Raw genomic sequence first — 72,089 nt, forward strand, 5'->3', positions numbered from 1 at the left:
ACCTGGACCCTAAACCGTCCCCGTCCCCTACCCCTAACCCTAGCCCGAACCCTAACCCTAACCCTTCCCCGAAGCCTGACCCTCACCCGTCCCCTAATCCTAACCCGTACGCTGACACTAACCCGCGCCCTCACACGTAGGCTCCCCCTAAAGCGTTGTCGTACCCTCACCTGGACCCTAAACCGTCCCCGTCCCCTAACCCTAACCCTAGCCCGAACCCTAACCCTAACCCTTCCCCGAAGCCTGACCCTCACCCGTCCCCTAATCCTAACCCGTACGCTGACACTAACCCGCGCCCTCACACGTACGCTCCCCCTAAAGCGTTGTCGTACCCTCACCTGGACCCTAAACCGTCCTCGTCCCCTAACCCTAACGCTAGCCCGAACCCTAACCCTAACCCTTCCCCGAAGCCTGACCCTCACCCGTCCCCTAATCCTAGCCCGTACGCTGAGACTAATCCGCGCCCTCACACGTACGCTCCCCCAAAGCGCTGTCGTACCCTCACCTGGACCCTAAACCGTCCCCGTCCCCTAACCCTAACCCTAGCCCGAACCCTAACCCTAACCCTTCCCCGAAGCCTGAACTTCACCCGTCCCCTAATCCTAATCCGTACGCTGACGCTAACCCGCGCCCTCACACGTATGCTCCCCCTAAAGCGTTGTCGTACCCTCACCTGGACCCTAAACCTTCCCCGTCCCCTAACCCTAACCCTAGCCCGAACCCTTACCCTAACCCTTCCCCGAAGCCTGACCCTCACCCGTCCCCTAATCCTAACCCGTACGCTGACACTAACCCGCGCCCTCACACGTACGCTCCCCCTAAAGCGTTGTCGTACCCTCACCTGGACCCTAAACCGTCCCCGTCCCCTAACCCTAACCCTAGCCCGAACCCTAACCCTAACCCTTCCCCGAAGCCTGACCCTCACCCGTCCCCTAATCCTAACCCGTACGCTGACGCTAATCCACGCCCTCACACGTACGCTCCCCCTAAAGCGTTGTCGTACCCTCACCTGGACCCTAAACCGTCCCCGTCCCCTAACCCTAACCCTAGCTCGAACCCTAACCCTAACCCTTCCCCGAAGCCTGACCCTCACCCGTCCCCTAATCCTAACCCGTACGCTGACACTAACCCGCGCCCTCACACGTACGCTCCCCCTAAAGCGTTGTCGTACCCTCACCTGGACCCTAAACCGTCCCCGTCCCCTAACCCTAACCCTAGCCCGAACCCTAACCCTAACCCTTCCCCGAAGCCTGACCCTCACCCGTCCCCTAATCCTAACCCGTACGCTGACACTAACCCGCGCCCTCACACGTACGCTCTCCCTAAAGCGTTGTCGTACCCTCACCTGGACCCTAAACCGTCCCCGTCCCCTAACCCTAACCCTACCCCGAACCCTAACCCTAACCCTTCCCCGAAGCCTGACCCTCACCCGTCCCCTAATCCTAACCCGTACACTGACACTAACCCACGCCCTCACACGTACGCTCCCCCTAAAGCGTTGTCGTACCCTCACCTGGACCCTAAACCGTCCCCGTCCCCTAACCCTAAACCTAGCCCGAACCCTAACCCTAACCCTTCCCCGAAGCCTGACCCTCACCCGTCCCCTAATCCTAACCCGTACGCTGACACTAACCCGCGCCCTCACACGTACGCTCCCCCTAAAGCGTTGTCGTACCCTCACCTGGACCCTAAACCGTCCCCGTCCCCTAACCCTAACCCTAGCCCGAACCCTAACCCTAAACCTTCCCCGAAGCCTGACCCTCACCCGTCCCCTAATCCTAACCCGTACGCTGACACTAACCCGCGCCCTCACACGTACGCTCCCCCTAAAGCGTTGTCGTACCCTCACCTGGACCCGAAACCGTCCCCGTCCCCTAACCCTAACCCTACCCCGAACCCTAACCCTAACCCTTCCCCGAAGCCTGACCCTCACCCGTCCCCTAATCCTAACCCGTACACTGACACTAACCCACGCCCTCACACGTACGCTCCCCCTAAAGCGTTGTCGTACCCTCACCTGGACCCTAAACCGTCCCCGTCCCCTAACCCTAAACCTAGCCCGAACCCTAACCCTAACCCTTCCCCGAAGCCTGACCCTCACCAGTCCCCTAATCCTAACCCGTATGCAGACACTAACCCGCGCCCTCACACGTACGCTCCCCCTAAAGCGTTGTCGTACCCTCACCTGGACCCTAAACCGTCCCCGTCCCCTAACCCTAACCCTAGCCCGCACCCTAACCCTAACTCTTCCCCGAAGCCTGACCCTCACCCGTCCCCTAATCCTAACCCGTACGCTGACGCTAACCCGCGGCCTCACACGTACGCTCCCCCTAAAGCGTTGTCGTAACCTCACCTGGACCCTAAATCGTCCCCGTCCCCTAACCTTAACCCTAGCCCGAACCCTAACCCTAACCCTTCCCCGAAGCCTGACCCTCACCCGTCCCCTAATCCTAGCCCGTACGCTGAGACGAATCCGCGCCCTCACACGTACGCTCCCCCTAAAGCGTTGTCGTACCCTCACCTGGACCCTAAACCGTCCCCGTCCCCTACCCCTAACCCTAGCCCGAACCCTAACCCTAACCCTTCCCCGAAGCCTGACCCTCACCCGTCCCCTAATCCTAACCCGTACGCTGACACTAACCCGCGCCCTCACACGTAGGCTCCCCCTAAAGCGTTGTCGTACCCTCACCTGGACCCTAAACCGTCCCCGTCCCCTAACCCTAACCCTAGCCCGAACCCTAACCCTAACCCTTCCCCGAAGCCTGACCCTCACCCGTCCCCTAATCCTAACCCGTACGCTGACACTAACCCGCGCCCTCACACGTACGCTCCCCCTAAAGCGTTGTCGTACCCTCACCTGGACCCTAAACCGTCCTCGTCCCCTAACCCTAACGCTAGCCCGAACCCTAACCCTAACCCTTCCCCGAAGCCTGACCCTCACCCGTCCCCTAATCCTAGCCCGTACGCTGAGACTAATCCGCGCCCTCACACGTACGCTCCCCCAAAGCGCTGTCGTACCCTCACCTGGACCCTAAACCGTCCCCGTCCCCTAACCCTAACCCTAGCCCGAACCCTAACCCTAACCCTTCCCCGAAGCCTGAACTTCACCCGTCCCCTAATCCTAATCCGTACGCTGACGCTAACCCGCGCCCTCACACGTATGCTCCCCCTAAAGCGTTGTCGTACCCTCACCTGGACCCTAAACCTTCCCCGTCCCCTAACCCTAACCCTAGCCCGAACCCTTACCCTAACCCTTCCCCGAAGCCTGACCCTCACCCGTCCCCTAATCCTAACCCGTACGCTGACACTAACCCGCGCCCTCACACGTACGCTCCCCCTAAAGCGTTGTCGTACCCTCACCTGGACCCTAAACCGTCCCCGTCCCCTAACCCTAACCCTAGCCCGAACCCTAACCCTAACCCTTCCCCGAAGCCTGACCCTCACCCGTCCCCTAATCCTAACCCGTACGCTGACGCTAATCCACGCCCTCACACGTACGCTCCCCCTAAAGCGTTGTCGTACCCTCACCTGGACCCTAAACCGTCCCCGTCCCCTAACCCTAACCCTAGCTCGAACCCTAACCCTAACCCTTCCCCGAAGCCTGACCCTCACCCGTCCCCTAATCCTAACCCGTACGCTGACACTAACCCGCGCCCTCACACGTACGCTCCCCCTAAAGCGTTGTCGTACCCTCACCTGGACCCTAAACCGTCCCCGTCCCCTAACCCTAACCCTAGCCCGAACCCTAACCCTAACCCTTCCCCGAAGCCTGACCCTCACCCGTCCCCTAATCCTAACCCGTACGCTGACACTAACCCGCGCCCTCACACGTACGCTCTCCCTAAAGCGTTGTCGTACCCTCACCTGGACCCTAAACCGTCCCCGTCCCCTAACCCTAACCCTAGCCCGCACCCTAACCCTAACTCTTCCCCGAAGCCTGACCCTCACCCGTCCCCTAATCCTAACCCGTACGCTGACGCTAACCCGCGGCCTCACACGTACGCTCCCCCTAAAGCGTTGTCGTAACCTCACCTGGACCCTAAATCGTCCCCGTCCCCTAACCTTAACCCTAGCCCGAACCCTAACCCTAACCCTTCCCCGAAGCCTGACCCTCACCCGTCCCCTAATCCTAGCCCGTACGCTGAAACGAATCCGCGCCCTCACACGTACGCTCCCCCTAAAGCGTTGTCGTACCCTCACCTGGACCCTAAACCGTCCCCGTCCCCTACCCCTAACCCTAGCCCGAACCCTAACCCTAACCCTTCCCCGAAGCCTGACCCTCACCCGTCCCCTAATCCTAGCCCGTACGCTGAGACTAATCCGCGCCCTCACACGTACGCTCCCCCAAAGCGCTGTCGTACCCTCACCTGGACCCTAAACCGTCCCCGTCCCCTAACCCTAACCCTAGCCCGAACCCTAACCCTAACCCTTCCCCGAAGCCTGAACTTCACCCGTCCCCTAATCCTAATCCGTACGCCGACGCTAACCCGCGCCCTCACACGTATGCTCCCCCTAAAGCGTTGTCGTACCCTCACCTGGACCCTAAACCTTCCCCGTCCCCTAACCCTAACCCTAGCCCGAACCATTACCCTAACCCTTCCCCGAAGCCTGACCCTCACCCGTCCCCTAATCCTAACCCGTACGCTGACGCTAACCCGCGCCCTCACACGTACGCTCCCCCTAAAGCGTTGTCGTACCCTCACCTGGACCCTAAACCGTCCCCGTCCCCTAACGCTAACCCTAGCCCGAACCCTAACCCTAAACCTTCCCCGAAGCCTGACCCTCACCCGTCCCCTAATCCTAACCCGTACGCTGACGCTAATCCACGCCCTCACACGTACACTCCCCCTAAAGCGTTGTCGTACCCTCACCTGGACCCTAAACCGTCCCCGTCCCCTAACCCTAACCCTAGCTCGAACCCTAACCCTAACCCTTCCCCGAAGCCTGACCCTCACCCGTCCCCTAATCCTAACCCGTACGCTGACACTAACCCGCGCCCTCACACGTACGCTCCCCCTAAAGCGTTGTCGTACCCTCAACTGGACCCTAAACCGTCCCCGTCCCCTAACCCTAACCCTAGCCCGAACCCTAACCCTAACCCTTCCCCGAAGCCTGACCCTCACCCGTCCCCTAATCCTAACCCGTACGCTGACACTAACCCGCGCCCTCACACGTACGCTCCCCCTAAAGCGTTGTCGTACCCTCACCTGGACCCTAAACCGTCCCCGTCCCCTAACCCTAACCCTAGCCCGAACCCTAACCCTAACCCTTCCCCGAAGCCTGACCCTCACCCGTCCCCTAATCCTAATCCGTACGCTGACGCTAACCCGCGCCCTGACACGTACGCTCCCCCTAAAGCGTTGTCGTACCCTGACCTGGACCCTAAACCGTCCCCGTCCCCTAACCCTAACCCTAGCCCGAACCCTAACCCTAACCCTTCCCCGAAGCCTGACCCTCACCCGTCCCCTAATCCTAACCCGTACGCTGACACTAACCCGCGCCCTCACACGTACGCTCCCCCTAAAGCGTTGTCGTACACTCACCTGGACCCTAAACCGTCCCCGTCCCCTAACCCTAACCCTAGCCCGCACCCTAACCCTAACCCTTCCCCGAAGCCTGACCCTCAGCCGTCCCCTAATCCTAACCCGTACGCTGACACTAACCCGCGCCCTCACACGTACGCTCCCCCTAAAGCGTTGTCGTACCCTCACCTGGACCCTAAACCGTCCCCGTCCCCTAACACTAACCCTAGCCCGAACCCTAACCCTAACCCTTCCCCGAAGCCTGACCCTCACCCGTCCCCTATTCCTAACCCGTACGCTGACACTAACCCGCGCCCTCACACGTACGCTCCCCCTAAAGCGTTGTCGTACCCTCACCTGGACCCGAAACCGTCCCCGTCCCCTAACCCTAACCCTAGCCCGAACCCTAACCCTAACCCTTCCCCGAAGCCTGACCCTCACCCGTCCCCTAATCCTAACCCGTACGCTGACACTAACCCGCGCCCTCACACGTACGCTCCCCCTAAAGCGTTGTCGTACACTCACCTGGACCCTAAACCGTCCCCGTCCCCTAACCCTAACCCTAGCCCGCACCCTAACCCTAACCCTTCCCCGAAGCCTGACCCTCACCCGTCCCCTAATCCTAACCCGTACGCTGACACTAACCCGTGCCCTCACACGTACGCTCCCCCTAAAGCGTTGTCGTACCCTCACCTGGACCCTAAACCGTCCCCGTCTCCTAACCCTAACCCTAGCCCGAACACTAACCCTAACCCTTCCCCGAAGCCTGACCCTCACCCGTCCCCTAATCCTAACCCGTACGCTGACACTAACCCGCGCCCTCACACGTCCGCTCCCCCTAAAGCGTTGTCGTAACCTCACCTGGACCCTAAATTGTCCCCGTCCCCTAACCCTAACCCTAGCCCGAACCCTAACCCTAACCCTTCCCCGAAGCCTGACCCTCACCCGTCCCCTAATCCTAGCCCGTACGCTGAAACTAATCCGCGCCCTCAAACGTACGCGCCCCCTAAAGCGTTGTCGTACCCTCACCTGTACCCTAAACCGTCCCCGTCCCCTAACCCTAACCCTAGCCCGAACCCTAACCCTAACCCTTCCCCGAAGCCTGACCCTCACCCGTCCCCTAATCCTAACCCGTACGCTGACGCTAACCCGCGCCCTCACACGTACGCTCCCCCTAAAGCGTTGTCGTACCCTCACCTGGACCCTAAACCGTCCCCGTCCCCTACCCCTAACCCTAGCCCGAACCCTAACCCTAACCCTTCCCCGAAGCCTGACCCTCACCCGTCCCCTAATCCTAACCCGTACGCTGACACTAACCCGCGCCCTCACACGTAGGCTCCCCCTAAAGCGTTGTCGTACCCTCACCTGGACCCTAAACCGTCCCCGTCCCCTAACCCTAACCCTAGCCCGAACCCTAACCCTAACCCTTCCCCGAAACCTGATCCTCACCCGTCCCCTAATCCTAAACCGTACGCTGACACTAACCCGCGCCCTCACACGTACGCTCCCCCTAAAGCGTTGTCGTACCCTCACCTGGACCCTAAACCGTCCTCGTCCCCTAACCCTAACCCTAGCCCGAACCCTAACCCTAACCCTTCCCCGAAGCCTGACCCTCACCCGTCCCCTAATCCTAACCCGTACGCTAACACTAACCCGCGCCCTCACACGTACGCTCCCCCAAAGCGCTGTTGTACCCTCACCTGGACCCTAAACCGTCCCCGTCCCCTAAACCTAACCCTAGCCCGAACCCTAACCCTAACCCTTCCCCGAAGCCTGACCCTCACCCGTCCCCTAATCCTAACCCGTACGCTGACGCTAACCCGCGCCCTCACACGTACGCTCCCCCTAAAGCGTTGTCGTACCCTCACCTGGACCCTAAACCGTCCCCGTCCCCTAACCCTAACCCTAGCCCGAACCCTAACCCTAACCCTTCCCCGAAGCCTGCCCCTCACCCGTCCCCTAATCCTAACCCGTACGCTGACGCTAAACCGCGCCCTCACACGTACGCTCCCCCTAAAGCGTTGTCGTACCCTCACCTGGACCCTAAACCGTCCCCGTCCCCTAACACTAACCCTAGCCCGAACCCTAACCCTAACCCTTCCCCGAAGCCTGACCCTCACCCGTCCCCTAATCCTAACCCGTACGCTGACGCTAACCCGCGCCCTCACACGTACGCTACCCCTAAAGCGTTGTCGTACCCTCACCTGGACCCTAAACCGTCCCCGTCCCCTAACCCTAACCCTAGCCCGAACCCTAACCCTAACCCTTCCCCGAAGCCTGACCCTCACCCGTCCCCTAATCCTAACCCGTACGCTGACACTAACCCGCGACCTCACACGTACGCTCCCCCTAAAGCGTTGTCGTACCCTCACCTGGACCCTAAACCGTCCCAGTCCCCTAACCGTAACCCTAGCCCGCACCCTAACCCTAACCCTTCCCCGAAGCCTGACCCTCACCCGTCCCCTAATCCTAATCCGTACGCTGACGCTAACCCGCGCCCTGACACGTACGCTCCCCCTAAAGCGTTGTCGTACCCTCACCTGGACCCTAAACCGTCCCCGTCCCCTAACCCTAACCCTAGCCCGAACCCTAACCCTAACCCTTCCCCGAAGCCTGACCCTCACCCGTCCCCTAATCCTAACCCGTACGCTGACGCTAACCCACGCCCTCACACGTACGCTCCCCCTAAAGCGTTGTCGTACCCTCACCTGGACCCTAAACCGTCCCCGTCCCCTACCCCTAACCCTAGCCCGAACCCTAACCCTAACCCTTCCCCGAAGCCTGACCCTCACCCGTCCCGTAATCCTAACCCGTACGCTGACACTAACCCGCGCCCTCACACGTAGGCTCCCCCTAAAGCGTTGTCGTACCCTCACCTGGACCCTAAACCGTCCCCGTCCCCTAACCCTAACCCTAGCCCGAACCCTAACCCTAACCCTTCCCCGAAGCCTGACCCTCACCCGTCCCCTAATCCTAATCCGTACGCTGACGCTAACCCGCGCCCTGACACGTACGCTCCCCCTAAAGCGTTGTCGTACCCTCACCTGGACCCTAAACCGTCCCCGTCCCCTAACACTAACCCTAGCCCGAACCCTAACCCTAACCCTTCCCCGAAGCCTGAACCTCACCCGTCCCCTATTCCTAACCCGTACGCTGACACTAAGCCGCGCCCTCACACGTACGCTCCCCCTAAAGCGTTGTCGTACCCTCACCTGGACCCAAAACCGTCCCCGTCCCCTAACCCTAACCCTAGCCCGAACCCTAACCCTAACGCTTCCCCGAAGCCTGACCCTCACCCGTCCCCTAATCCTAACCCGTACACTGACACCAACCCACGCCCTCACACGTACGCTCCCCCTAAAGCGTTGTCGTACCCTCACCTGGACCCTAAACCGTCCCCGTCCCCTAACCCTAAACCTAGCCCGAACCCTAACCCTAACCCTTCCCCGAAGCCTGACCCTCACCCGTCCCCTAATCCTAACCCGTACGCAGACACTAACCCACGCCCTCACACGTACGCTCCCCCTAAAGCGTTGTCGTACCCTCACCTGGACCCTAAACCGTCCCCGTCCCCTAACCCTAACCCTAGCCCGCACCCTAACCCTAACCCTTCCCCGAAGCCTGACCCTCACCCGTCCCCTAATCCTAACCCATACGCTGACGCTAACCCGCGGCCTCACACGTACGCTCCCCCTAAAGCGTTGTCGTACCCTCACCTGGACCCTAAATCGTCCCCGTCCCCTAACCTTAACCCTAGCCCGAACCCTAACCCTAACCCTTCCCCGAAGCCTGACCCTCACCCGTCCCCTAATCCTAGCCCGTACGCTGAGACTAATCCGCGCCCTCAAACGTACGCGCCCCCTAAAGCGTTGTCGTACCCTCACCTGGACCCTAAACCGTCCCCGTCCCCTAACCCTAACCCTAGCCCGAACCCTAACCCTAACCATTCCCCGAAGCCTGACCCTCACCCGTCCCCTAATCCTAACACGTACGCTGACGCTAACCCGCGCCCTCACACGTACGCTCCCCCTAAAGCGTTGTCGTACCCTCACCTGGACCCTAAACCGTCCCCGTCCCCTAACCCTAACCCTAGCCCGAACCCTAACCCTAACCCTTCCCCGAAGCCTGACCCTCACCCGTCCCCTAATCCTAACCCGTACGCTGACACTAACCCGCGCCCTCACACGTAGGCTCCCCCTAAAGCGTTGTCGTACCCTCACCTGGACCCTAAACCGTCCCCTAACCCTAACCCTAACCCTAGCCCGAACCCTAACCCTAACCCTTCCCCGAAGCCTGACCCTCACCCGTCCCCTAATCCTAACCCGTACGCTGACACTAACCCGCGCCCTCACACGTACGCTCCCCCTAAAGCGTTGTCGTACCCTCACCTGGACCCTAAACCATCCTCGTCCCCTAACCCTAACCCTAGCCCGAACCCTAACCCTAACCCTTCCCCGAAGCCTGACCCTCACCCGTCCCCTAATCCTAGCCCGTACGCTGAGACTAATCCGCGCCCTCACACGTACGCTCCCCCAAAGCGCTGTCGTACCTTCACCTGGACCCTAAACCGTCCCCGTCCCCTAACCCTAACCCTAGCCCGAACCCTAACCCTAACCCTTCCCCGAAGCCTGAACCTCACCCGTCCCCTAATCCTAATCCGTACGCTGACGCTAACCCGCGCCCTCACACGTATGCTCCCCCTAAAGCGTTGTCGTATCCTCACCTGGACCCTAAACCTTCCCCGTCCCCTAACCCTAACCCTAGCCCGAACCCTAACCCTAACACTTCCCCGAAGCCTGACCCTCACCCGTCCCCTAATCCTAACCCGTACGCTAACGCTAACCCGCGCCCTCACACGTACGCTCCCCCTAAAGCGTTGTCGTACCCTCACCTGGACCCTAAACCGTCCCCTTCCCCTAACCCTAACCCTAGCCCGAACCCTAACCCTAACCCTTCCCCGAAGCCTGACCCTCACCCGTCCCCTAATCCTAACCCGTACGCTGACGCTAAACCGCGCCCTCACTCGTACGCTCCACCTAAAGCGTTGTCGTACCCTCACCTGGACCCTAAACCGTCCCCGTCCCCTAACCCTAACCCTAGCTCGAACCCTAACCCTAACCCTTCCCCGAAGCCTGACCCTCACCCGTCCCCTAATCCTAACCCGTACGCTGACACTAACCCGCGCACTCACACGTACGCTCCCCCTAAAGCGTTGTCGTACCCTCACCTGGACCCTAAACCGTCCCCGTCCCCTAACCCTAACCCTAGCCCGAACCCTAACCCTAACCCTTCCCCGAAGCCTGACCCTCACCCGTCCCCTAATCCTAACCCGTACGCTGACACTAACCCGCGCCCTCACACGTACGCTCCCCCTAAAGCGTTGTAGTACCCTCACCTGGACCCTAAACCGTCCCCGTCCCCTAACCCTAACCCTAGCCCGAACCCTAACCCTAACCCTTCCCCGAAGCCTGAACCTCACCCGTCCCCTAATCCTAATCCGTACGCTTACGCTAACCCGCGCCCTGACACGTATGCTCCCCCTAAAGCGTTGTCGTACCCTCACCTGGACCCTAAACCGTCCCCGTCCCCTAACCCTAACCCTAGCCCGAACCCTAACCCTAACCCTTCCCCGAAGCCTGACCCTCACCCGTCCCCTAATCCTAACCCGTACGCTGACACTAACCCGCGCCCTCACACGTACGCTCCCCCTAAAGCGTTGTCGTACACTCACCTGGACCCTAAACCGTCCCCGTCCCCTAACCCTAACCCTATCCCGCACCCTAACCCTAACCCTTCCCCGAAGCCTGACCCTCACCCGTCCCCTAATCCTAACCCGTACGCTGACACTAACCCACGCCCTCACACGTACGCTCCCCCTAAAGCGTTGTCGTACCCTCACCTGGACCCTAAACCGTCCCCGTCCCCTAACCCTAACCCTAGCCCGAACCCTAACCCTAACCCTTCCCCGAAGCCTGACCCTCACCCATCCCCTAATCCTAACCCGTACGCTGACACTAACCCGCGCCCTCACACGTACGCTCCCCCTAAAGCGTTGTCGTACCCTCACCTGTACCCGAAACCGTCCCCGTCCCCTAACCCTAACCCTAGCCCGAACCCTAACCCTAACCCTTCCCCGAAGCCTGACCCTCACCCGTCCCCTAATCCTAACCCGTACAATGACACTAACCCACGCCCTCACACGTACGCTCCCCCTAAAGCGTTGTCGTACCCTCACCTGGACCCTAAACCGTCCCCGTCCCCTAACCCTAAACCTAGCCCGAACCCTAACCCTAACCCTTCCCCGAAGCCTGACCCTCACCCGTCCCCTAATCCTAACCCGTACGCAGACACTAACCCGCGCCCTCACACGTACGCTCCCCCTAAAGCGTTGTCGTACCCTCACCTGGACCCTAAACCGTCCCCGTCCCCTAACCCTAACCCTAGCCCGCACCCTAACCCTAACCCTTCCCCGAAGCCTGACCCTCACCCGTCCCCTAATCCTAACCCGTACGCTGACGCTAACCCGCGGCCTCACACGTACGCTCCCCCTAAAGCGTTGTCGTACCCTCACCTGGACCCTAAATCGTCCCCGTCCCCTAACCTTAACCCTAGCCCGAACCCTAACCCTAACCCTTCCCCGAAGCCTGACCCTCACCCGTCCCCTAATCCTAGCCCGTACGCTGAGACTAATCCGCGCCCTCAAACGTACGCGCCCCCTAAAGCGTTGTCGTACCCTCACCTGGACCCTAAACCGTCCCCGTCCCCTAACCCTAACCCTAGCCCGAACCCTAACCCTAACCATTCCCCGAAGCCTGACCCTCACCCGTCCCCTAATCCTAACCCGTACGCTGACACTAACTGGGGCCCTCACACGTACGCTCCCCCTAAAGCGTTGTCGTACCCTCACCTGGACCCTAAACCGTCCTCGTCCCCTAACCCTAACCCTAGCCCGAACCCTAACCCTAACCCTTCCCCGAAGCCTGACCCTCACCCGTCCCCTAATCCTAACCCGTACGCTAACACTAACCCGCGCCCTCACACGTACGCTCCCCCTAAAGCGTTGTCGTACCCTCACCTGGACCCTAAACCGTCCCCGTCCCCTAACCCTAACCCTAGCCCGAACCCTAACCCTAACCCTTCCCCGAAGCCTGACCCTCACCCGTCCCCTAATCCTAACCCGTACGCTGACACTAACCCGCGCCCTCACACGTACGCTCCCCCTAAAGCGTTGTCGTACCCTCACCTGAACCCTAAACTGTCCCCGTCCCCTAACCCTAACCCTAGCCCGAACCCTAACCCTAACCCTTCCCCGAAGCCTGACCCTCACCCGTCCCCTAATCCTAATCCGTACGCTTACGCTAACCCGCGCCCTGACACGTACGCTCCCCCTAAAGCGTTGTCGTACCCTCACCTGGACCCTAAACCGTCCCCGTCCCCTAACCCTAACCCTAGCCCGAACCCTAACCCTAACCCTTCCCCGAAGCCTGACCCTCACCCGTCCCCTAATCCTAACCCGTACGCTGACACTAACCCGCGCCCTCACACGTACGCTCCCCCTAAAGCGTTGTCGTACACTCACCTGGACCCTAAACCGTCCCCGTCCCCTAACCCTAACCCTAGCCCGCACCCTAACCCTAACCCTTCCCCGAAGCCTGACCCTCACCCGTCCCCTAATCCTAACCCGTACGCTGACACTAACCCGCGCCCTCACACGTACGCTCCCCCTAAAGCGTTGTCGTACCCTCACCTGGACCCGAAACCGTCCCCGTCCCCTAACCCTAACCCTAGCCCGAACCCTAACCCTAACCCTTCCCCGAAGCCTGACCCTCACCCGTCCCCTAATCCTAACCCGTACGCTGACACTAACCCACGCCCTCACACTTACGCTCCCCCTAACGCGTTGTCGTACCCTCACCTGGACCCTAAACCGTCCCCGTCCCCTAACCCTAAACCTAGCCCGAACCCTAACCCTAACCCTTCCCCGAAGCCTGACCCTCACCCGTCCCCTAATCCTAACCCGTACGCAGACACTAACCCGCGCCCTCACACGTACGCTCCCCCTAAAGCGTTGTCGTACCCTCACCTGGACCCTAAACCGTCCCCGTCCCCTAACCCTAACCCTAGCCCGCACCCTAACCCTAACCCTTCCCCGAAGCCTGACCCTCACCCGTACCCTAATCCTAACCCGTACGCTGACGCTAACCTGCGGCCTCACACGCACGCTCCACCTAAAGCGTTGTCGTACCCTCACCTGGACCCTAAATCGTCCCCGTCCCCTAACCTTAACCCTAGCCCGAACCCTAACCCTAACCCTTCCCCGAAGCCTGACCCTCACCCGTCCCCTAATCCTAGCCCGTACTCTGAGACTAATCCGCGCCCTCAAACGTACGCGCCCCCTAAAGCGTTGTCGTACCCTCACCTGGACCCTAAACCGTCCCCGTCCCCTAACCCTAACCCTAGCCCGAACCCTAACCCTAACCATTCCCCGAAGCCTGACCCTCACCCGTCCCCTAATCCTAACCCGTACGCTGACGCTAACCCGCGCCCTCACACGTACGCTCCCCCTAAAGCGTTGTCGTACCCTCACCTGGACCCTAAACCGTCCCCGTCCCCTACCCCTAACCCTAGCCCGAACCCTAACCCTAACCCTTCCCCGAAGCCTGACCCTCACCCGTCCCCTAATCCTAACCCGTACGCTGACACTAACCCGCGCCCTCACACGTACGCTCCCCCTAAAGCGTTGTCGTACCCTCACCTGGACCCTAAACCGTCCCCGTCCCCTAACCCTAACCCTAGCCCGAACCCTAACCCTAACCCTTCCCCGAAGCCTGACCCTCACCCGTCCCCTAATCCTAACCCGTACGCTGACACTAACCCGAGCCCTCACACGTACGCTCCCCCTAAAGCGTTGTCGTACCCTCATCTGGACCCTAAACCGTCCCCGTTCCCTAACCCTAACCCTAGCCCGAACCCTAACCCTAAAACTTCCCCGAAGCCTGACCCTCACCCGTCCCCTAATCCTAACCCGTACGCTGACGCTAACCCGCGCCCTGACACGTACGCTCCCCCTAAAGCGTTGTCGTACCCTCACCTGGACCCTAAACCGTCCCCGTCCCCTAACCCTAACCCTAGCCCGAACCCTAACCCTAACCCTTCCCCGAAGCCTGACCCTCACCCGTCCCCTAATCCTAACCCGTACACTGACACTAACCCGCGCCCTCACACGTACGCTCCCCCTAAAGCGTTGTCGTACCCTCACCTGGACCCTAAACCGTCCCCGTCCCCTAACCCTAACCCTAGCCCGAACCCTAACCCTAACCCTTCCCCGAAGCCTGACCCTCACCCGTCCCCTAATCCTAACCCGTACGCTGACACTAACCCGCGCCCTCACACGTACGCTCCCCCTAAAGCGATGTCGTACCCTCACCTGGACCCTAAACCGTCCCCGTCCCCTAACCCTAACCCTAGCCCGAACCCTAACCCTAACCCTTCCCCGAAGACTGACCCTCACCCGTCCCCTAATCCTAACCCGTACGCTGACGCTAACCCGCGCCCTCACACGTACGCTCCCCCTAAAGCGATGTCGTACCCTCACCTGGACCCTAAACCGTCCCCGTCCCCTAACCCTAACCCTAGCCCGAACCCTAACCCTAACCCTTCCCCGAAGACTGATCCTCACCCGTCCCCTAATCCTAACCCGTACGCTGACGCTAATCCGCGCCCTCACACGTACGCTCCCGCTAAAGCGTTGTCGTACCCTCACCTGGACCCTAAACCGTCCCCGTCCCCTAACCCTAACCCTAGCCCGAACCCTAACCCTAACCCTTCCCCGAAGCCTGACCCTCACCCGTCCCCTAATCCTAACCCGTACGCTGACACTAACCCGCGCCCTCACACGTACGCTCCCCCTAAAGCGTTGTCGTACCCTCACCTGGACCCTAAACCATCCCCGTCCCCTAACCCTAACCCTAGCCGGAACCCTAACCCTAACCCTTCCCCGAAGCCTGACCCTCACCCGTCCCCTAATCCTAACCCGTACGCTGAGACTAACACGCGCCCTCACACGTACGATCCCCCTAAAGCGTTGTCGTACCCTCACCTGGACCCTAAACCGTCCCCGTCCCCTAACCCTAACCCTAGCCCGAACCCTAACCCTAACCCTTCCCCGAAGCCTGACCCTCACCCGTCCCCTAATCCTAACCCGTACGCTGACACTAACCCGCGCCCTCACACGTACGATCCCCATAAAGCGTTGTCGTACCCTCACCTGGACCCTAAACCGTCCCGTCCCCTAACCCTAACCCTAGCCCGAACCCTAACCCTAACCCTTCCCCGAAGCCTGACCCTCACCCGTCCCCTAATCCTAACCCGTACGCTGACACTAACCAGCGCCCTCACACTTACGCTCCCCCTAAAGCGTTGTCGTACCCTCACCTGGACCCTAAACCGTCCCCGTCCCCTAACCCTAACCCTAGCCCGAACCCTAACCCTAACCCTTCCCCGAAGCCTGACCCTCACCCGTCCCCTAATCCTAACCCGTACACTGACACTAACCCACGCCCTCACACGTACGCTCCCCCTAAAGCGTTGTCGTACCCTCACCTGGACCCTAAACAGTCCCCGTCCCCTAACCCTAACCCTAGCCCGAACCCTAACCCTAACCCTTCCCCGAAGCCTGACCCTCACCCGTCCCCTAATCCTAACCCGTACACTGACACTAACCCGCGCCCTCACACGTACGCTCCCCCAAAGCGATGTCGTACCCTCACCTGGACCCTAAACCGTCCCCGTCCCCTAACCCTAACCCTAGCCCGAACCCTAACCCTAAACCTTCCCCGAAGCCTGACCCTCACCCGTCCCCTAATCCTAACCCGTACGCTGACACTAACCCGCGCCCTCACACGTACGCTCCCCCTAAAGCGTTGTCGTACCCTCACCTGGACCCTAAACCATCCCCGTCCCCTAACCCTAACCCTAGCCCGAACCCTAACCCTAACCCTTCCCCGAAGCCTGACCCTCACCCGTCCCCTAATCCTAACCCGTACGCTGAGACTAACACGCGCCCTCACACGTACGATCCCCCTAAAGCGTTGTCGTACCCTCACCTGGACACTAAACCGTCCCCGTCCCCTAACCCTAACCCTAGCCCGAACCCTAACCCTAACCCTTCCCCGAAGCCTGACCCTCACCCATCCCCTAATCCTAACCCGTACGCTGACACTAACCCGCGCCCTCACACGTACGATCCCCCTAAAGCGTTGTCGTACCCTCACCTGGACCCTAAACCGTCCCGTCCCCTAACCCTAACCCTAGCCCGAACCCTAACCCTAACCTTTCCCCGAAGCCTGACCCTCACCCGTCCCCTAATCCTAACCCGTACGCTGACACTAACCAGCGCCCTCACACTTACGCTCCCCCTAAAGCGTTGTCGTACCCTCACCTGGACCCTAAACCGTCCCCGTCCCCTAACCCTAACCCTAGCCCGAACCCTAACCCTAACCCTTCCCCGAAGCCTGACCCTCACCCGTCCCCTAATCCTAACCCGTACACTGACACTAACCCACGCCCTCACACGTACGCTCCCCCTAAAGCGTTGTCGTACCCTCACCTGGACCCTAAACCGTCCCCGTCCCCTAACCCTAACCCTAGCCCGAACCCTAACCCTAAACCTTCCCCGAAGCCTGACCCTCACCCGTCCCCTAATCCTAACCCGTACGCTGACACTAACCCGCGCCCTCACACGTACGCTCCCCCTAAAGCGTTGTCGTACCCTCACCTGGACCCTAAACCATCCCCGTCCCCTAACCCTAACCCTAGCCCGAACCCTAACCCTAACCCTTCCCCGAAGCCTGACCCTCACCCGTCCCCTAATCCTAACCCGTACGCTGAGACTAACACGCGCCCTCACACGTACGATCCCCCTAAAGCGTTGTCGTACCCTCACCTGGACCCTAAACCGTCCCGTCCCCTAACCCTAACCCTAGCCCGAACCCTAACCCTAACCCTTCCCCGAAGCCTGACCCTCACCCGTCCCCTAATCCTAACCCGTACGCTGACACTAACCCGCGCCCTCACACGTACGCTCCCCCTAAAGCGTTGTCGTACCCTCACCTGGACCCTAAACCGTCCCCGTCCCCTAACCCTAACCCTAGCCCGAACCCTAACCCTAAACCTTCCCCGAAGCCTGACCCTCACCCGTCCCCTAATCCTAACCCGTACGCTGACGCTAACCAGCGCCCTCACACTTACGCTCCCCCTAAAGCGTTGTCGTACCCTCACCTGGACCCTAAAGCGTCCCCGTCCCCTAACCCTAACCCTAGCCCGAACCCTAACCCTAACCCTTCCCCGAAGCCTGACCCTCACCCGTCCCCTAATCCTAACCCGTACACTGACACTAACCCACGCCCTCACACGTACGCTCCCCCTAAAGCGTTGTCGTACCCTCACCTGGACCCTAAACCGTCCCCGTCCCCTAACCCTAACCCTAGCCCGAACCCTAACCCTAACCCTTCCCCGAAGCCTGACCCTCACCCGTCCCCTAATCCTAACCCGTACGCTGACACTAACCCGCGCCCTCACACGTACGCTCCCCCTAAAGCGATGTCGTACCCTCACCTGGACCCTAAACCGTCCCCGTCCCCTAACCCTAACCCTAGCCCGAACCCTAACGCTAAACCTTCCCCGAAGCCTGACCCTCACCCGTCCCCTAATCCTAACCCGTACACTGACACTAACCCACGCCCTCACACGTACGCTCCCCCTAAAGCGTTGTCGTACCCTCACCTGGACCCTAAACCGTCCCCGTCCCCTAACCCTAAACCTAGACCGAACCCTAACCCTAACCCTTCCCCGAAGCCTGACCCTCACCCGTCCCCTAATCCTAACCCGTACGCAGACACTAACCCGCGCCCTCACACGTACGCTCCCCCTAAAGCGTTGTCGTACCCTCACCTGGACCCTAAACCGTCCCCGTCCCCTAACCCTAACCCTAGCCCGCACCCTAAACCTAACCCTTCCCCGAAGCCTGACCCTCACCCGTCCCCTAATCCTAACCCGTACGCTGACGCTAACCTGCGGCCTCACACGTACGCTCCCCCTAAAGCGTTGTCGTACCCTCACCTGGACCCTAAATCGTCCCCGTCCCCTAACCTTAACCCTAGCCCGAACCCTAACCCTAACCCTTCCCCGAAGCCTGACCCTCACCCGTCCCCTAATCCTAGCCCGTACGCTGAGACTAATCCGCGCCCTCAAACGTACGCGCCCCCTAAAGCGTTGTCGTACCCTCACATGGACCCTAAACCGTCCCCGTCCCCTAACCCTAACCCTAGCCCGAACCCTAACCCTAACCATTCCCCGAAGCCTGACCCTCACCCGTCCCCTAATCCTAACCCGTACGCTGACGCTAACCCGCGCCCTCACACGTACGCTCCCCCTAAAGCGTTGTCGTACCCTCACTTGGACCCTAAACCGTCCCCGTCCCCTACCCCTAACCCTAGCCCGAACCCTAACCCTAACTCTTCCCCGAAGCCTGACCCTCACCCGTCCCCTAATCCTAACCCGTACGCTGACACTAACCCGCGCCCTCACACGTACGCTCCCCCTAAAGCGTTGTCGTACCCTCACCTGGACCCTAAACCGTCCCCGTCCCCTAACCCTAACCCTAGCCCGAACCCTAACCCTAACCCTTCCCCGAAGCCTGACCCTCACCCGTCCCCTAATCCTAACCCGTACGCTGACACTAACCCGAGCCCTCACACGTACGCTCCCCTTAAAGCGTTGTCGTACCCTCACCTGGACCCTAAACCGTCCCCGTCCCCTAACCCTAACCCTAGCCCGAACCCTAACCCTAACCCTTCCCCGAAGCCTGACACTCACCCGTCCCCTAATCCTAACCCGTACACTGACACTAACCCACGCCCTCACACGTACGCTCCCCCTAAAGCGTTGTCGTACCCTCACCTGGACCCTAAACCGTCCTCGTCCCCTAACCCTAACCCTAGCCCGAACCCTAACCCTAACCCTTCCCCGAAGCCTGACCCTCACCCGTCCCCTAATCCTAACCCGTACGCTAACACTAACCCGCGCCCTCACACGTACGCTCCCCCAAAGCGCTGTCGTTCCCTCACCTGGACCCTAAACCGTCCCCGTACCCTAAACCCAACCCTAGCCCGAACCCTAACCCTAACCCTTCCCCGAAGCCTGACCCTCACCCGTCCCCTAATCCTAACCCGTACGCTGACGCTAACCCGCGCCCTCACACGTACGCTCCCCCTAAAGCGTTGTCGTACCCTCACCTGGACCCTAAACCGTCCCCGTCCCCTAACCCTAACCCTAGCCCGAACCCTAACCCTAACCCTTCCCCGAAGCCTGACCCTCGCCCGTCCCCTAATCCTAACCCGTACGCTGACGCTAAACCGTGCCCTCACACGTACGCTCCCCCTAAAGCGTTGTCGTACCCTCACCTGGACCCTAAACCGTCCCCGTCCCCTAACCCTAACCCTAGCCCGAACCCTAACCCTAACCCTTCCCCGAAGCCTGACCCTCACCCGTCCCCTAATCCTAACCCGTACGCTGACGCTAACCCGCGCCCTCACACGTACGCTCCCCCTAAAGCGTTGTCGTACCCTCACCTGGACCCTAAACCGTCCCCGTCCCCTAACCCTAACCCTAGCCCGAACCCTAACCCTAACCCTTCCCCGAAACCTGACCCTCACCCGTCCCCTAATCCTAACCCGTACGCTGACACTAACCCGCGACCTCACACGTACGCTCCCCCTAAAGCGTTGTCGTACCCTCACCTGGACCCTAAACCGTCCCCGTCCCCTAACCGTAACCCTAGCCCGCACCCTAACCCTAACCCTTCCCCGAAGCCTGACCCTCACCCGTCCCCTAATCCTAATCCGTACGCTGACGCTAACCCGCGCCCTGACACGTACGCTCCCCCTAAAGCGTTGTCGTACCCTCACCTGGACCCTAAACCGTCCCCGTCCCCTAACCCTAACCCTAGCCCGAACCCTAACCCTAACCCTTCCCCGAAGCCTGACCCTCACCCGTCCCCTAATCCTAACCCGTACGCTGACACTAACCAGCGCCCTCACACGTACGCTCCCCCTAAAGCGTTGTCGTACCCTCACCTGGACCCTAAACCGTCCCCGTCCCCTAACCCTAACCCTAGCCCGAACCCTAACCCTAACCCTTCCCCGAAGCCTGACCCTCACCTGTCCCCTAATCCTAACCCGTACACTGACACTAACCCACGCCCTCACACGTACGCTCCCCCTAAAGCGTTGTCGTACCCTCACCTGGACCCTAAACCGTCCCCGTCCCCTAACCCTAACCCTAGCCCGAACCCTAACCCTAACCCTTCCCCGAAGCCTGACCCTCACCCGTCCCCTAATCCTAACCCGTACACTGACACTAACCCGCGCCCTCACACGTACGCTCCCCCAAAGCGATGTCGTACCCTCACCTGGACCCTAAACCGTCCCCGTCCCCTAACCCTAACCCTAGCCCGAACCCTAACCCTAAACCTTCCCCGAAGCCTGACCCTCACCCGTCCCCTAATCCTAACCCGTACGCTGACACTAACCCGCGCCCTCACACGTACGCTCCCCCTAAAGCGTTGTCGTACCCTCACCTGGACCCTAAACCATCCCCGTCCCCTAACCCTAACCCTAGCCCGAACCCTAACCCTAACCCTTCCCCGAAGCCTGACCCTCACCCGTCCCCTAATCCTAACCCGTACGCTGAGACTAACACGCGCCCTCACACGTACGATCCCCCTAAAGCGTTGTCGTACCCTCACCTGGACCCTAAACCGTCCCGTCCCCTAACCCTAACCCTAGACCGAACCCTAACCCTAACCCTTCCCCGAAGCCTGACCCTGACCCGTCCCATAATCCTAACCCGTACGCTGACACTAACCCGCGCCCTCACACGTACGCTCCCCCTAAAGCGTTGTCGTACCCTCACCTGGACCCTAAACCGTCCCCGTCCCCTAACCCTAACCCTAGCCCGAACCCTAACCCTAAACCTTCCCCGAAGCCTGACCCTCACCCGTCCCCTAATCCTAACCCGTACGCTGACGCTAACCAGCGCCCTCACACTTACGCTCCCCCTAAAGCGTTGTCGTACCCTCACCTGGACCCTAAAGCGTCCCCGTCCCCTAACCCTAACCCTAGCCCGAACCCTAACCCTAACCCTTCCCCGAAGCCTGACCCTCACCCGTCCCCTAATCCTAACCCGTACACTGACACTAACCCACGCCCTCACACGTACGCTCCCCCTAAAGCGTTGTCGTACCCTCACCTGGACCCTAAACCGTCCCCGTCCCCTAACCCTAACCCTAGCCCGAACCCTAACCCTAACCCTTCCCCGAAGCCTGACCCTCACCCGTCCCCTAATCCTAACCCGTACGCTGAGACTAACACGCGCCCTCACACGTACGCTCCCCCTAAAGCGTTGTCGTACCCTCACCTGGACCCTAAACCGTCCCCATCCCCTAACCCTAACCCTAGCCCGAACCCTAACCCTAACCCTTCCCCGAAGCCTGACCCTCACCCGTCCCCTAATCCTAACCCGTACACTGACACTAACCCACGCCCTCACACGTACGCTCCCCCTAAAGCGTTGTCGTACCCTCACCTGGACCCTAAACCGTCCCCGTCCCCTAACTCTAACCCTAGCCCGAACCCTAACCCTAACCCTTCCCCGAAGCCTGACCCTCACCCGTCCCCTAATCCTAACCCGTACGCTGAGACTAACACGCGCCCTCACACGTACGCTCCCCCTAAAGCGTTGTCGTACCCTCACCTGGACCCTAAACCGTCCCCGTCCCCTAACCCTAACCCTAGCCCGAACCCTAACCCTAACCCTTCCCCGAAGCCTGACCCTCACCCGTCCCCTAATCCTAACCCGTACGCTGACACTAACCCACGCCCTCACACGTACGCTCCCCCTAAAGCGTTGTCGTACCCTCACCTGGACCCTAAACCGTCCCCGTCCCCTAACCCTAACCCTAGCCCGAACCCTAACCCTAACCCTTCCCCGAAGCCTGACCCTCACCCGTCCCCTAATCCTAACCCGTACGCTGACGCTAACCCGCGCCCTCACACGTACGCTCCCCCTAAAGCGTTGTCGTACCCTCACCTGGACCCTAAACCTTCCCCGTCCCCTAACCCTAACCCTAGCCCGAACCCTAACCCTAACCCTTCCCTGAAGCCTGACACTCACCCGTCCCCTAATCCTAACCCGTACGCTGACGCTAACCCGCGCCCTCACACGTACGCTCCCCCTAAAGCGTTGTCGTACCCTCACCTGGACCCTAAACCTTCCCCGTCCCCTAACCCTAACCCTAGCCCGAACCCTAACCCTAACCCTTCCCCGAAGCCTGACCCTCACCCGTCCCCTAATCCTAACCCGTACGCTGAGACTAACACGCGCCCTCACACGTACGATCCCCCTAAAGCGTTGTCGTACCCTCACCTGGACCCTAAAGCGTCCCGTCCCCTAACCCTAACCCTAGCCCGAACCCTAACCCTAACCCTTCCCCGAAGCCTGACACTGACCCGTCCCCTAATCCTAACCCGTACGCTGACACTAACCCGCGCCCTCACACGTACGCTCCCCCTAAAGCGTTGTCGTACCCTCACCTGGACCCTAAACCGTCCCCGTCCCCTAACCCTAACCCTAGCCTGAACCCTAACCCTAACCCTTCCCCGAAGCCTGACCCTCACCCGTCCCCTAATCCTAACCCGTACACTGACACTAACCCACGCCCTCACACGTACGCTCCCCCTAAAGCGTTGTCGTACCCTCACCTGGACCCTAAACCGTCCCCGTCCCCTAACTCTAACCCTAGCCCGAACCCTAACCCTAACCCTTCCCCGAAGCCTGACCCTCACCCGTCCCCTAATCCTAACCCGTACGCTGAGACTAACACGCGCCCTCACACGTACGCTCCCCCTAAAGCGTTGTCGTACCCTCACCTGGACCCTAAACCGTCCCCGTCCCCTAACCCTAACCCTAGCCCGAACCCTAACCCTAACCCTTCCCCGAAGCCTGACCCTCACCCGTCCCCTAATCCTAACCCGTACGCTGACACTAACCCACGCCCTCACACGTACGCTCCCCCTAAAGCGTTGTCGTACCCTCACCTGGACCCTAAACCGTCCCCGTCCCCTAACCCTAACCCTAGCCCGAACCCTAACCCTAACCCTTCCCCGAAGCCTGACCCTCACCCGTCCCCTAATCCTAACCCGTACGCTGACGCTAACCCGCGCCCTCACACGTACGCTCCCCCTAAAGCGTTGTCGTACCCTCACCTGGACCCTAAACCTTCCCCGTCCCCTAACCCTAACCCTAGCCCGAACCCTAACCCTAACCCTTCCCTGAAGCCTGACACTCACCCGTCCCCTAATCCTAACCCGTACGCTGACGCTAACCCGCGCCCTCACACGTACGCTCCCCCTAAAGCGTTGTCGTACCCTCACCTGGACCCTAAACCTTCCCCGTCCCCTAACCCTAACCCTAGCCCGAACCCTAACCCTAACCCTTCCCCGAAGCCTGACACTCACCCGTCCCCTAATCCTAACCCGTACACTGACACTAACCCACGCCCTCACACGTACGCTCCCCCTAAAGCGTTGTCGTACCCTCAGCTGGACCCTAAACCGTCCCCGTCCCCTAACCCTAACCCTAGCCCGAACCCTAACCCTAACCCTTCCCCGAAGCCTGACCCTCACCCGTCCCCTAATCCTAACCCGTACGCTGACGCTAAACCGCGCCCTCACACGTACGCTCCCCCTAAAGCGTTGTCGTACCCTCACCTGGACCCTAAACCGTCCCCGTCCCCTAACCCTAACCCTAGCCCGAACCCTAACCCTAACCCTTCCCCGAAGCCTGACCCTCACCCGTCCCCTAATCCTAACCCGTACGCTGACGCTAACCCGCGCCCTCACACGAACGCTCCCCCTAAAGCGTTGTCGTACCCTCACCTGGACCCTAAACCTTCCCCGTCCCCTAACCCTAACCCTAGCCCGAACCCTATCCCTAACCCTTCCCAGAAGCCTGACCCTCACCCGTCCCCTAATCCTAACCCGTACGCTGATGCTAACCCGCGCCCTCACACGTACGCTCCCCCTAAAGCGTTGTCGTACCCTCACCTGGACCCTAAACCTTCCCCGTCCCCTAACCCTAACCCTAGCCCGAACCCTAACCCTAACCCTTCCCCGAAGCCTGACACTCACCCGTCCCCTAATCCTAACCCGTACACTGACACTAACCCACACCCTCACACGTATGCTCCCCCTAAAGCGTTGTCGTACCCTCAGCTGGACCCTAAACCGTCCCCGTCCCCTAACCCTAACCCTAGCCCGAACCCTAACCCTAACCCTTCCCCGAAGCCTGACCCTCACCCGTCCCCTAATCCTAACCCGTACGCTGACGCTAAACCGCGCCTTCACACGTACGCTCCCCCTAAAGCGTTGTCGTACCCTCACCTGGACCCTAAACCGTCCCCGTCCCCTAACCCTAACCCTAGCCCGAACCCTAACCCTAACCCTTCCCCGAAGCCTGACCCTCACCCGTCCCCTAATCCTAACCCGTACGCTGACACTAACCCGCGCCCTCACACGTACACTCCCCCTAAAGCGCTGTCGTACCCTCACCTGGACTCTAAACCGTCCCCGTCCCCTAACCCTAACCCTAGCCAGAACACTAACCCTAACCCTTCCCCGAAGCCTGACCCTCACCCGTCCCCTAATTCTAACCCGTACGCTGACACTAACCCGCGCCCTCACACGTACGCTCCCCCTAAAGCGTTGTCGTACCCTCACCTGGACCCTAAACCGTCCCCGTCCCCTAACCCTAACCCTAGCCCGAACCCTAACCCTAACCCTTCCCCGAACCCTGACCCTCACCCGTCCCCAATCCTAACCCGTACGCTGAGACTAACACACGCCCTCACACGTACGCTCCCCCTAAAGTGTTGTCGTACCCTCACCTGGACCCTAAACCGTCCCCGTCCCCTAACCCTAACCCTAGCCCGAACCCTAACCCTAAACCTTCCCCGAAGCCTGACCCTCACCCGTCCCCTAATCCTAACCCATACGCTGACACTAACCCGCGCCCTCAAACGTACGCTCCCCCTAAAGCTTTGTCGTACCCTCACCTGGACCCTAAACCGTCCCCTTCCCCTAACCCTAACCCTAGCCGGAACCCTAACCCTAACCCTTCCCCGAACCCTGACCCTCACCCGTTCCCAATCCTAACCCGTACGCTGAGACTAACACGCGCCCTCACACGTACGCTCCCCCTAAAGTGTTGTCGTACCCTCAGCTGGACCCTAAACCGTCCCCGTCCCCTAACCCTAACCCTAGCCCGAACCCTAACCCTAACCCTTCCCCGAAGCCTGACCCTCACCCGTCCCCTAATCCTAACCCGTACGCTGACACTAACCCGTGCCCTCACAGGTACGCTCCCCCTAAACCGTTGTCGTACCCTCACCTGGACCCTAAACCGTCCCCGTCCCCTAACCCTAACCCTAGCCCGAACCCTAAACCTAACCCTTCCCCGAAGCCTGAACCTCACCCGTCCCCTAATCCTAACCCGTACGCTGACACTAACCCGCGCCCTCACACGTACGCTCCCCCTGAAGTGTTGTCGTACCCTCACCTGGACCCTAAAGCGTCCCCGTCCCCTAACCCTAACCATAGCCCGAACCCTAACCCTAACCCTTCCCCGAAGCCTGACCCTCACCCGTCCCCTAATCCTAACCCGTACGCTGACAGTAACCCGCGCCCTCACAGATACGCTCCCCCTAAAAAGTTGTCGTACCCTCACCTGGACCCTAAACCGTCCCCGTCCCCTAACCCTAACCCTAGCCCGAACCCTAAACCTAACCCTTCCCCGAAGCCTGAACCTCACCCGTCCCCTAATCCTAACCCGTACGCTGACACTAACCCGAGCCCTCACACGTACGCTCCCCCTAAAGCGTTGTCGTACCCTCACCTGGACCCTAAACCGTCCCCGTCCCGTAACCCTAACCCTAGCCCGAACCCTAACCCTAACCCTTTCCCGAAGCCTGACCCTCACCCGTCCCCTAATCCTAACCCGTACGCTGACACTAACCCGCGCCCTCACACGTACGCTCCCCCTAAAGCGTTGTCGTACCCTCCCCTCGACCCTAAACCGTCCCCGTCCCCTAACCCTAACCCTAGCCCGAACCCTAACCCTAACCCTTCCCCGAAGCCTGACCCTCACCCGTCCCCTAATCCTAACCCTTACGCTGAGACTAACACGCGCCCTCACACGTACGCTCCCCCTAAAGCGTTGTCGTACCCTCACCTGGACCCGAAACCGTCCCCGTCCCCTAACCCTAACCCTAGCCCGAACCCTAACCCTAACCCTTCCCCGAAGCCTGACCCTCACCCGTCCCCTAATCCTAACCCGTACGCTGACACTAACCCGCGCCCTCACACGTATGCTCCCCCTAAAGCGATGTCGTACCCTCACCTGGACCCTAAACCGTCCCCGTCCCCTAACCCTAACCCTAGCCCGAACCCTAACCCTATCCCTTCCCCGAAGCCTGACCCTCACCCGTCCCCTAATCCTAACCCGTACGCTTACGCTAACCCGCGCCCTCACACGTACGCTCCCCCTAAAGTGTTGTCGTACCCTCACCTGGACCCAAACCGTCCCCGTACCCTAACCCTAACCCTAGCCCGAACCCTAACCCTAACCCTTCCCCGAAGCCTGACCCTCACAAATCCCCTAATCCTAACCCGTACGCTGACACTAACCCGCGCCCTCACACTTACGCTCCCCCTAAAGCGTTGTCGTACCCTCACCTGGACCCTAAACCGTCCCCGTCCCCTAACCCTAACCCTAGCCCGAACCCTAACCCTAACCCTTCCCCGAAGCCTGACCCTCACCCGTCCCCTAATCCTAACCCGTACACTGACACTAACCCACGCCCTCAAACGTACGCTCCCCCTAAAGCGTTGTCGTACCCTCACCTGGACCCTAAACCGTCCCCGTCCCCTAAGCCTAACCCTAGCCCGAACCCTAACCCTAACCCTTCCCCGAAGCCTGACCCTCACCCGTCCCCTAATCCTAACCCGTACGCTGACACTAACCCGCGACCTCACACGTACGCTCCACCTAAAGCGATGTCGTACCCTCACCTGGACCCTAAACCGTCCCCGTCCCCTAACCCTAACCCTAGCCCGAACCCTAACCCTAACCCTTCCCCGAAGCCTGACCCTCACCCGTCCCCTAATCCTAACCCGTATGCTGAGACTAACACGCGCCCTCACACGTACGCTCCCCCTAAAGCGTTGTCGTACCCTCACCTGGACCCTAAACCGTCCCCGTCCCCTAACCCTAACCCTAGCCCGAACCCTAACCCTAACCCTTCCCCGAACCCTGACCCTCACCCGTCCCCTAATCCTAACCCGTACGCTGAGACTAACCCGCGCCCTCACACGTACGCTCCCCCTAAAGCGTTGTCGTACCCTCACCTGGACCCTAAACCGTCCCCGTCCCCTAACCCTAACCCTAGCCCGAACCCTAACCCTAAACCTTCCCCGAAGCCTGACCCTCACCCGTCCCCTAATCCTAACCCGTACGCTGACACTAACCCGCGCCCTCACACGTACGCTCCCCCTAAAGCGTTGTCATACCCTCACCTGGACCCTAAACCGTCCCCGTCCCCTAACCCTAACCCTAGCCCGAACCCTAACCCTAACCCTTCCCCGAAGCCTGACCCTCACCCGTCCCCTAATCCTAACCCGTACACTGACACTAACCCACGCCCTCACACGTACGCTCCCCCTAAAGCGTTGTCGTACCCTCACCTGGACCCTAAACCGTCCCCGTCCCCTAACCCTAACCCTAGCCTGAACCCTAACCCTAACCCTTCCCCGAAGCCTGACCCTGACCCGTCCCCTAATCCTAACCCGTACGCTGACACTAACCCGCGCCCTCACACGTACGCTCCCCCTAAAGCGTTGTCGTACCCTCACCTGGACCCTAAACCGTCCCCGTCCCCTAACCCTAACCCTAGCCCGAACCCTAACCCTAACCCTTCCCCGAAGCCTGACCCTCACCCGTCCCCTAATCAAAACCCGTACGCTGACACTAACCCGCGCCCTCACACGTACGCTCCCCCTAAAGCGATGTCGTACCCTCACCTGGACCCTAAACCGTCCCCGTCCCCTAACCCTAACCCTAGCCCGAACCCTAACCCTAACCCTTCCCCGAAGCCTGACCCTCACCCGTCCCCTAATCCTAACCCGTACGCTGACGCTAATCCGCGCCCTCACACGTACGCTCCCCCTAAAGCGTGGTCGTACCCTCACCTGGACCCTAAACCGTCCCCGTCCCCTAACCCTAACCCTAGCCCGAACCCTAACCCTAACCCTTCCCCGAAGCCTGACCCTCACCCGTCCCCTAATCCTAAACCGTACGCTGAGACTAACACGCGCCCTCACACGTACGCTCCCCCTAAAGCGTTGTCGTACCCTCACCTGGACCCTAAACCGTCCCCGTCCCCTAACCCTAACCCTAGCCCGAACCCTAACCCTAACACTTCCCCGAAGCCTGACCCTCACCCGTCCCCTAATCCTAACCCGTACGCTGACACTAAGCCGCGCCCTCACACGTACGCTCCCCCTAAAGCGTTGTCGTACCCTTACCTGGACCCTAAACCGTCCCCGTCCCCTAACCCTAACCCTAGCCCGAACCCTAACCCTAAACCTTCCCCGAAGCCTGACCCTCACCCGTCCCCTAATCCTAACCCGTACGCTGACACTAACCCGCGCCCTCACACGTACGCTCCCCCTAAATCGTTGTCGTACCCTCACCTGGACCCTAAACCGTCCCCGTCCCCTAACCCTAACCCTAGCCCGAACCCTAACCCTAACCCTTCCCCGAAGCCTGACCCTCACCCGTCCCCTAATCCTAACCCGTACACTGACACTAACCCACGCCCTCACACGTACGCTCCCCCTAAAGCGTTGTCGTACCCTCACCTGGACCCTAAACCGTCCCCGTCCCCTAACCCTAACCCTAGCCCGAACCCTAACCCTAACCCTTCCCCGAAGCCTGACCCTCACCCGTCCCCTAATCCTAACCCGTACGCTGACGCTAACCCGCGCCCTCACACGTACGCTCCCCCTAAAGCGTTGTCGTACCCTCACCTGGACCCTAAACCTTCCCCGTCCCCTAACCCTAACCCTAGCCCGAACCCTAACCCTAACCCTTCCCCGAAGCCTGACCCTCACCCGTCCCCTAATCCTAACCCGTACACTGACACTAACCCACGCCCTCACACGTACGCTCCCCCTAAAGCGTTGTCGTACCCTCACCTGGACCCTAAACCGTCCCCGTCCCCTAACCCTAACCCTAGCCCGAACCCTAACCCTAACCCTTCCCCGAACCCTGACCCTCACCCGTCCCCTAATCCTAACCCGTACGCTGACGCTAACCCGCGCCCTCACACGTACGCTCCCCCTAAAGCGTTGTCGTACCCTCACCTGGACCCTAAACCTTCCCCGTCCCCTAACCCTAACCCTAGCCCGAACCCTAACCCTAACCCTTCCCCGAAGCCTGACGCTCACCCGTCCCCTAATCCTAACCCGTACGCTGACGCTAACCCGCGCCCTCACACGTACGCTCCCCCTAAAGCGTTGTCGTACCCTCAGCTGGACCCTAAACCGTCCCCGTCCCCTAACCCTAACCCTAGCCCGAACCCTAACCCTAACCCTTCCCCGAAGCCTGACCCTCACCCGTCCCCTAATCCTAACCCGTACGCTGACGCTAAACCGCGCCCTCACACGTACGCTCCCCCTAAAGCGTTGTCGTACCCTCACCTGGACCCTAAACCGTCCCCGTCCCCTAACCCTAACCCTAGCTCGAACCCTAACCCTAACCCTTCCCCGAACCCTGACCCTCACCCGTCCCCTAATCCTAACCCGTACGGTGAGACTAACCCGCGCCCTCACACGTACGCTCCCCCTAAAGCGTTGTCGTACCCTCACCTGGACCCTAAACCGTCCCCGTCCCCTAACCCTAACCCTAGCCCGAACCCTAACCCTAAAGCTTCCCCGAAGCCTGACCCTCACCCGTCCCCTAATCCTAACCCGTACGCTGACACTAACCCGCGCCCTCACACGTACGCTCCCCCTAAAGCGTTGTCATACCCTCACCTGGAACCTAAACCGTCCGCGACCCCTAACCCTAACCCTAGCCCGAACCCTAACCCTAACCCTTCCCCGAAGCCTGACCCTCACCCGTCCCCTAATCCTAACCCGTACGCTGAGACTAACACGCGCCCTCACACGTACGCTCCCCCTAAAGCGTTGTCGTACCCTCACCTGGACCCTAAACCGTCCCCGTCCCCTAACCCTAACCCTAGCCCGAACCCTAACCCTAAACCTTCCCCGAAGCCTGACCCTCACCCGTCCCCTAATCCTAACCCGTACGCTGACACTAACCCGCGCCCTCACACGTACGCTCCCCCTAAATCGTTGTCGTACCCTCACCTGGACCCTAAACCGTCCCCGTCCCCTAACCCTAACCCTAGCCCGAACCCTAACCCTAACCCTTCCCCGAAGCCTGACCCTCACCCGTCCCCTAATCCTAACCCGTACACTGACACTAACCCACGCCCTCACACGTACGCTCCCCCTAAAGCGTTGTCGTACCCTCACCTGGACCCTAAACCGTCCCCGTCCCCTAACCCTAACCCTAGCCCGAACCCTAACCCTAACCCTTCCCCGAAGCCTGACCCTCACCCGTCCCCTAATCCTAACCCGTACGCTGACGCTAACCCGCGCCCTCACACGTACGCTCCCCCTAAAGCGTTGTCGTACCCTCACCTGGACCCTAAACCTTCCCCGTCCCCTAACCCTAACCCTAGCCCGAACCCTAACCCTAACCCTTCCCCGAAGCCTGACCCTCACCCGTCCCCTAATCCTAACCCGTACGCTGACGCTAACCCGCGCCCTCACACGTACGCTCCCTCTAAAGCGTTGTCGTACCCTCACCTGGACCCTAAACCTTCCCCGTCCCCTAACCCTAACCCTAGCCCGAACCCTAACCCTAACCCTTCCCCGAAGCCTGACCCTCACCCGTCCCCTAATCCTAACCCGTACACTGACACTAACCCACGCCCTCACACGTACGCTCCCCCTAAAGCGTTGTCGTACCCTCACCTGGACCCTAAACCGTCCCCGTCCCCTAACCCTAACCCTAGCCCGAACCCTAACCCTAACCCTTCCCCGAACCCTGACCCTCACCCGTCCCCTAATCCTAACCCGTACGCTGACGCTAACCCGCGCCCTCACACGTACGCTCCCCCTAAAGCGTTGTCGTACCCTCACCTGGACCCTAAACCTTCCCCGTCCCCTAACCCTAACCCTAGCCCGAACCCTAACCCTAACCCTTCCCCGAAGCCTGACCCTCACCCGTCCCCTAATCCTAACCCGTACGCTGACGCTAACCCGCGCCCTCACACGTACGCTCCCCCTAAAGCGTTGTCGTACCCTCAGCTGGACCCTAAACCGTCCCCGTCCCCTAACCCTAACCCTAGCCCGAACCCTAACCCTAACCCTTCCCCGAAGCCTGACCCTCACCCGTCCCCTAATCCTAACCCGTACGCTGACGCTAAACCGCGCCCTCACACGTACGCTCCCCCTAAAGCGTTGTCGTACCCTCACCTGGACCCTAAACCGTCCCCGTCCCCTAACCCTAACCCTAGCCCGAACCCTAACCCTAACCCTTCCCCGAACCCTGACCCTCACCCGTCCCCTAATCCTAACCCGTACGGTGAGACTAACCCGCGCCCTCACACGTACGCTCCCCCTAAAGCGTTGTCGTACCCTCACCTGGACCCTAAACCGTCCCCGTCCCCTAACCCTAACCCTAGCCCGAACCCTAACCCTAAAGCTTCCCCGAAGCCTGACCCTCACCCGTCCCCTAATCCTAACCCGTACGCTGACACTAACCCGCGCCCTCACACGTACGCTCCCCCTAAAGCGTTGTCATACCCTCACCTGGACCCTAAACCGTCCGCGACCCCTAACCCTAACCCTAGCCCGAACCCTAACCCTAACCCTTCCCCGAAGCCTGACCCTCACCCGTCCCCTAATCCTAACCCGTACGCTGAGACTAACACGCGCCCTCACACGTACGCTCCCCCTAAAGCGTTGTCGTACCCTCACCTGGACCCTAAACCGTCCCCGTCCCCTAACCCTAACCCTAGCCCGAACCCTAACCCTAACCCTTCCCCGAAGCCTGACCCTCACCCGTCCCCTAATCCTAACCCGTACGCTGACGCTAACCCGCGCCCTCACACGTACGCTCCCCCTAAAGCGTTGTCGTACCCTCACCTGGACCCTAAACCTTCCCCGTCCCCTAACCCTAACCCTAGCCCGAACCCTAACCCTAACCCTTCCCCGAAGCCTGACCCTCACCCGTCCCCTAATCCTAACCCGTACGCTGACGCTAACCCGCGCCCTCACACGTACGCTCCCTCTAAAGCGTTGTCGTACCCTCACCTGGACCCTAAACCTTCCCCGTCCCCTAACCCTAACCCTAGCCCGAACCCTAACCCTAACCCTTCCCCGAAGCCTGACCCTCACCCGTCCCCTAATCCTAACCCGTACACTGACACTAACCCACGCCCTCACACGTACGCTCCCCCTAAAGCGTTGTCGTACCCTCACCTGGACCCTAAACCGTCCCCGTCCCCTAACCCTAACCCTAGCCCGAACCCTAACCCTAACCCTTCCCCGAACCCTGACCCTCACCCGTCCCCTAATCCTAACCCGTACGCTGACGCTAACCCGCGCCCTCACACGTACGCTCCCCCTAAAGCGTTGTCGTACCCTCACCTGGACCCTAAACCTTCCCCGTCCCCTAACCCTAACCCTAGCCCGAACCCTAACCCTAACCCTTCCCCGAAGCCTGACCCTCACCCGTCCCCTAATCCTAACCCGTACGCTGACGCTAACCCGCGCCCTCACACGTACGCTCCCCCTAAAGCGTTGTCGTACCCTCAGCTGGACCCTAAACCGTCCCCGTCCCCTAACCCTAACCCTAGCCCGAACCCTAACCCTAACCCTTCCCCGAAGCCTGACCCTCACCCGTCCCCTAATCCTAACCCGTACGCTGACGCTAAACCGCGCCCTCACACGTACGCTCCCCCTAAAGCGTTGTCGTACCCTCACCTGGACCCTAAACCGTCCCCGTCCCCTAACCCTAACCCTAGCCCGAACCCTAACCCTAACCCTTCCCCGAACCCTGACCCTCACCCGTCCCCTAATCCTAACCCGTACGGTGAGACTAACCCGCGCCCTCACACGTACGCTCCCCCTAAAGCGTTGTCGTACCCTCACCTGGACCCTAAACCGTCCCCGTCCCCTAACCCTAACCCTAGCCCGAACCCTAACCCTAAAGCTTCCCCGAAGCCTGACCCTCACCCGTCCCCTAATCCTAACCCGTACGCTGACACTAACCCGCGCCCTCACACGTACGCTCCCCCTAAAGCGTTGTCATACCCTCACCTGGACCCTAAACCGTCCGCGACCCCTAACCCTAACCCTAGCCCGAACCCTAACCCTAACCCTTCCCCGAAGCCTGACCCTCACCCGTCCCCTAATCCTAACCCGTACGCTGAGACTAACACGCGCCCTCACACGTACGCTCCCCCTAAAGCGTTGTCGTACCCTCACCTGGACCCTAAACCGTCCCCGTCCCCTAACCCTAACCCTAGCCCGAACCCTAACCCTAAACCTTCCCCGAAGCCTGACCCTCACCCGTCCCCTAATCCTAACCCGTACGCTGACGCTAACCCGCGCCCTCACACGTACGCTCCCCCTAAAGCGTTGTCGTACCCTCAGCTGGACCCTAAACCGTCCCCGTCCCCTAACCCTAACCCTAGCCCGAACCCTAACCCTAACCCTTCCCCGAAGCCTGACCCTCACCCGTCCCCTAATCCTAACCCGTACGCTGACGCTAAACCGCGCCCTCACACGTACGCTCCCCCTAAAGCGTTGTCGTACCCTCACCTGGACCCTAAACCGTCCCCGTCCCCTAACCCTAACCCTAGCCCGAACCCTAACCCTAACCCTTCCCCGAACCCTGACCCTCACCCGTCCCCTAATCCTAACCCGTACGGTGAGACTAACCCGCGCCCTCACACGTACGCTCCCCCTAAAGCGTTGTCGTACCCTCACCTGGACCCTAAACCGTCCCCGTCCCCTAACCCTAACCCTAGCCCGAACCCTAACCCTAAAGCTTCCCCGAAGCCTGACCCTCACCCGTCCCCTAATCCTAACCCGTACGCTGACACTAACCCGCGCCCTCACACGTACGCTCCCCCTAAAGCGTTGTCATACCCTCACCTGGACCCTAAACCGTCCGCGACCCCTAACCCTAACCCTAGCCCGAACCCTAACCCTAACCCTTCCCCGAAGCCTGACCCTCACCCGTCCCCTAATCCTAACCCGTACGCTGAGACTAACACGCGCCCTCACACGTACGCTCCCCCTAAAGCGTTGTCGTACCCTCACCTGGACCCTAAACCGTCCCCGTCCCCTAACCCTAACCCTAGCCCGAACCCTAACCCTAAACCTTCCCCGAAGCCTGACCCTCACCCGTCCCCTAATCCTAACCCGTACGCTGACACTAACCCGCGCCCTCACACGTACGCTCCCCCTAAATCGTTGTCGTACCCTCACCTGGACCCTAAACCGTCCCCGTCCCCTAACCCTAACCCTAGCCCGAACCCTAACCCTAACCCTTCCCCGAAGCCTGACCCTCACCCGTCCCCTAATCCTAACCCGTACACTGACACTAACCCACGCCCTCACACGTACGCTCCCCCTAAAGCGTTGTCGTACCCTCACCTGGACCCTAAACCGTCCCCGTCCCCTAACCCTAACCCTAGCCCGAACCCTAACCCTAACCCTTCCCCGAAGCCTGACCCTCACCCGTCCCCTAATCCTAACCCGTACGCTGACGCTAACCCGCGCCCTCACACGTACGCTCCCCCTAAAGCGTTGTCGTACCCTCACCTGGACCCTAAACCTTCCCCGTCCCCTAACCCTAACCCTAGCCCGAACCCTAACCCTAACCCTTCCCCGAAGCCTGACCCTCACCCGTCCCCTAATCCTAACCCGTACACTGACACTAACCCACGCCCTCACACGTACGCTCCCCCTAAAGCGTTGTCGTACTCTCACCTGGACCCTAAACTGTCCCCGTCCCCTAACCCTGACCCTAGCCCGAACCCTAACCCTAACCCTTCCCCGAAGCCTGACCCTCACCCGTCCCCTAATCCTAACCCGTACGCTGACGCTAACCCGCGCCCTCACACGTACGCTCCCCTAAAGCGTTGTCGTACCCTCACCTGGACCCTAAACCTTCCCCGTCCCCTAACCCTAACCCTAGCCCGAACCCTAACCCTAACCCTTCCCCGAAGCCTGACCCTCACCCGTCCCCTAATCCTAACACGTACGCTGACGCTAAACCGCGCCCTCACACGTACGCTCCCCCTAAAGCGTTGTCGTACCCTCACCTGGACCCTAAACCGTCCCCGTCCCCTAACCCTAACCCTAGCCCGAACCCTAACCCTAACCCTTCCCCGAACCCTGACCCTCACCCGTCCCCTAATCCTAACCCGTACGCTGAGACTAACTCGCGCCCTCACACGTACGCTCCCCCTAAAGCGTTGTCGTACCCTCACCTGGACCCTAAACCGTCCCCATCCCCTAACCCTAACCCTAGCCCGAACCCTAACCCTAAAGCTTCCCCGAAGCCTGACCCTCACCCGTCCCCTAATCCTAACCCGTACGCTGACACTAACCCGCGCCCTCACACGTACGCTCCCCCTAAAGCGTTGTCATACCTTCACCTGGACCCTAAACCGTCCCCGACCCCTAACCCTAACCCTAGCCCGAACCCTAACCCTAACCCTTCCCCGAAGCCTGACCCTCACCCGTCCCCTAATCCTAACCCGTACGCTGAGACTAACACGCGCCCTCACACGTACGCTCCCCCTAAAGCGTTGTCGTACCCTCACCTGGACCCTAAACCGTCCCCGTCCCCTAACCCTAACCCTAGCCCGAACCCTAACCCTAAACCTTCCCCGAAGCCTGACCCTCACCCGTCCCCTAATCCTAACCCGTACGCTGACACTAACCCGTGCCCTCACACGTACGCTCCCCCTAAAGCGTTGTCATACCCTCACCTGGACCCTAAACCGTCCCCGTCCCCTAACCCTAACCCTAGCCCGAACCCTAACCCTAACCCTTCCCCGAAGCCTGACCCTCACCCGTCCCCTAATCCTAACCCGTACACTGACACTAACCCACGCCCTCACACGTACGCTCCCCCTAAAGCGTTGTCGTACCCTCACCTGGACCCTAAACCGTCCCCGTCCCCTAACCCTAACCCTAGCCTGAACCCTAACCCTAACCCTTCCCCGAAGCCTGACCCTGACCCGTCCCCTAATCCTAACCCGTACGCTGACACTAACCCGCGCCCTCACACGTACGCTCCCCCTAAAGCGTTGTCGTACCCTCACCTCGACCCTAAACCGTCCCCGTCCCCTAACCCTAACCCTAGCCCGAACCCTAACCCTAACCCTTCCCCGAAGCCTGACTCTCACCCGTCCCCTAATCCTAACCCGTACGCTGACACTAACCCGCGCCCTCACACGTACGCTCCCCCTAAAGCGTTGTCGTACCCTCACCTGGACCCTAAACCGTCCCCGTCCCCTAACCCTAACCCTAGCCCGAACCCTAACCCTAACCCTTCCCCTTAGCCTGACCCTCACCCGTCCCCTAATCAAAACCTGTACGCTGACACTAACCCGCGCCCTCACACGTACGCTCCCCCTAAAGCGATGTCGTACCCTCACCTGGACCCTAAACCGTCCCCGTCCCCTAACCCTAACCCTAGCCCGAACCCTAACCCTAACCCTTCCCCGAAGCCTGACCCTCACCCGTCCCCTAATCCTAATCCGTACGCTGACGCTAATCCGCGCCCTCACACGTACGCTCCCCCTAATGCGTGGTCGTACCCTCACCTGGACCCTAAACCGTCCCCGTCCCCTAACCCTAACCCTATCCCGAACCCTAACCCTAACACTTCCCCGAAGCCTGACCCTCACCCGTCCCCTAATCCTAAACCGTACGCTGAGACTAACACGCGCCCTCACACGTACGCTCCCCCTAAAGCGTTGTCGTACCCTCACCTGGACCCTAAACCGTCCCCGTCCCCTAACCCTAACCCTAGCCCGAACCCTAACCCTAACCCTTCCCCGAAGCCTGACCCTCACCCGTCCCCTAATCCTAACCCGTACGCTGACACTAACCCGCGCCCTCACACGTACGCTCCCCCTAAAGCGTTGTCGTACCCTCACCTGGACCCTAAACCGTCCCCGTCCCCTAACCCTAACCCTAGCCCGAACCCTAACCCTAAACCTTCCCCGAAGCCTGACCCTCACCCGTCCCCTAATCCTAACCCGTACGCTGACACTAACCCGCGCCCTCACACGTACGCTCCCCCTAAATCGTTGTCGTACCCTCACCTGGACCCTAAACCGTCCCCGTCCCCTAACCCTAACCCTAGCCCGAACCCTAACCCTAACCCTTCCCCGAAGCCTGACCCTCACCCGTCCCCTAATCCTAACCCGTACGCTGACACTAACCCACGCCCTCACACGTACGCTCCCCCTAAAGCGTTGTCGTACCCTCACCTGGACCCTAAACCGTCCCCGTCCCCTAACCCTAACCCTAGCCCGAACCCTAACCCTAACCCTTCCCCGAAGCCTGACCCTCACCCGTCCCCTAATCCTAACCCGTACGCTGACGCTAACCCGCGCCCTCACACGTACGCTCCCCCTAAAGCGTTGTCGTACCCTCACCTGGACCCTAAACCTTCCCCGTCCCCTAACCCTAACCCTAGCCCGAACCCTAACCCTAACCCTTCCCCGAAGCCTGACCCTCACCCGTCCCCTAATCCTAAACCGTACGCTGACGCTAACCCGCGCCCTCACACGTACGCTCCCCCTAAAGCGTTGTCGTACCCTCAGCTGGACCCTAAACCGTCCCCGTCCCCTAACCCTAACCCTAGCCCGAACCCTAACCCTAACCCTTCCCCGAAGCCTGACCGTCACCCGTCCCCTAATCCTAACCCGTACGCTGACGCTAAACCGCGCCCTCACACGTACGCTCCCCCTAAAGCGTTGTCGTACCCTCACCTGGACCCTAAACCGTCCCCGTCCCCTAACCCTAACCCTAGCCCGAACCCTAACCCTAACCCTTCCCCGAACCCTGACCCTCACCCGTCCCCTAATCCTAACCCGTACGCTGAGACTAACCCGCGCCCTCACACGTACGCTCCCCCTAAAGCGTTGTCGTACCCTCACCTGGACCCTAAACCGTCCCCGTCCCCTAACCCTAACCCTAGCCCGAACCCTAACCCTAAAGCTTCCCCGAAGCCTGACCCTCACCCGTCCCCTAATCCTAACCCGTATGCTGACACTAACCCGCGCCCTCACACGTACGCTCCCCCTAAAGCGTTGTCATACCCTCACCTGGACCCTAAACCGTCCCCGACCCCTAACCCTAACCCTAGCCCGAACCCTAACCCTAACCCTTCCCTGAAGCCTGACCCTCACCCGTCCCCTAATCCTAACCCGTACGCTGAGACTAACACGCGCCCTCACACGTACGCTCCCCCTAAAGCGTTGTCGTACCCTCACCTGGACCCTAAACCGTCCCCGTCCCCTAACCCTAACCCTAGCCCGAACCCTAACCCTAAACCTTCCCCGAAGCCTGACCCTCACCCGTCCCCTAATCCTAACCCGTACGCTGACACTAACCCGTGCCCTCACACGTACGCTCCCCCTAAAGCGTTGTCATACCCTCACCTGGACCCTAAACCGTCCCCGTCCCCTAACCCTAACCCTAGCCCGAACCCTAACCCTAACCCTTCCCCGAAGCCTGACCCTCACCCGTCCCCTAATCCTAACCCGTACACTGACACTAACCCACGCCCTCACACGTACGCTCCCCCTAAAGCGTTGTCGTACCCTCACCTGGACCCTAAACCGTCCCCGTCCCCTAACCCTATCCCTAGCCTGAACCCTAACCCTAACCCTTCCCCGAAGCCTGACCCTGACCCGTCCCCTAATCCTAACCCGTACGCTGACACTAACCCGCGCCCTCACACGTACACTCCCCCTAAAGCGTTGTCGTACCCTCACCTGGACCCTAAACCGTCCCCGTCCCCTAACCCTAACCCTAGCCCGAACCCTAACCCTAACCCTTCCCCGAAGCCTGACCCTCACCCGTCCCCTAATCCTAACCCGTACGCTGACGCTAACCCGCGCCCTCACACGTACGCTCCCCCTAAAGCGTTGTCGTACCCTCACCTGGACCCTAAACCGTCCCCGTCCCCTAACCCTAACCCTAGCCCGAACCCTAACCCTAACCCTTCCCCTTAGCCTGACCCTCACCCGTCCCCTAATCAAAACCCGTACGCTGACACTAACCCGCGCCCTCACACGTACGCTCCCCCTAAAGCGATGTCGTACCCTCACCTGGACCCTAAACCGTCCCCGTCCCCTAACCCTAACCCTAGCCCGAACCCTAACCCTAACCCTTCCCCGAAGCCTGACCCTCACCCGTCCCCTAATCCTAATCCGTACATTGACGCTAATCCGCGCCCTCACACGTACGCTCCCCCAATGCATGGTCGTACCCTCACCTGGACCCTAAACCGTCCCCGTCCCCTAACCCTAACCCTATCCCGAACCCTAACCCTAACACTTCCCCGAAGCCTGACCCTCACCCGTCCCCTAATCCTAAACCGTACGCTGAGACTAACACGCGCCCTCACACGTACGCTCCCCCTAAAGCGTTGTCGTACCCTCACCTGGACCCTAAACCGTCCCCGTCCCCTAACCCTAACCCTAGCCCGAACCCTAACCCTAACCCTTCCCCGAAGCCTGACCCTCACCCGTCCCCTAATCCTAACCCGTACGCTGACACTAACCCGCGCCCTCACACGTACGCTCCCCCTAAAGCGTTGTCGTACCCTCACCTGGACCCTAAACCGTCCCCGTCCCCTAACCCTAACCCTAGCCCAAACCCTAACCCTAAACCTTCCCCGAAGCCTGACCCTCACCCGTCCCCTAATCCTAACCCGTACGCTGACACTAACCCGCGCCCTCACACGTACGCTCCCCCTAAATCGTTGTCGTACCCTCACCTGGACCCTAAACCGTCCCCGTCCCCTAACCCTAACCCTAGCCTGAACCCTAACCCTAATCCTTCCCCGAAGCCTGACCCTGACCCGTCCTCTAATCCTAACCCGTACGCTGACACTAACCCGCGCCCTCACACGTACGCTCCCCCTAAAGCGTTGTCGTACCCTCACCTGGACCCTAAACCGTCCCCGTCCCCTAACCCTAACCCTAGCCCGAACCCTAACCCTAACCCTTCCCCGAAGCCTGACCCTCACCCGTCCCCTAATCCTAACCCGTACGCTGACGCTAACCCGCGCCCTCACACGTACGCTCCCCCTAAAGCGTTGTCGTACCCTCAGCTGGACCCTAAACCGTCCCCGTCCCCTAACCCTAACCCTAGCCCGAACTCTAACCCTAACCCTTCCCCGAAGCCTGACCCTCACCCGTCCCCTAATCCTAACCCGTACGCTGACGCTAAACCGCGCCCTCACACGTACGCTCCCCCTAAAGCGTTGTCGTACCCTCACCTGGACCCTAAACCGTCCCCGTCCCCTAACCCTAACCCTAGCCCGAACCCTAACCCTAACCCTTCCCCGAACCCTGACCCTCACCCGTCCCCTAATCCTAACCCGTACGCTGAGACTAACCCGCGCCCTCACACGTACGCTCCCCCTAAAGCATTGTCGTACCCTCACCTGGACCCTAAACCGTCCCCGTCCCCTAACCCTAACCCTAGCCCGAACCCTAACCCTAAAGCTTCCCCGAAGCCTGACCCTCACCCGTCCCCTAATCCTAACCCGTACGCTGACACTAACCCGCGCCCTCACACGTACGCTCCCCCTAAAGCGTTGTCATACCCTCACCTGGACCCTAAACCGTCCCCGACCCCTAACCCTAACCCTAGCCCGAACCCTAACCCTAACCCTTCCCCGAAGCCTGACCCTCACCCGTCCCCTAATCCTAACCCGTACGCTGAGACTAACACGCGCCCTCACACGTACGCTCCCCCTAAAGCGTTGTCGTACCCTCACCTGGACCCTAAACCGTCCCCGTCCCCTAACCCTAACCCTAGCCCGAACCCTAACCCTAAACCTTCCCCGAAGCCTGACCCTCACCAGTCCCCTAATCCTAACCCGTACGCTGACACTAACCCGTGCCCTCACACGTACGCTCCCCCTAAAGCGTTGTCATACCCTCACCTGGACCCTAAACCGTCCCCGTCCCCTAACCCTAACCCTAGCCCGAACCCTAACCCTAACCCTTCCCCGAAGCCTGACCCTCACCCGTCCCCTAATCCTAACCCGTACACTGACACTAACCCACGCCCTCACACGTACGCTCCCCCTAAAGCGTTGTCGTACCCTCACCTGGACCCTAAACCGTCCCCGTCCCCTAACCCTAACCCTAGCCTGAACCCTAACCCTAACCCTTCCCCGAAGCCTGACCCTGACCCGTCCCCTAATTCTAACCCGTACGCTGACACTAACCCGCGCCCTCACACGTACGCTCCCCCTAAAGCGTTGTCGTACCCTCACCTGGACCCTAAACCGTCCCCGTCCCCTAACCCTAACCCTAGCCCGAACCCTAACCCTAACCCTTCCCCGAAGCCTGACCCTCACCCGTCCCCTAATCCTAACCCGTACGCTGACACTAACCCGCGCCCTCACACGTACGCTCCCCCTAAAGCGTTGTCGTACCCTCACCTGGACCCTAAACCGTCCCCGTCCCCTAACCCTAACCCTAGCCCGAACCCTAACCCTAACCCTTCCCCTTAGCCTGACCCTCACCCGTCCCCTAATCAAAACCCGTACGCTGACACTAACCCGCGCCCTCACACGTACGCTCCCCCGAAAGCGATGTCGTACCCTCACCTGGACCCTAAACCGTCCCCGTCCCCTAACCCTAACCCTAGCCCGAACCCTAACCCTAACCCTTCCCCGAAGCCTGACCCTCACCCGTCCCCTAATCCTAATCCGTACGCTGACGCTAATCCGCGCCCTCACACGTACGCTCCCCCTAATGCGTGGTCGTACCCTCACCTGGACCCTAAACCGTCCCCGTCCCCTAACCCTAACCCTATCCCGAACCCTAACCCTAAAACTTCCCCGAAGCCTGACCCTCACCCGTCCCCTAATCCTAAACCGTACGCTGAGACTAACACGCGCCCTCACACGTACGCTCCCCCTAAAGCGTTGTCGTACCCTCACCTGGACCCTAAACCGTCCCCGTCCCCTAACCCTAACCCTAGCCCGAACCCTAACCCTAACCCTTCCCCGAAGCCTGACCCTCACCCGTCCCCTAACCCTAACCCGTACGCTGACACTAACCCGCGCCCTCACACGTACGCTCCCCCTAAAGCGTTGTCGTACCCTCACCTGGACCCTAAACCGTCCCCGTCCCCTAACCCTAACCCTAGCCCGAACCCTAAACCTAAACCTTCCCCGAAGCCTGACCCTCACCCGTCCCCTAATCCTAACCCGTACGCTGACACTAACCCGCGCCCTCACACGTACGCTCCCCCTAAATCGTTGTCGTACCCTCACCTGGACCCTAAACCGTCCCCGTCCCCTAACCCTAACCCTAGCCCGAACCCTAACCCTAACCCTTCCCCGAAGCCTGACCCTCACCCGTCCCCTAATCCTAACCCGTACACTGACACTAACCCACGCCCTCACACGTACGCTCCCCCTAAAGCGTTGTCGTACCCTCACCTGGACCCTAAACCGTCCCCGTCCCCTAACCCTAACCCTAGCCCGAACCCTAACCCTAACCCTTCCCCGAAGCCTGACCCTCACCCGTCCCCTAATCCTAACCCGTACGCTGACGCTAACCCGCGCCCTCACACGTACGCTCCCCCTAAAGCGTTGTCGTACCCTCACCTGGACCCTAAACCTTCCCCGTCCCCTAACCCTAACCCTAGCCCGAACCCTAACCCTAACCCTTCCCCGAAGCCTGACCCTCACCCGTCCCCTAATCCTAACCCGTACGCTGACGCTAACCCGCGCCCTCACACGTACGCTCCCCCTAAAGCGTTGTCGTACCCTCAGCTGGACCCTAAACCGTCCCCGTCCCCTAACCCTAATCCTAGCCCGAACCCTAACCCTAACTCTTCCCCGAAGCCTGACCCTCACCCGTCCCCTAATCCTAACCCGTACGCTGACGCTAAACCGCGCCCTCACACGTACGCTCCCCCTAAAGCGTTGTCGTACCCTCACCTGGACCCTAAACCGTCCCCGTCCCCTAACCCTAACCCTAGCCCGAACCCTAACCCTAACCCTTCCCCGAACCCTGACCCTCACCCGTCCCCTAATCCTAACCCGTACGCTGAGACTAACCCGCGCCCTCACACGTACGGTCCCCCTAAAGCGTTGTCGTACCCTCACCTGGACCCTAAACCGTCCCCGTCCCCTAACCCTAACCCTAGCCCGAACCCTAACCCTAAAGCTTCCCCGAAGCCTGACCCTCACCCGTCCCCTAATCCTAACCCGTACGCTGACACTAACCCGCGCCCTCACACGTACGCTCCCCCTAAAGCGTTGTCATACCCTCACCTGGACCCTAAACCGTCCCCGACCCCTAACCCTAACCCTAGCCCGAACCCTAACCCTAACCCTTCCCCGAAGCCTGACCCTCACCCGTCCCCTAATCCTAACCCGTACGCTGAGACTAACACGCGCCCTCACATGTACGCTCCCCCTAAAGCGTTGTCGTACCCTCACCTGGACCCTAAACCGTCCCCGTCCCCTAACCCTAACCGTAGCCCGAACCCTAACCCTAAACCTTCCCCGAAGCCTGACCCTCACCCGTCCCCTAATCCTAACCCGTACGCTGACACTAACCCGTGCCCTCACACGTACGCTCCCCCTAAAGCGTTGTCATACCCTCACCTGGACCCTAAACCGTCCCCGTCCCCTAACCCTAACCCTAGCCCGAACCCTAACCCTAACCCTTCCCCGAAGCCTGACCCTCACCCGTCCCCTAATCCTAACCCGTACACTGACACTAACCCACGCCCTCACACGTACGCTCCCCCTAAAGCGTTGTCGTACCCTCACCTGGACCCTAAACCGTCCCCGTCCCCTAAACCTAACCCTAGCCTGAACCCTAACCCTAACCCTTCCCCGAAGCCTGACCCTGACCCGTCCCCTAATCCTAACCCGTACGCTGACACTAACCCGCGCCCTCACACGTACGCTCCCCCTAAAGCGTTGTCGTACCCTCACCTGGACCCTAAACCGTCCCCGTCCCCTAACCCTAACCCTAGCCCGAACCCTAACCCTAACCCTTCCCCGAAGCCTGACCCTCACCCGTCCCCTAATCCTAACCCGTACGCTGACACTAACCCGCGCCCTCACACGTACGCTCCCCCTAAAGCGTTGTCGTACCCTCACCTGGACCCTAAACCGTCCCCGTCCCCTAACCCTAACCCTAGCCCGAACCCTAACCCTAACCCTTCCCCTTAGCCTGACCCTCACCCGTCCCCTAATCAAAACCCGTACGCTGACACTAACCCGCGCCCTCACACGTACGCTCCCCCTAAAGCGATGTCGTACCCTCACCTGGACCCTAAACCGTCCCCGTCCCCTAACCCTAACCCTAGCCCGAACCCTAACCCTAACCCTTCCCCGAAGCCTGACCCTCACCCGTCCCCTAATCCTAATCCGTACGCTGACGCTAATCCGCACCCTCACACGTACGCTCCCCCTAATGCGTGGTCGTACCCTCACCTGGACCCTAAACCGTCCCCGTCCACTAACCCTAACCCTATCCCGAACCCTAACCCTAACACTTCCCCGAAGCCTGACCCTCACCCGTCCCCTAATCCTAAACCGTACGCTGAGACTAACACGCGCCCTCACACGTACGCTCCCCCTAAAGCGTTGTCGTACCCTCACCTGGACCCTAAACCGTCCCCGTCCCCTAACCCTAACCCTAGCCCGAACCCTAACCCTAACACTTCCCCGAAGCCTGACCCTCACCCGTCCCCTAATCCTAACCCGTACGCTGACACTAACCCGCGCCCTCACACGTACCCTCCCCCTAAAGCGTTGTCGTACCCTCACCTGGACCCTAAACCGTCCCCGTCCCCTAACCCTAACCCTAGCCCGAACCCTAACCCTAAGCCTTCCCCGAAGCCTGACCCTCACCCGTCCCCTAATCCTAACCCGTACGCTGACACTAACCCGCGCCCTCACACGTACGCTCCCCCTAAATCGTTGTCGTACCCTCACCTGGACCCTAAACCGTCCCCGTCCCCTAACCCTAACCCTAGCCCGAACCCTAACCCTAACCCTTCCCCGAAGCCTGACCCTCACCCGTCCCCTAATCCTAACCCGTACGCTGACACTAACCCACGCCCTCACACGTACGCTCCCCCTAAAGCGTTGTCGTACCCTCACCTGGACCCTAAACCGTCCCCGTCCCCTAACCCTAACCCTAGCCCGAACCCTAACCCTAACCCTTCCCCGAAGCCTGACCCTCACCCGTCCCCTAATCCTAACCCGTACGCTGACGCTAACCCGCGCCCTCACACGTACGCTCCCCCTAAAGCATTGTCGTACCCTCACCTGGACCCTAAACCTTCCCCGTTCCCTAACCCTAACCCTAGCCCGAACCCTAACCCTAACCCTTCCCCGAAGCCTGACCCTCACCCGTCCCCTAATCCTAACCCGTACGCTGACGCTAACCCGCGCCCTCACACGTACGCTCCCCCTAAAGCGTTGTCGTACCCTCACCTGGACCCTAAACCGTCCCCGTCCCCTAACCCTAACCCTAGCCCGAACCCTAACCCTAACCCTTCCCCGAAGCCTGACCCTCACCCGTCCCCTAATCCTAAACCGTATGCTGACGCTAAACCGCGCCCTCACACGTACGCTCCCCCTAAAGCGTTGTCGTACCCTCACCTGGACCCTAAACCGTCCCCGTCCCCTAACCCTAACCCAAGCCCAAACTCTAACCCTAACCCTTCCCCGAAGCCTGACCCTCACCCGTCCCCTAATCCTAACCCGTACGCTGACACTAACCCGCGCCCTCACACGTACGCTCCCCCTAAAGCGTTGTCGTACCCTCACCTGGACCCTAAACCGTCCCCGTCCCCTAACCCTAACCCTAGCCCGAACCCTAACCCTAACCCTTCCCCGAAGCCTGACCCTCACCCGTCCCCTAATCCTAACCCGTACGCTGACGCTAACCCGCGCCCTCACACGTACGCTCCCCCTAAAGCGTTGTCGTACCCTCACCTGGACCCTAAACCTTCCCCGTCCCCTAACCCTAACCCTAGCCCGAACCCTAACCCTAACCCTTCCCCGAAGCCTGACCCTCACCCGTCCCCTAATCCTAACCCGTACGCTGACGCTAACCCGCGCCCTCACACGTACGCTCCCCCTAAAGCGTTGTCGTACCCTCAACTGGACCCTAAACCGTCCCCGTCCCCGTCCCCTAACCCTAGCCCGAACCCTAACCCTAACCCTTCCCCGAAGCCTGACCCTCACCCGTCCCCTAATCCTAACCCGTACGCTGACGCTAAACCGCGCCCTCACACCTACGCTCCCCCTAAAGCGTTGTCGTACCCTCACCTGGACCCTAAACCGTCCCCGTCCCCTAACCCTAACCCTAGCCCAAACCCTAACCCTAACCCTTCCCCGAAGCCTGACCCTCACCCGTCCCCTAATCCTAACCCGTACGCTGACACTAACCCGCGCCCTCACACGTACACTCCCCCTAAAGCGTTGTCGTACCCTCACCTGGACCCTAAACCGTCCCCGTCCCCTAACCCTAACCCTAGCCCGAACCCTAACCCTAAAGCTTCCCCGAAGCCTGACCCTCACCCGTCCCCTAATCCTAACCCGTACGCTGACACTAACCCGCGCCCTCACACGTACGCTCCCCCTAAAGCGTTGTCATACCCTCACCTGGACCCTAATCCGTCCCTGTCCCCTAACCCTAACCCTAGCCCGAACCCTAACCCTAACCCTTCCCCGAAGCCTGACCCTCACCCGTCCCCTAATCCTAACCCGTACGGTGAGACTAACCCGCGCCCTCACACGTACGCTCCCCCTAAAGCGTTGTCGTACCCTCACCTGGACCCTAAACCGTCCCCGTCCCCTAACCCTAACCCTAGCCCGAACCCTAACCCTAAACCTTCCCCGAAGCCTGACCCTCACCCGTCCCCTAATCCTAACCCGTACGCTGACACTAACCCGTGCCCTCACACGTACGCTCCCCCTAAAGCGTTGTCATACCCTCACCTGGACCCTAAACCGTCCCCGTCCCCTAACCCTAACCCTAGCCCGAACCGTAACCCTAACCCTTCCCCGAAGCCTGACCCTCACCCGTCCCCTAATCCTAACCCGTACACTGACACTAACCCACGCCCTCACACGTACGCTCCCCCTAAAGCGTTGTCGTACCCTCACCTGGACCCTAAACCGTCCCCGTCCCCTAACCCTAAACCTAGCCTGAACCCTAACCCTAACCCTTCCCCGAAGCCTGACCCTGACCCGTCCCCTAATCCTATCCCGTACGCTGACACTAACCCGCGCCCTCACACGTACGCTCCCCCTAAAGCGTTGTCGTACCCTCACCTGGACCCTAAACCGTCCCCGTCCCCTAACCCTAACCGTAGCCTGAACCCTAACCCTTACACTTCCCCGAAGCCTGACCCTGACCCGTCCCCTAATCCTAACCCGTACGCTGACACTAACCCGCGCCCTCACACGTACGCTCCCCCTAAAGCGTTGTCGTACCCTCACCTGGACCCTAAACCGTCCCCGTCCCCTAACCCTAACCCTAGCCCGAACCCTAACCCTAACCCTTCCCCGAAGCCTGACCCTCACCCGTCCCCTAATCCTAACCCGTACGATGACACTAACCCGCGCCCTCACACGTACGCTCCCCCTAAAGCATTGTCGTACCCTCACCTGGACCCTAAACCGTCCCCGTCCCCTAACCCTAACCCTAGCCCGAACCCTAACCCTAACCCTTCCCCTTAGCCTGACCCTCACCCGTCCCCTAATCAAAACCCGTACGCTGACACTAACCCGCGCCCTCACACGTACGCTCCCCCTAAAGCGATGTCGTACCCTCACCTGGACCCTAAACCGTCCCCGTCCCCTAACCCTAACCCTAGCCCGAACCCTAACCCTAACCCTTCCCCGAAGCCTGACCCTCACCCGTCCCCTAATCCTAATCCGTACGCTGACGCTAATCCGCGCCCTCACACGTACGCTCCCCCTAATGCGTGGTCGTACCCTCACCTGGACCCTAAACCGTCTCCGTCCACTAACCCTAACCCTATCCCGAACCCTAACCCTAACACTTCCCCGAAGCCTGACCCTCACCCGTACCCTAATCCTAAACCGTACACTGAGACTAACACGCGCCCTCACACGTACGCTCCCCCTAAAGCGTTGTCGTACCCTCACCTGGACCCTAAACCGTCCCCGTCCCCTAACCCTAACCCTAGCCCGAACCCTAACCCTAACCCTTCCCCGAAGCCTGACCCTCACCCGTCCCCTAATCCTAACCCGTACGCTGACACTAACCCGCGCCCTCACACGTACGCTCCCCCTAAAGCGTTGTCGTACCCTCACCTGGACCCTAAACCGTCCCCGTCCCCTAACCCTAACCCTAGCCCGAACCCTAACCCTAAGCCTTCCCCGAAGCCTGACCCTCACCCGTCCCCTAATCCTAACCCGTACGCTGACACTAACCCGCGCCCTCACACGTACGCTCCCCCTAAATCGTTGTCGTACCCTCACCTGGACCCTAAACCGTCCCCGTCCCCTAACCCTAACCCTAGCCCGAACCCTAACCCTAACCCTTCCCCGAAGCCTGACCCTCACCCGTCCCCTAATCCTAACCCGTACGCTGACACTAACCCACGCCCTCACACGTACGCTCCCCCTAAAGCGTTGTCGTACCCTCACCTGGACCCTAAACCGTCCACGTCCCCTAACCCTAACCCTAGCCCGAACCCTAACCCTAACCCTTCCCCGAAGCCTGACCCTCACCCGTCCCCTAATCCTAACCCGTACGCTGACGCTAACCCGCGCCCTCACACGTACGCTCCCCCTAAAGCATTGTCGTACCCTCACCTGGACCCTAAACCTTCCCCGTCCCCTAACCCTAACCCTAGCCCGAACCCTAACCCTAACCCTTCCCCGAAGCCTGACCCTCACCCGTCCCCTAATCCTAACCCGTACGCTGACGCTAACCCGCGCCCTCACACGTACGCTCCCCCTAAAGCGTTGTCGTACCCTCACCTGGACCCTAAACCGTCCCCGTCCCCTAACCCTAACCCTAGCCCAAACCCTAACCCTAACCCTTCCCCGAAGCCTGACCTCACCCGTCCCCTAATCCTAACCCGTACGCTGACACTAACCCGCTCCCTCACACGTACGCTCCCCCTAAAGCGTTGTCGTACCCTCACCTGGACCCTAAACCGTCCCCGTCCCCTAACCCTAACCCTAGCCCGAACCCTAACCCTAACACTTCCCCGAAGCCTGACCCTCACCCGTCCCCTAATCCTAACCCGTACGCTGACGCTAACCCGCGCCCTCACACGTACGCTCCCCCTAAAGCGTTGTCGTACCCTCACCTGGACCCTAAACCTTCCCCGTCCCCTAACCCTAACCCTAGCCCGAACCCTAACCCTAACCCTTCCCCGAAGCCTGACCCTCACCCGTCCCCTAATCCTAACCCGTACGCTGAGACTAACACGCGCCCTCACACGTACGCTCCCCCTAAAGCGTTGTCGTACCCTCAACTGGACCCTAAACCGTCCCCGTCCCCGTCCCCTAACCCTAGCCCGAACCCTAACCCTAACCCTTCCCCGAAGCCTGACCCTCACCCGTCCCCTAATCCTAACCCGTACGCTGACGCTAAACCGCGCCCTCACACGTACGCTCCCCCTAAAGCGTTGTCGTACCCTCACCTGGACCCTAAACCGTCCCCGTCCCCTAACCCTAACCCTAGCCCAAACCCTAACCCTAACCCTTCCCCGAAGCCTGACCCTCACCCGTCCCCTAATCCTAAACCGTACGCTGACACTAACCCGCGCCCTCACACGTACACTCCCCCTAAAGCGTTGTCGTACCCTCACCTGGACCCTAAACCGTCCCCGTCCCCTAACCCTAACCCTAGCCCGAACCCTAACCCTAAAGCTTCCCCGAAGCCTGACCCTCACCCGTCCCCTAATCCTAACCCATACGCTGACACTAACCCGCGCCCTCACACGTACGCTCCCCCTAAAGCGTTGTCATACCCTCACCTGGACCCTAATCCGTCCCTGTCCCCTAACCCTAACCCTAGCCCGAACCCTAACCCTAACCCTTCCCCGAAGCCTGACCCTCACCCGTCCCCTAATCCTAACCCGTACGGTGAGACTAACCCGCGCCCTCACACGTACGCTCCCCCTAAAGCGTTGTCGTACCCTCACCTGGACCCTAAACCGTCCCCGTCCCCTAACCCTAACCCTAGCCCGAACCCTAACCCTAAACCTTCCCCGAAGCCTGACCCTCACCCGTCCCCTAATCCTAACCCGTACGCTGACACTAACCCGTGCCCTCACACGTACGCTCCCCCTAAAGCGTTGTCATACCCTCACCTGGACCCTAAACCGTCCCCGTCCCCTAACCCTAACCCTAGCCCGAACCGTAACCCTAACCCTTCCCCGAAGCCTGACCCTCACCCGTCCCCTAATCCTAACCCGTACACTGACACTAACCCACGCCCTCACACGTACGCTCCCCCTAAAGCGTTGTCGTACCCTCACCTGGACCCTAAACCGTCCCCGTCCCCTAACCCTAACCCTAGCCTGAAGCCTAACCCTAACCCTTCCCCGAAGCCTGACCCTGACCCGTCCCCTAATCCTAACCCGTACGCTGACACTAACCCGCGCCCTCACACGTACGCTCCCCCTAAAGCGTTGTCGTACCCTCACCTGGACCCTAAACCGTCCCCGTCCCCTAACCCTAACCGTAGCCTGAACCCTAACCCTTACACTTCCCCGAAGCCTGACCCTGACCCGTCCCCTAATCCTAACCCGTACGCTGACACTAACCCGCGCCCTCACACGTACGCTCCCCCTAAAGCGTTGTCGTACCCTCACCTGGACCCTAAACCGTCCCCGTCCCCTAACCCTAACCCTAGCCCGAACCCTAACCCTAACCCTTCCCCGAAGCCTGACCCTCACCCGTCCCCTAATCCTAACCCGTACGCTGACACTAACCCGCGCCCTCACACGTACGCTCCCCCTAAAGCGTTGTCGTACCCTCACCTGGACCCTAAACCGTCCCCGTCCCCTAACCCTAACCCTAGCCCGAACCCTAACCCTAACCCTTCCCCTTAGCCTGACCCTCACCCGTCCCCTAATCAAAACCCGTACGCTGACACTAACCCGCGCCCTCACACGTACGCTCCCCCTAAAGCGATGTCGTACCCTCACCTGGACCCTAAACCGTCCCCGTCCCCTAACCCTAACCCTAGCCCGAACCCTAACCCTAACCCTTCCCCGAAGCCTAACCCTCACTCGTCCCCTAATCCTAATCCGTACGCTGACGCTAAACCGCGCCCTCACACGTACGCTCCCCCTAATGCGTGGTCGTACCCTCACCTGAACCCTAAACCGTCCCCGTCCCCTAACCCTAACCCTATCCCGAACCCTAAACCTAACCCTTCCCCGAAGCCTGACCCTCACCCGTCCCCTAATCCTAACCCGTACGCTGACGCTAACCCGCGCCCTCACACGTACGCTCCCCCTAAAGCGTTGTCGTACCCTCAGCTGGACCCTAAACCGTCCCCGTCCCCTAACCCTAACCCTAGCCCGAACCCTAAACCTAACCCTTCCCCGAAGCCTGACCCTCACCCGTCCCCTAATCCTAACCCGTACGCTGACGCTAAACCGCGCCCTCACACGTACGCTCCCCCTAAAGCGTTGTCGTACCCTCACCTGGACCCTAAACCGTCCCCGTCCCCTAACCCTAACCCTAGCCCGAACCCTAACCCTAACCCTTCCCCGAACCTTGACCCTCACCCGTCCCCTAATCCTAACCCGTACGCTGAGACTAACCCGCGCCCTCACACGTACGCTCCCCCTAAAGCGTTGTCGTACCCTCACCTGGACCCTAAACCGTCCCCGTCCCCTAACCCTAACCCTAGCCCGAACCATAACCCTAAAGCTTCCCCGAAGCCTGACCCTCACCCGTCCCCTAATCCTAACCCGTACGCTGACACTAACCCGCGCCCTCACACGTACGCTCCCCCTAAAGCGTTGTCATACCCTCACCTGGACCCTAAACCGTCCCCGACCCCTAACCCTAACCCTAGCCCAAACCCTAACCCTAACCCTTCCCCGAAGCCTGACCCTCACCCGTCCCCTAATCCTAACCCGTACGCTGAGACTAACACGCGCCCTCACATGTACGCTCCCCCTAAAGCGTTGTCGTACCCTCACCTGGACCCTAAACCGTCCCCGTCCCCTAACCCTAACCCTAGCCCGAACCCTAACCCTAAACCTTCCCCGAAGCCTGACCCTCACCCGTCCCCTAATCCTAACCCGTACGCTGACACTAACCCGTGCCCTCACACGTACGCTCCCCCTAAAGCGTTGTCATACCCTCACCTGGACCCTAAACCGTCCCCGTCCCCTAACCCTAACCCTAGCCCGAACCCTAACCCTAACCCTTCCCCGAAGCCTGACCCTCACCCGTCCCCTAATCCTAACCCGTACACTGACACTAACCCACGCCCTCACACGTACGCTCCCCCTAAAGCGTTGTCGTACCCTCACCTGGACCCTAAACCGTCCCCGTCCCCTAACCCTAACCCTAGCCTGAACCCTAACCCTAACCCTTCCCCGAAGCCTGACCCTGACCCGTCCCCTAATCCTAACCCGTACGCTGACACTAACCCGCGCCCTCACACGTACGCTCCCCCTAAAGCGTTGTCGTACCCTCACCTGGACCCTAAACCGTCCCCGTCCCCTAACCCTAACCCTAGCCCGAACCCTAACCCTAACCCTTCCCCGAAGCCTGACCCTCACCCGTCCCCTAATCCTAACCCGTACGCTGACACTAACCCGCGCCCTCACACGTACGCTCCCCCTAAAGCGTTGTCGTACCCTCACCTGGACCCTAAACCGTCCCCGTCCCCTAACCCTAACCCTAGCCCGAACCCTAACCCTAACCCTTCCCCTTAGCCTGACCCTCACCCGTCCCCTAATCAAAACCCGTACGCTGACACTAACCCGCGCCCTCACACGTACGCTCCCCCTAAAGCGATGTCGTACCCTCACCTGGACCCTAAACCGTCCCCGTCCCCTAACCCTAACCCTAGCCCGAACCCTAACCCTAACCCTTCCCCGAAGCCTGACCCTCACCCGTCCCCTAATCCTAATCCGTACGCTGACGCTAATCCGCACCCTCACACGTACGCTCCCCCTAATGCGTGGTCGTACCCTCACCTGGACCCTAAACCGTCCCCGTCCCCTAACCCTAACCCTATCCCGAACCCTAACCCTAACACTTCCCCGAAGCCTGACCCTCACCCGTCCCCTAATCCTAAACCGTACGCTGAGACTAACACGCGCCCTCACACGTACGCTCCCCCTAAAGCGTTGTCGTACCCTCACCTGGACCCTAAACCGTCCCCGTCCCCTAACCCTAACCCTAGCCCGAACCCTAACCCTAACCCTTCCCCGAAGCCTGACCCTCACCCGTCCCCTAATCCTAACCCGTACGCTGACACTAACCCGCGCCCTCACACGTACGCTCCCCCTAAAGCGTTGTCGTACCCTCACCTGGACCCTAAACCGTCCCCGTCCCCTAACCCTAACCCTAGCCCGAACCCTAACCCTAAGCCTTCCCCGAAGCCTGACCCTCACCCGTCCCCTAATCCTAACCCGTACGCTGACACTAACCCGCGCCCTCACACGTACGCTCCCCCTAAATCGTTGTCGTACCCTCACCTGGACCCTAAACCGTCCCCGTCCCCTAACCCTAACCCTAGCCCAAACCCTAACCCTAACACTTCCCCGAAGCCTGACCCTCACCCGTCCCCTAATCCTAACCCGTACGCTGACACTAACCCGCGCCCTCACACGTACGCTCCCCCTAAAGCGTTGTCGTACCCTCACCTGGACCCTAAACCGTCCCCGTCCCCTAACCCTAACCGTAGCCCGAACCCTAACCCTAACCCTTCCCCGAAGCCTGACCCTCACCCGTCTCCTAATCCTAACCCGTACGCTGACGCTAACCCGCGCCCTCACACGTACGCTCCCCCTAAAGCGTTGTCGTACCCTCACCTGGACCCTAAACCTTCCCCGTCCCCTAACCCTAACCCTAGCCCGAACCCTAACCCTAACCCTTCCCCGAAGCCTGACCCTCACCCGTCCCCTAATCCTAACCCGTACGCTGACGCTAACCCGCGCCCTCACACGTACGCTCCCCCTAAAGCGTTGTCGTACCCTCAACTGGACCCTAAACCGTCCCCGTCCCCGTCCCCTAACCCTAGCCCGAACCCTAACCCTAACCCTTCCCCGAAGCCTGACCCTCACCCGTCCCCTAATCCTAACCCGTACGCTGACGCTAAACCGCGCCCTCACACGTACGCTCCCCCTAAAGCGTTGTCGTACCCTCACCTGGACCCTAAACCGTCCCCGTCCCCTAACCCTAAGCCTAGCCCAAACCCTAACCCTAACCCTTCCCCGAAGCCTGACCCTCACCCGTCCCCTAATCCTAACCCGTACGCTGACACTAACCCGCGCCCTCACACGTACACTCCCCCTAAAGCGTTGTCGTACCCTCACCTGGACCCTAAACCGTCCCCGTCCCCTAACCCTAACCCTAGCCCGAACCCTAACCCTAACCCTTCCCCGAAGCCTGACTCTCACCCGTCCCCTAATCCTAACCCGTACGCTGACACTAACCCGCGCCCTCACACGTACGCTCCCCCTAAAGCGTTGTCATACCCTCACCCGGACCCTAATCCGTCCCTGTCCCCTAACCCTAACCCTAGCCCGAACCCTAACCCTAACCCTTCCCCGAAGCCTGACCCTCACCCGTCCCCTAATCCTAACCCGTACGGTGAGACTAACCCGCGCCCTCACACGTACGCTCCCCCTAAAGCGTTGTCGTACCCTCACCTGGACCCTAAACCGTCCCCGTCCCCTAACCCTAACCCTAGCCCGAACCCTAACCCTAACCCTTCCCCGAAGCCTGACCCTCACCCGTCCCCTAATCCTAACCCGTACGCTGACGCTAACCCGCGCCCTCACACGTACGCTCCCCCTAAAGCGTTGTCGTACCCTCAGCTGGACCCTAAACCGTCCCCGTCCCCTAACCCTAACCCTAGCCCGAACCCTAACCCTAACCCTTCCACGAAGCCTGACCCTCACCCGTCCCCTAATCCTAACCCGTACGCTGACGCTAAACCGCGCCCTCACACGTACGCTCCCCCTAAAGCGTTGTCGTACCCTCACCTGGACCCTAAACCGTCCCCGTCCCCTAACCCTAACCCTAGCCCGAAACCTAACCCTAACCCTTCCCCGAACCCTGACCCTCACCCGTCCCCTAATCCTAACCCGTACGCTGACACTAACCCGCGCCCTCACACGTACGCTCCCCCTAAAGCGTTGTCGTACCCTCACCTGGACCCTAAACCGTCCCCGTCCCCTAACCCTAACCCTAGCCCGAACCCTAACCCTAAACCTTCCCCGAAGCCTGACCCTCACCCGTCCCCTAATCCTAACCCGTACACTGACACTAACCCGTGCCCTCACACGTACGCTCTCCCTAAAGCGTTGTCATACCCTCACCTGGACCCTAAACCGTCCCCGTCCCCTAACCCTAACCCTAGCCCGAACCCTAACCCTAACCCTTCCCCGAAGCCTGACCCTCACCCGTCCCCTAATCCTAACCCGTACACTGACACTAACCCACGCCCTCACACGTACGCTCCCCCTAAAGCGTTGTCGTACCCTCACCTGGACCCTAAACCGTCCCCGTCCCCTAACCCTAACCCTAGCCTGAACCCTAACCCTAACCCTTCCCCGAAGCCTGACCCTGACCCGTCCCCTAATCCTAACCCGTACGCTGACACTAACCCGCGCCCTCACACGTACGCTCCCCCTAAAGCGTTGTCGTACCCTCACCTGGACCCTAAACCGTCCCCGTCCCCTAACCCTAACCCTAGCCCGAACCCTAACCCTAACCCTTCCCCGAAGCCTGACCCTCACCCGTCCCCTAATCCTAACCCGTACGCTGACGCTAACCCGCGCCCTCACACGTACGCTCCCCCTAAAGCGTTGTCGTACCCTCAGCTGGAACCTAAACCGTCCCCGTCCCCTAACCCTAACCCTAGCCCGAACCCTAACCCTAACCCTTCCCCGAAGCCTGACCCTCACCCGTCCCCTAATCCTAACCCGTACGCTGACGCTAAACCGCGCCCTCACACGTACGCTCCCCCTAAAGCGTTGTCGTACCCTCACCTGGACCCTAAACCGTCCCCGTCCCCTAACCCTAACCCTAGCCCGAACCCTAACCCTAACCCTTCCCCGAACCCTGACCCTCACCCGTCCCCTAATCCTAACCCGTACGCTGAGACTAACCCGCGCCCTCACACGTACGCTCCCCGTAAAGCGTTGTCGTACCCTCACCTGGACCCTAAACCGTCCCCGTCCCCTAACCCTAACCCTAGCCCGAACCCTAACCCTAAAGCTTCCCCGTAGCCTGACCCTCACCCATCCCCTAATCCTAACCCGTACGCTGACACTAACCCGCGCCCTCACACGTACGCTCCCCCTAAAGCGTTGTCATACCCTCACCTGGACCCTAAACCGTCCCCGACCCCTAACCCTAACCCTAGCCCGAACCCTAACCCTAACCCTTCCCCGAAGCCTGACCCTCACCCGTCCCCTAATCCTAACCCGTACGCTGAGACTAACACGCGCCCTCATACGTACGCTCCCCCTAAAGCGTTGTCGTACCCTCACCTGGACCCTAAACCGTCCCCGTCCCCTAACCCTAACCCTAGCCCGAACCCTAACCCTAAACCTTCCCCGAAGCCTGACCCTCACCCGTCCCCTAATCCTAACCCGTACGCTGACACTAACCCGTGCCCTCACACGTACGCTCCCCCTAAAGCGTTGTCATACCCTCACCTGGACCCTAAACCGTCCCCGTCCCCTAACCCTAACCCTAGCCCGAACCCTAACCCTAACCCTTCCCCGAAGCCTGACCCTCACCCGTCCCCTAATCCTAACCCGTACACTGACACTAACCCACGCCCTCACACGTACGCTCTCCCTAAAGCGTTGTCGTACCCTCACCTGGACCCTAAACCGTCCCCGTCCCCTAACCCTAACCCTAGCCTGAACCCTAACCCTAACCCTTCCCCGAAGCCTGACCCTGACCCGTCCCCTAATTCTAACCCGTACGCTGACACTAACCCGCGCCCTCACACGTACGCTCCCCCTAAAGCGTTGTCGTACCCTCACCTGGACCCTAAACCGTCCCCGTCCCCTAACCCTAACCCTAGCCCGAACCCTAACCCTAACCCTTCCCCGAAGCCTGACCCTCACCCGTCCCCTAATCCTAACCCGTACGCTGACACTAACCCGCGCCCTCACACGTACGCTCCCCCTAAAGCGTTGTCGTACCCTCACCTGGACCCTAAACCGTCCCCGTCCCCTAACCCTAACCCTAGCCCGAACCCTAACCCTAACCCTTCCCCGAAGCCTGACCCTCACCCGTCCCCTAATCAAAACCCGTACGCTGACACTAACCCGCGCCCTCACACGTACGATCCCCCTAAAGCGATGTCGTACCCTCACCTGGACCCTAAACCGTCCCCGTCCCCTAACCCTAACCCTAGCCCGAACCCTAACCCTAACCCTTCCCCGAAGCCTGACCCTCACCCGTCCCCTAATCCTAATCCGTACGCTGACGCTAATCCGCGCCCTCACACGTACGCTCCCCCTAATGCGTGGTCGTACCCTCACCTGGACCCTAAACCGTCCCCGTCCCCTAACCCTAACCCTATCCCGAACCCTAACCCTAACACTTCCCCGAAGCCTGACCCTCACCCGTCCCCTAATCCTAAACCGTACGCTGAGACTAACACGCGCCCTCACACGTACGCTCCCCCTAAAGCGTTGTCGTACCCTCACCTGGACCCTAAACCGTCCCCGTCCCCTAACCCTAACCCTAGCCCGAACCCTAACCCTAACCCTTCCCCGAAGCCTGACCCTCACCCGTCCCCTAATCCTAACCCGTACGCTGACACTAACCCGCGCCCTCACACGTACGCTCCCCCTAAAGCGTTGTCGTACCCTCACCTGGACCCTAAACCGTCCCCGTCCCCTTACCCTAACCCTAGCCCGAACCCTAACCCTAAACCTTCCCCGAAGCCTGACCCTCACCCGTCCCCTAATCCTAACCCGTACGCTGACACTAACCCGCGCCCTCACACGTACGCTCCCCCTAAATCGTTGTCGTACCCTCACCTGGACCCTAAACCGTCCCCGTCCCCTAACCCTAACCCTAGCCCGAACCCTAACCCTAACCCTTCCCCAAAGCCTGACCCTCACCCGTCCCCTAATCCTAACCCGTACACTGACACTAACCCACGCCCTCACACGTACGCTCCCCCTAAAGCGTTGTCGTACCCTCACCTGGACCCTAAACCGTCCCCGTCCCCTAACCCTAACCCTAGCCCGAACCCTAACCCTAACCCTTCCCCGAAGCCTGACCCTCACCCGTCCCCTAATCCTAACCCGTACGCTGACGCTAACCCGCGCCCTCACACGTACGCTCCCCCTAAAGCGTTGTCGTACCCTCACCTGGACCCTAAACCTTCCCCATCCCCTAACCCTAACCCTAGCCCGAACCCTAACCCTAACCCTTCCCTGAAGCCTGACCCTCACCCGTCCCCTAATCCTAACCCGTACACTGACACTAACCCACGCCCTCACACGTACGCTCCCCCTAAAGCGTTGTCGTACCCTCACCTGGACCCTAAACCTTCCCCGTCCCCTAACCCTAACCCTAGCCCGAACCCTAACCCTAACCCTTCCCCGAAGCCTGACCCTCACCCGTCCCCTAATCCTAACCCGTACGCTGACGCTAACCCGCGCCCTCACACGTACGCTCCCCCTAAAGCGTTGTCGTACCCTCAGCTGGACCCTAAACCGTCCCCGTCCCCTAACCCTAACCCTAGCCCGAACCCTAACCCTAACCCTTCCCCGAAGCCTGACCCTCACCCGTCCCCTAATCCTAACCCGTACGCTGACGCTAAACCGCGCCCTCACACGTACGCTCCCCCTAAAGCGTTGTCGTACCCTCACCTGGACCCTAAACCGTCCCCGTCCCCTAACCCTAACCCTAGCCCGAACCCTAACCCTAACCCTTCCCCGAACCCTGACCCTCACCCGTCCCCTAATCCTAACCCGTACGCTGAGACTAACCCGCGCCCTCACACGTACGCTCCCCCTAAAGCGTTGTCGTACCCTCACCTGGACCCTAAACCGTCCCCGTCCCCTAACCCTAACCCTAGCCCGAACCCTAACCCTAAAGCTTCCCCGAAGCCTGACCCTCACCCGTCCCCTAATCCTAACCCGTACGCTGACACTAACCCGCGCCCTCACACGTACGCTCCCCCTAAAGCGTTGTCATACCCTCACCTGGACCCTAAACCGTCCCCGACCCCTAACCCTAACCCTAGCCCGAATCCTAACCCTAACCCTTCCCCGAAGCCTGACCCTCACCCGTCCCCTAATCCTAACCCGTACGCTGAGACTAACACGCGCCCTCACACGTACGCTCCCCCTAAAGCGTTGTCGTACCCTCACCTGGACCCTAAACCGTCCCCGTCCCCTAACCCTAACCCTAGCCCGAACCCTAACCCTAAACCTTCCCCGAAGCCTGACCCTCACCCGTCCCCTAATCCTAACCCGTATGCTGACACTAACCCGTGCCCTCACACGTACGCTCCCCCTAAAGCGTTGTCATACCCTCAACTGGACCCTAAACCGTCCCCGTCCCCTAACCCTAACCCTAGCCCGAACCCTAACCCTAACCCTTCCCCGAAGCCTGACCCTCACCCGTCCCCTAATCCTAACCCGTACACTGACACTAACCCACGCCCTCACACGTACGCTCCCCCTAAAGCGTTGTCGTACCCTCACCTGGACCCTAAACCGTCCCCGTCCCCTAACCCTAACCCTAGCCTGAACCCTAACCCTAACCCTTCCCCGAAGCCTGACCCTGAACCGTCCCCTAATTCTAACCCGTACGCTGACACTAACCCGCGCCCTCACACGTACGCTCCCCCTAAAGCGTTGTCGTACCCTCACCTGGACCCTAAACCGTCCCCGTCCCCTAACCCTAACCCTAGCCCGAACCCTAACCCTAACCCTTCCCCGAAGCCTGACCCTCACCCGTCCCCTAATCAAAACCCGTACGCTGACACTAACCCGCGCACTCACACGTACGATCCCCCTAAAGCGATGTCGTACCCTCACCTGGACCCTAAACCGTCCCCGTCCCCTAACCCTAACCCTAGCCCGAACCCTAACCCTAACCCTTCCCCGAAGCCTGACCCTCACCCGTCCCCTAATCCTAATCCGTACGCTGACGCTAATCCGCGCCCTCACACGTACGCTCCCCCTAATGCGTGGTCGTACCCTCACCTGGACCCTGAACCGTCCCCGTCCCCTAACCCTAACCCTATCCCGAACCCTAACCCTAACACTTCCCCGAAGCCTGACCCTCACCCGTCCCCCAATCCTAAACCGTACGCTGAGACTAACACGCGCCCTCACACGTACGCTCCCCCTAAAGCGTTGTCGTACCCTCACCTGGACCCTAAACCGTCCCCGTCCCCTAACCCTAACCCTAGCCCGAACCCTAACCCTAACCCTTCCCCGAAGCCTGACCCTCACCCGTCCCCTAATCCTAACCCGTACGCTGACACTAACCCGCGCCCTCACACGTACGCTCCCCCTAAAGCGTTGTCGTACCCTCACCTGGACCCTAAACCGTCCCCGTCCCCTAACCCTAACCCTAGCCCGAACCCTAACCCTAAACCTTCCCCGAAGCCTGACCCTCACCCGTCCCCTAATCCTAACCCGTACGCTGACACTAACCCGCGCCCTCACACGTACGCTCCCCCTAAATCGTTGTCGTACCCTCACCTGGACCCTAAACCGTCCCCGTCCCCTAACCCTAACCCTAGCCCGAACCCTAACCCTAACCCTTCCCCGAAGCCTGACCCTCACCCGTCCCCTAATCCTAACCCGTACACTGACACTAACCCACGCCCTCACACGTACGCTCCCCCTAAAGCGTTGTCGTACCCTCACCTGGACCCTAAACCGTCCCCGTCCCCTAACCCTAACCCTAGCCCGAACCCTAACCCTAAACCTTCCCCGAAGCCTGACCCTCACCCGTCCCCTAATCCTAACCCGTACGCTGACACTAACCCGTGCCCTCACACGTACGCTCCCCCTAAAGCGTTGTCATACCCTCACCTGGACCCTAAACCGTCCCCGTCCCCTAACCCTAACCCTAGCCCGAACCCTAACCCTAACCCTTCCCCGAAGCCTGACCCTCACCCGTCCCCTAATCCTAACCCGTACACTGACACTAACCCACGCCCTCACACGTACGCTCCCCCTAAAGCGTTGTCGTACCCTCACCTGGACCCTAAACCGTCCCCGTCCCCTACCCCTAACCCTAGCCTGAACCCTAACCCTAACCCTTCCCCGAAGCCTGACCCTGACCCGTCCCCTAATCCTAACCCGTACGCTGACACTAACCCGCGCCCTCAAACGTACGCTCCCCCTAAAGCGTTGTCGTACCCTCACCTGGACCCTAAACCGTCCCCGTCCCCTAACCCTAACCCTAGCCCGAACCCTAACCCTAACCCTTCCCCGAATCCTGACCCTCACCCGTCCCCTAATCCTAACCCGTACGCTGACACTAACCCGCGCCCTCACACGTACGCTCCCCCTAAAGCGTTGTCGTACCCTCACCTGGACCCTAAACCGTCCCCGTCCCCTAACCCTAACCCTAGCCCGAACCCTAACCCTAACCCTTCCCCTTAGCCTGACCCTCACCCGTCCCCTAATCAAAACCCGTACGCTGACACTAACCCGCGCCCTCACACGTACGCTCCCCCTAAAGCGATGTCGTACCCTCACCTGGACCCTAAACCGTCCTCGTCCCCTAACCCTAACCCTAGCCCGAACCCTAACCCTAACCCTTCCCCGAAGCCTGACCCTCACCCGTCCCCTAATCCTAATCCGTACGCTGACGCTAATCCGCGCCCTCACACGTACGCTCCCCCTAATGCGTGGTCGTACCCTCACCTGGACCCTAAACCGTCCCCGTCCCCTAACCCTAACCCTAGCCTGAACCCTAACCCTAACCCTTCCCCGAAGCCTGACCCTGACCCGTCCCCTAATCCTAACCCGTACGCTGACACTAACCCGCGCCCTCACACGTACGCTCCCCCTAAAGCGTTGTCGTACCCTCACCTGGACCCTAAACCGTCCCCGTCCCCTAACCCTAACCGTAGCCTGAACCCTAACCCTTACACTTCCCCGAAGCCTGACCCTGACCCGTCCCCTAATCCTAACCCGTACGCTGACACTAACCCGCGCCCTCACACGTACGCTCCCCCTAAAGCGTTGTTGTACCCTCACCTGGACCCTAAACCGTCCCCGTCCCCTAACCCTAACCCTAGCCCGAACCCTAACCCTAACCCTTCCCCGAAGCCTGACCCTCACCCGTCCCCTAATCCTAACCCGTACGCTGACACTAACCCGCGCCCTCACACGTACGCTCCCCCTAAAGCGTTGTCGTACCCTCACCTGGACCCTAAACCGTCCCCGTCCCCTAACCCTAACCCTAGCCCGAACCCTAACCCTAACCCTTCCCCTTAGCCTGACCCTCACCCGTCCCCTAATCAAAACCCGTACGCTGACACTAACCCGCGCCCTCACACGTACGCTCCCCCTAAAGCGATGTCGTACCCTCACCTGGACCCTAAACCGTCCCCGTCCCCTAACCCTAACCCTAGCCCGAACCCTAACCCTAACCCTTCCCCGAAGCTTGACCCTCACCCGTCCCCTAATCCTAATCCGTACGCTGACGCTAATCCGCGCCCTCACACGTACGCTCCCCCTAATGCGTGGTCGTACCCTCACCTGGACCCTAAACCGTCCCCGTCCCCTAACCCTAACCCTATCCCGAACCCTAACCCAAACCCTTCCCCGAAGCCTGACCCTCACCCGTCCCCTAATCCTAAACCGTACCCTGAGACTAACACGCGCCCTCACACGTACGCTCCCCCTAAAGCGTTGTCGTACCCTCACCTGGACCCTAAACCGTCCCCGTCCCCTAACCCTAACCCTAGCCCGAACCCTAACCCTAACCCTTCCCCGAAGCCTGACCCTCACCCGTCCCCTAATCCTAACCCGTACGCTGACGCTAACCCGCGCCCTCACACGTACGCTCCCCCTAAAGCATTGTCGTACCCTCACCTGGACCCTAAACCTTCCCCGTCCCCTAACCCTAACCCTAGCCCGAACCCTAACCCTAACCCTTCCCCGAAGCCTGACCCTCACCCGTCCCCTAATCCTAACCCGTACGCTGACGCTAACCCGCGCCCTCACACGTACGCTACCCCTAAAGCGTTGTCGTACCCTCAGCTGGACCCTAAACCGTCCCCGTCCCCTAACCCTAACCCTAGCCCGAACCCTAACCCTAACCCTTCCCCGAAGCCTGACCCTCACCCGTCCCCTAATCCTAACCCGTACGCTGACGCTAAACCGCGCCCTCACACGTACGCTCCCCCTAAAGCGTTGTCGTACCCTCACCTGGACCCTAAACCGTCCCCGTCCCCTAACCCTAACCCTAGCCCAAACCCTAACCCTAACCCTTCCCCGAAGCCTGACCCTCACCCGTCCCCTAATCCTAACCCGTACGCTGACACTAACCCGCGCCCTCACACGTACGCTCCCCCTAAAGCGTTGTCGTACCCTCACCTGGACCCTAAACCGTCCCCGTCCCCTAACCCTAACCCTAGCCCAAACCCTAACCCTAACCCTTCCCCGAAGCCTGACCCTCACCCGTCCCCTAATCCTAATCCGTACGCTGACGCTAATCCGCGCCCTCACACGTACGCTCCCCCTAATGCGTGGTCGTACCCTCACCTGGACCCTAAACCGTCCCCGTCCCCTAACCCTAACGCTATCCCGAACCCTAACCCTAACCCTTCCCCGAAGCCTGACCCTCACCCGTCCCCTAATCCTAAACCGTACGCTGAGACTAACACGCGCCCTCACACGTACGCTCCCCCTAAAGCGTTGTCGTACCCTCACCTGGACCCTAAACCGTCCCCGTCCCCTAACCCTAACCCTAGGCCGAACCCTAACCCTAACCCTTCCCCGAAGCCTGACCCTCACCCGTCCCCTAATCCTAACCCGTACGCTGACACTAACCCGCGCCCTCACACGTACGCTCCCCCTAAAGCGTTGTCGTACCCTCACCTGGACCCTAAACCGTCCCCATCCCCTAACCCTAACCCTAGCCCGAACCCTAACCCTAACCCTTCCCCGAAGCCTGACCCTCACCCGTCCCCTAATCCTAACCCGTACGCTGACACTAACCCACGCCCTCACACGTACGCTCCCCCTAAAGCGTTGTCGTACCCTCACCTGGACCCTAAACCGTCCCCGTCCCCTAACCCTAACCCTAGCCCGAACCCTAACCCTAACCCTTCCCCGAAGCCTGACCCTCACCCGTCCCCTAATCCTAACCCGTACGCTGACGCTAACCCGCGCCCTCACACGTACGCTCCCCCTAAAGCATTGTCGTACCCTCACCTGGACCCTAAACCTTCCCCGTCCCCTAACCCTAACCCTAGCCCGAACCCTAACCCTAACCCTTCCCCGAAGCCTGACCCTCACCCGTCCCCTAATCCTAACCCGTACGATGACGCTAACCCGCGCCCTCACACGTACGCTACGCCTAAAGCGTTGTCGTACCCTCAGCTGGACCCTAAACCGTCCCCGTCCCCTAACCCTAACCCTAGCCCGAACCCTAACCCTAACCCTTCCCCTTAGCCTGACCCTCACCCGTCCCCTAATCAAAACCCGTACGCTGACACTAACCCGCGCCCTCACACGTACGCTCCCCCTAAAGCGATGTCGTACCCTCACCTGGACCCTAAACCGTCCTCGTCCCCTAACCCTAACCCTAGCCCGAACCCTAACCCTAACCCTTCCCCGAAGCCTGACCCTCACCCGTCCCCTAATCCTAATCCGTACGCTGACGCTAATCCGCGCCCTCACACGTACGCTCCCCCTAATGCGTGGTCGTACCCTCACCTGGACCCTAAACCGTCCCCGTCCCCTAACCCTAACCCTAGCCTGAACCCTAACCCTAACCCTTCCCCGAAGCCTGACCCTGACCCGTCCCCTAATCCTAACCCGTACGCTGACACTAACCCGCGCCCTCACACGTACGCTCCCCCTAAAGCGTTGTCGTACCCTCACCTGGACCCTAAACCGTCCCCGTCCCCTAACCCTAACCGTAGCCTGAACCCTAACCCTTACACTTCCCCGAAGCCTGACCCTGACCCGTCCCCTAATCCTAACCCGTACGCTGACACTAACCCGCGCCCTCACACGTACGCTCCCCCTAAAGCGTTGTTGTACCCTCACCTGGACCCTAAACCGTCCCCGTCCCCTAACCCTAACCCTAGCCCGAACCCTAACCCTAACCCTTCCCCGAAGCCTGACCCTCACCCGTCCCCTAATCCTAACCCGTACGCTGACACTAACCCGCGCCCTCACACGTACGCTCCCCCTAAAGCGTTGTCGTACCCTCACCTGGACCCTAAACCGTCCCCGTCCCCTAACCCTAACCCTAGCCCGAACCCTAACCCTAACCCTTCCCCTTAGCCTGACCCTCACCCGTCCCCTAATCAAAACCCGTACGCTGACACTAACCCGCGCCCTCACACGTACGCTCCCCCTAAAGCGATGTCGTACCCTCACCTGGACCCTAAACCGTCCCCGTCCCCTAACCCTAACCCTAGCCCGAACCCTAACCCTAACCCTTCCCCGAAGCTTGACCCTCACCCGTCCCCTAATCCTAATCCGTACGCTGACGCTAATCCGCGCCCTCACACGTACGCTCCCCCTAATGCGTGGTCGTACCCTCACCTGGACCCTAAACCGTCCCCGTCCCCTAACCCTAACCCTATCCCGAACCCTAACCCAAACCCTTCCCCGAAGCCTGACCCTCACCCGTCCCCTAATCCTAAACCGTACCCTGAGACTAACACGCGCCCTCACACGTACGCTCCCCCTAAAGCGTTGTCGTACCCTCACCTGGACCCTAAACCGTCCCCGTCCCCTAACCCTAACCCTAGCCCGAACCCTAACCCTAACCCTTCCCCGAAGCCTGACCCTCACCCGTCCCCTAATCCTAACCCGTACGCTGACGCTAACCCGCGCCCTCACACGTACGCTCCCCCTAAAGCATTGTCGTACCCTCACCTGGACCCTAAACCTTCCCCGTCCCCTAACCCTAACCCTAGCCCGAACCCTAACCCTAACCCTTCCCCGAAGCCTGACCCTCACCCGTCCCCTAATCCTAACCCGTACGCTGACGCTAACCCGCGCCCTCACACGTACGCTACCCCTAAAGCGTTGTCGTACCCTCAGCTGGACCCTAAACCGTCCCCGTCCCCTAACCCTAACCCTAGCCCGAACCCTAACCCTAACCCTTCCCCGAAGCCTGACCCTCACCCGTCCCCTAATCCTAACCCGTACGCTGACGCTAAACCGCGCCCTCACACGTACGCTCCCCCTAAAGCGTTGTCGTACCCTCACCTGGACCCTAAACCGTCCCCGTCCCCTAACCCTAACCCTAGCCCAAACCCTAACCCTAACCCTTCCCCGAAGCCTGACCCTCACCCGTCCCCTAATCCTAACCCGTACGCTGACACTAACCCGCGCCCTCACACGTACGCTCCCCCTAAAGCGTTGTCGTACCCTCACCTGGACCCTAAACCGTCCCCGTCCCCTAACCCTAACCCTAGCCCAAACCCTAACCCTAACCCTTCCCCGAAGCCTGACCCTCACCCGTCCCCTAATCCTAATCCGTACGCTGACGCTAATCCGCGCCCTCACACGTACGCTCCCCCTAATGCGTGGTCGTACCCTCACCTGGACCCTAAACCGTCCCCGTCCCCTAACCCTAACGCTATCCCGAACCCTAACCCTAACCCTTCCCCGAAGCCTGACCCTCACCCGTCCCCTAATCCTAAACCGTACGCTGAGACTAACACGCGCCCTCACACGTACGCTCCCCCTAAAGCGTTGTCGTACCCTCACCTGGACCCTAAACCGTCCCCGTCCCCTAACCCTAACCCTAGGCCGAACCCTAACCCTAACCCTTCCCCGAAGCCTGACCCTCACCCGTCCCCTAATCCTAACCCGTACGCTGACACTAACCCGCGCCCTCACACGTACGCTCCCCCTAAAGCGTTGTCGTACCCTCACCTGGACCCTAAACCGTCCCCATCCCCTAACCCTAACCCTAGCCCGAACCCTAACCCTAACCCTTCCCCGAAGCCTGACCCTCACCCGTCCCCTAATCCTAACCCGTACGCTGACACTAACCCACGCCCTCACACGTACGCTCCCCCTAAAGCGTTGTCGTACCCTCACCTGGACCCTAAACCGTCCCCGTCCCCTAACCCTAACCCTAGCCCGAACCCTAACCCTAACCCTTCCCCGAAGCCTGACCCTCACCCGTCCCCTAATCCTAACCCGTACGCTGACGCTAACCCGCGCCCTCACACGTACGCTCCCCCTAAAGCATTGTCGTACCCTCACCTGGACCCTAAACCTTCCCCGTCCCCTAACCCTAACCCTAGCCCGAACCCTAACCCTAACCCTTCCCCGAAGCCTGACCCTCACCCGTCCCCTAATCCTAACCCGTACGATGACGCTAACCCGCGCCCTCACACGTACGCTACGCCTAAAGCGTTGTCGTACCCTCAGCTGGACCCTAAACCGTCCCCGTCCCCTAACCCTAACCCTAGCCCGAACCCTAACCCTAACCCTTCCCCGAAGCCTGACCCTCACCCGTCCCCTAATCCTAACCCGTACGCTGACGCTAAACCGCGCCCTCACACGTACGCTCCCCCTAAAGCGTTGTCGTACCCTCACCTGGACCCTAAACCGTCCCCGTCCCCTAACCCTAACCCTAGCCCAAACCCTAACCCTAACCCTTCCCCAAAGCCTGACCCTCACCCGTCCCCTAATCCTAACCCGTACGCTGACACTAACCCGCGCCCTCACACGTACGCTCCCCCTAAAGCGTTGTCGTACCCTCACCTGGACCCTAAACCGTCCCCGTCCCCTAACCCTAACCCTAGCCCAAACCCTAACCCTAACCCTTCCCCGAAGCCTGACCCTCACCCGTCCCCTAATCCTAATCCGTACGCTGACGCTAATCCGCGCCCTCACACGTACGCTCCCCCTAATGCGTGGTCGTACCCTCACCTGGACCCTAAACCGTCCCCGTCCCCTAACCCTAACGCTATCCCGAACCCTAACCCTAACCCTTCCCCGAAGCCTGACCCTCACCCGTCCCCTAATCCTAAACCGTACGCTGAGACTAACACGCGCCCTCACACGTACGCTCCCCCTAAAGCGTTGTCGTACCCTCACCTGGACCCTAAACCGTCCCCGTCCCCTAACCCTAACCCTAGGCCGAACCCTAACCCTAACCCTTCCCCGAAGCCTGACCCTCACCCGTCCCCTAATCCTAACCCGTACGCTGACACTAACCCGCGCCCTCACACGTACGCTCCCCCTAAAGCGTTGTCGTACCCTCACCTGGACCCTAAACCGTCCCCATCCCCTAACCCTAACCCTAGCCCGAACCCTAACCCTAACCCTTCCCCGAAGCCTGACCCTCACCCGTCCCCTAATCCTAACCCGTACGCTGACACTAACCCACGCCCTCACACGTACGCTCCCCCTAAAGCGTTGTCGTACCCTCACCTGGACCCTAAACCGTCCCCATCCCCTAACCCTAACCCTAGCCCGAACCCTAACCCTAACCCTTCCCCGAAGCCTGACCCTCACCCGTCCCCTAATCCTAACCCGTACGCTGACACTAACCCACGCCCTCACACGTACGCTCCCCCTAAAGCGTTGTCGTACCCTCACCTGGACCCTAAACCGTCCCCGTCCCCTAACCCTAACCCTAGCCTGAACCCTAACCCTAACCCTTCCCCGAAGCCTGACCCTGACCCGTCCCCTAATCCTAACCCGTACGCTGACACTAACCCGCGCCCTCACACGTACGCTCCCCCTAAAGCGTTGTCGTACCCTCACCTGGACCCTAAACCGTCCCCGTCCCCTAACCCTAACCGTAGCCTGAACCCTAACCCTTACACTTCCCCGAAGCCTGACCCTGACCCGTCCCCTAATCCTAACCCGTACGCTGACACTAACCCGCGCCCTCACACGTACGCTCCCCCTAAAGCGTTGTCGTACCCTCACCTGGACCCTAAACCGTCCCCGTCCCCTAACCCTAACCCTAGCCCGAACCCTAACCCTAACCCTTCCCCGAAGCCTGACCCTCACCCGTCCCCTAATCCTAACCCGTACGCTGACACTAACCCGCGCCCTCACACGTACGCTCCCCCTAAAGCGTTGTCGTACCCTCACCTGGACCCTAAACCGTCCCCGTCCCCTAACCCTAACCCTAGCCCGAACCCTAACCCTAACCCTTCCCCGAAGCTGACCCTCACCCGTCCCCTAATCAAAACCCGTACGCTGACACTAACCCGCGCCCTCACACGTACGCTCCCCCTAAAGCGATGTCGTACCCTCACCTGGACCCTAAACCGTCCCCGTCCCCTAACCCTAACCCTAGCCCGAACCCTAACCCTAACCCTTCCCCGAAGCTTGACCCTCACCCGTCCCCTAATCCTAATCCGTACGCTGACGCTAATCCGCGCCCTCACACGTACGCTCCCCCTAATGCGTGGTCGTACCCTCACCTGGACCCTAAACCGTCCCCGTCCCCTAACCCTAACCCTATCCCGAACCCTAACCCTAACCCTTCCCCGAAGCCTGACCCTCACCCGTCCCCTAATCCTAAACCGTACACTGAGACTAACACGCGCCCTCACACGTACGCTCCCCCTAAAGCGTTGTCGTACCCTCACCTGGACCCTAAACCGTCCCCGTCCCCTAACCCTAACCCTAGCCCGAACCCTAACCCTAACCCTTTCCCGAAGCCTGACCCTCACCCGTCCCCTAATCCTAACCCGTACGCTGACGCTAACCCGCGCCCTCACACGTACGCTCCCCCTAAAGCATTGTCGTACCCTCACCTGGACCCTAAACCTTCCCCGTCCCCTAACCCTAACCCTAGCCCGAACCCTAACCCTAACCCTTCCCCGAAGCCTGACCCTCACCCGTCCCCTAATCCTAACCCGTACGCTGACGCTAACCCGCGCCCTCACACGTACGCTACCCCTAAAGCGTTGTCGTACCCTCAGCTGGACCCTAAACCGTCCCCGTCCCCTAACCCTAACCCTAGCCCGAACCCTAACCCTAACCCTTCCCCGAAGCCTGACCCTCACCCGTCCCCTAATCCTAACCCGTACGCTGACGCTAAACCGCGCCCTCACACGTACGCTCCCCCTAAAGCGTTGTCGTACCCTCACCTGGACCCTAAACCGTCCCCGTCCCCTAACCCTAACCCTAGCCCAAACCCTAACCCTAACCCTTCCCCGAAGCCTGACCCTCACCCGTCCCCTAATCCTAACCCGTACGCTGACACTAACCCGCGCCCTCACACGTACGCTCCCCCTAAAGCGTTGTCGTACCCTCACCTGGACCCTAAACCGTCCCCGTCCCCTAACCCTAACCCTAGCCCAAACCCTAACCCTAACCCTTCCCCGAAGCCTGACCCTCACCCGTCCCCTAATCCTAATCCGTACGCTGACGCTAATCCGCGCCCTCACACGTACGCTCCCCCTAATGCGTGGTCGTACCCTCACCTGGACCCTAAACCGTCCCCGTCCCCTAACCCTAACGCTATCCCGAACCCTAACCCTAACCCTTCCCCGAAGCCTGACCCTCACCCGTCCCCTAATCCTAAACCGTACGCTGAGACTAACACGCGCCCTCACACGTACGCTCCCCCTAAAGCGTTGTCGTACCCTCACCTGGACCCTAAACCGTCCCCGTCCCCTAACCCTAA

This window comes from Globicephala melas, chromosome 15, assembly GCF_963455315.2.
Source record: "Globicephala melas chromosome 15, mGloMel1.2, whole genome shotgun sequence".
Taxonomy (NCBI): domain Eukaryota; kingdom Metazoa; phylum Chordata; class Mammalia; order Artiodactyla; family Delphinidae; genus Globicephala; species Globicephala melas.